At 37.7% G+C, this 72,089-nt stretch overlaps 3 pseudogenes; all 3 read right to left on the bottom strand.

Moving 5' to 3' along the window:
• Window positions 1-26,966: 26,966 nt before the first annotated feature.
• On the bottom strand, window positions 26,967-27,957 carry LOC119536977 (annotated as a pseudogene).
• Window positions 27,958-50,764: 22,807 nt separating this feature from the next.
• LOC119536346 lies at window positions 50,765-51,710 on the bottom strand (annotated as a pseudogene).
• A 19,698-nt stretch (window positions 51,711-71,408) lies between these two features.
• The window catches only part of LOC119536293, a 917-nt pseudogene continuing 236 nt past the window's right edge, over window positions 71,409-72,089 (bottom strand).

The raw sequence follows: 72,089 nt of genomic DNA, 5'->3' as shown, positions 1-72,089 counted from the left end.
ATTTTTAATTTCTCTAAAAAAAGTACCGTTGAGATTTTCTTTGAAATTATGTTAGTGCTAGAGATTAATATACTGGAAATTGCCACCTTTATTCCGCTGAATCTTTCCAATCCACAGCATGCTATATATTCCCATCTTTCATGCTTATTTTGGAATTCTAGTAATTTTTCATTGCAAACTGGACATTGCGGATAATAATTGTTAGACTCTGGAATCTTCTGAAGAGTGTTGATTTTCTCCTCTGGGGGACAGCTAACTTTTCTGTACTTATATGAAACACTTTCTCTTACTGGTTTCCAGCAGATAACATCTTTGTTCAGTTCTTTCAGCTCCAGATTTGTTTTAGTTTTAATTGTTTTTCAGTTTGGTGGGTTCATTTTCTCTGCAGTTCCTTTGATTCCAGATACCCACCAAATTTGGAACTGTTCTTCCAGTATGAAGGCTTGTCTTCTGATCCTTTAAGTCACTAATATTTCACCTTTCCTGCATCCAAATTGTGCTTGGGTTCAAGAATTCATTTAGGCAAAGAGCAGTAAATTCATAAACTTATCCTATCCAATCTCATCTTTTATGGTTAGATTCCTCTCTGATTTCCCTGTGCTGTTTCCTCTGGGTTTTACTCTATCCCATGAGGAATTATACTCACATTTTAGTCTTCCATTTTTCTGCATCTGTCTCCGTCCTAGGATTGTCTCTCTAAATTTCCTACCATGCTGTCAAACCTTAACTCCAGCCTACTAATAGCAGCTTACAAAGCTGTGGTTTTATTTGTCATTAGTTTTGTCGGATTTGGGGAGTGCTCTGAGGCAAAAACCCTACAACTGCACAATTGTTACCCATTACCACTGCAGTATTTAAAGGAAAACAATTCTGAGGTTTTGTCCTCTTTTGGATTGCTGTGCAGTTTCTTCTCCTATTTTTAAATTATTTTGTCGAGATTTCATGATCGTTGCTTGAGGATTTGTTTATATCACTGCTTTATACCACTATTTCCATAGCCAAAACTCTTGGCATTGAGCTTTTCAGTTGCATTCCCTTTGTTGTCATGTTTATTGGCTAAATATTGTCTTGGGAAATACTTGTACATACCTCTTGCCTATTTTTCTTTCAGGCTGTCTTTCTTCCTATTGATATGTGTGAATTTTGTATATTACCTATTTGAGGCACTTTGAAATTGTATATATATGACTAACTTTCTGTCATTCTGTGACCTGCCTTTTTACCTCACAATCTTTGGTAAAGAGAGGTTATTCATTTAATATAGTCAGTTGGTATCAGTTGGTTTCTTCAGAGGTAGTATAATCGTTTTTGGCGTAAGATACTGTTTTGGTTTGTGAAAGCTACTGAAATGTGACAAGCAGAAATGAACTGGCTTTTAAGAATGGTGATTTACTAGCTTACAAATTTATAGCTCTAACGCTCTGAAAATGTCAGAATTACTGGTGAGCTTGGGCCCCTCTCTCAGTTAGCAAAGCACATGGCAACATCTTCTGGTCTTTCTTTCCTGGGTTTCCTTGCTTCTAGCTTCTGGTTCAGTGGCTTCTCTGCTTCTTTGGGGGTTTTTCTGTGAGCTTCTCTTAATTTAAATTCTTTAACATCTGTATGTGTTTTATCATCCTATAAAGGACTCCAGTAAGAGGGTTGACACCCACCTTGAATGAGGTGGCTCACATCTCAATAGTAAAACCTAATCAAAAGGTCCCACCTACAATACGTCTATACCCACAGGAATGGATTTAAAGAACATGGCCTTTTCTAGGGTACATAACAGCTTCAGACTAACACGCTCCACCCTCTGGACCCCAAAAAGACATGTTCTTTCTATATGCAAAATACATTTACTACATCTTAATATCACAAAGGCTTACATCATTTTAGTAACAATATTAAGCACAAAGTGCAATCAAATTCAGTTACAGATGTGGTCTCTCCTTGGGTAAAATTGTCCTCAGGCTGTGGACCTGTGAAACTTAGAAACAAATTGTCTGCTTCTAATATACAAAGGAGGGACCGTCACAGAGTGAAGGTTCCCATTTCTGTAGGGAGAAATTGGAAGGAAAACGGGTCTCCAGACACAAACAGTTCTGAAAACCTGCATGCATACTTCTTTATATTTCCAGGCCTGAAAGTCACCTATAGAATGACATTTTGTCCTCCAGTTTTGATAGAGCAGCAGCCCTACCCTTTCCAAGGGCTTGCACAGTGGCCCTACTCTCTCTAGGCACTGGGGTGAGGGATGCAACATCTGGAAACATTGGAGAGACTGCCATGATTTGGCACCACTCTGTTCAAGCATCAGGGTGTCAGCCAGACTCTCTGCTATCTCTGGGACATAGGCTTAGGTCTCTCAAAAAATTGGGTTTTGGGCAGACTCTCCCCAATCCTGGGAAATTTGCCCCACCCTCTCTGAAACCTGGGGCAGCAACGCTCTTTCTGAACAAAGAGTCAAGCAAGCTTTCCTCAATCCCCCAGTTATTTTAGTTCCTTGGAATGGTAACACTATTCCTGAACAGTGGGGCAGAAGGTCCACCCTCTGCAAATTCACAGGCACACTCTAACTTTCCACATGTATGGGTGGGTTCACTCTCCTGGTCTGAAGTATCTTAGCTTCAGATCTCAGCTTTCATGGTTCTACTTCGAAGTCATTTTTCCTCCAGTCTGTCCCTTTTATTCCAGGCTGGCAGTGGTTCTGAATGTTCAGACAGATCTTTTAAAAAGTTTGTTAGTTTCACATGTAGTACATGAGGGGGCTAGCTCTCAGACAAGAGGACCTTCTACAAATCCTTTCTGGTTTATTTGTAATCCTGACTTGCACTGAAATGGCTGTCTGTTTCCATGTTTAGTTACAACCCCATATGGGGCACTATTCTCTGGGGCCTCACATTCTGGAAACTCAGAATTTTCCAAACCGTCAATTTCTGGTTTCTTTGTATCCAAGATTTCAGTTCTTAACTTATCCCTTTCCTCTCACAATTTACTATAAGCTGCAAGCAAATGCCAGGCCACACTTTCCACATTTAATTTGGAAAACTCTTCAACTACATCTCCAAGCTCATCACTTTCAAATTCCTGTCTTCCATCTGAGATCAGGACTGAATTTTACGAAATTCTCTGCCACCTTAAAATTAAGGTTGCCTTTCTTCCAGTTTGCAATGACACATTCATCATGTTTGTTCAAGGCCTCCTCATCAGCACCTTTAGTGTCCATATTTCTACCAATAGCCTCTTCAAAGCAATCTAGGCCTTTTTTATCTAGTTCCTCACAATTCTTCGAGAATATTCCCCTTATCCCATTCATAAAGCAGTTCCAGCATTTCAGTTATTTGGAAACAAAAGCATGCCACTTCTCAGTAACAAAATCTGTTTCGGTTTCCTAAAGTTGCCAAAATTCAATACACCAGAATTGAACTCTCTTTTAACAATGGGGATTTATTATCTTACAAATGCACAAGGCCGACATCACACCTCCAGGGCAGGCAGTCCCCAGTGCCCACAGAAAACTGTTGCACTGGTTGGATTCTGACCCCATTTGGACCTGGCCCAGCACACAGCAGAAGTTGGGGAAAGGCTGGCTTGATATTGAGGGGTAGCTCAAGAGCGCCATCTGCTGGTAGGCAGGGAAGGTGCATGTCAGCAAGATGTAGCGCTGCAAAATAATATATAAATGCATAAATAATCCTGCATTTCCAAAAATAATCTTAGCAAGGTAAGAAAATGACCCAAAGCCAGCATAAAATCATAAAGCACCTGAAGAAACAGGAAGATATGGACAGGACAAAAAAATGAATTTAAAAGCGGGAAGATACACAAAATTTGGAGCAATTAAAGAAGTATACACAAATCTCAAAAACAAAACAAAACAAAACAACAAAAACAAAACTTCAGCAAGATGGCTAAAGACATAAAGGGCATCAAGAAGCCTCTAGAAGAGCAAAAAGAAAAGTTTCAAAGGTAAATAAAAATGCAGACTTTATGGAAATGAAAGATACTGTGGATCAATTTAAAAATATACTAGAGACACATAACAGCAGATTTGAAGAGGTATAAGAAAGGATAAGTGAAGCAGAGGACAGCGCAATTGAATGTGAACACAAAAACGAAGAAATGGTGAAAAAGCTGAAAAATTGAAATGCATCTCAGGGAAATGATGGACAACATGAAGTACACAAATATAAGAATCATTGGTTTCCCAGAAGGAGAAGAGAAGAGTAAAGGGCTAGGAAAAGTATTTCAAGATAGAGTTGGGAAAAACATCCCAACCCTTCTAAGTGACATAAAGATGCCCAGTGAACTCCAAATAGAATAAATCCAAATAAACCCACTTAGAGGCATATACTGATCAGATTGTTAAATGCTGAAGAGAAGGAAAAAGTTCTGAAAGTAGCAAGAGAGAAGGGATCCACAACATAAAAGGGAAATAACATAAGACTAAATACTGACTACTCAGTGGGCACCATGAAGATGAGAAGCCAATGATATGACATATTTAACATTCTGAAACAGAAAAATTACCAAACAAGAATTCTTTATCCAGGAAAACTCTCCTGCAAAATTGAGGGAGAGTTTAAAATATTCACAGACAAACAAATGCTGAGAGAATTTGTAACAAGAGACCTGCCCTGTGAGAAATATAAAGGAAGCTCTCCCGACTGAGAGAAAATAATGGGGAGAGAGGTCTGGAGAAGGGCACAGAACAGAAGAGTATTAGTAAGGGTAACTTAAAAAAAAGTAGAGAAAGGGGGGAAAAACAGATCTAACAACTACAAACCAAGGATAAGAGGCTGTTTCAAGAACTCCCTTCACAGTAATAACTTAGAATGTGAATGGATTAAACTCTCCAATTAAAAGATACAGTCTGGTAAAATGGATTAAAAAGCATGACCCATCAATATGCTGTTTACAAGAGACTCATCTGAGACCCTGCAACACAAAGATACTGAAAGTGAAAGGAAAGGAAAAAATTCTATGCAAGATGCAACCAAAAGAAAGCAGGCATAGCTATACTAATATGAGACAAAATAGACTTTAAATGCAAAGATTTCATAAGAGACAAAGAAGGACTCTGTATATTAATAACAGGGACAATTCACCAAGAAGTAATAATCATAAATGTTTATGCACCCAATCAAGGAGCTCCAACAATCATTGGGTAAACTGAAGGGAGCAATAGAAATATCTACAGTGATGCTTCAAGACTTCACTACACCACTTTCTTCTATACATAGTACAACTAGACAGAGAACCAATAAGGTAATTGAGATCCTAAACAATTTGATAAATGAATTAGACTTAACAGACATGATCTATATGATCATTATATCCCAAAGTGCCAGGATATACATTCTTCTCTAGTGCTCTTGGAACTTTCTACAGGATAGACTATATGTTGGGTCACAAAACAAGTCTAAAAAATTTAAAAACATTGAAATTATTCAAAGCACATTCTCTGACCACAATGGAATGCAACTAGAAATCAACAACCACCAAAGAACCAAATATTTCACAAATGTATGGAGGTTAAACAACACACTAATCAACCAGTGTGTCAAACAAAAAATTGCAATAGCAATAGGTAAATATCTAGAGACAAATGAAAAGGAGAACACAATGTATCAAAACCTATGGGATGCAGCAAAGATGGTGCACAGGGGAAATTTATACCTTAAATGCATATATCAAAAAGCGAGAAACAGCTAAAACCAAAGACCTAACTGAACAACTGAAAAGGCTACAGAATGATCTGCAAACTAACCCTAAAGCAAATAAAAGAAAAGAAATAACAAACATTAAAGCAGAAATAAATGAGCTAGAGAACAAGAACAATATAGAGATAACAAATAAACCAAAATTTTGTTCTTTAAGACGTTCAATGAGATTGGCAGACCCTTAGCTAGACTGACAAAGTCAAAAAGAGAGAAGATCCAAGTAGAAACAGAAATGAGAATGTGGTCATTAATGTGGATCCCAAAGAAATAAAGACCATAATGATATACTATGAACAACTGTATGCTAACAAGCTAGACAATTTAGAGGAAATGGACAATTTCCTGGAAACACATGAACAACCTAGACTGGCCAAGAAGAAATAGAAGACCCTAACAAACTAATCACAAGTAAAGAGATCCAATCAGTCATCAAAAATCTACCTGCAAATAAAAGCCCAGGTCCCAATGGCTTCACAGGAGAATTTTACCACACTTTCCAAAAAGAATTGACACCATTTCTGCTCAAAGTCATTCAAGAAGTTGAAGAAAAGGGAACACTACCTGTTCCGGTTTCCTAATGCTGCCAGAATGCAAAATACCAGAAATGGATTGGCTTTTATAAAGGGGGTTTATCTGGTTACAAGTTCCAGTCTTAAGGTCACAAAAGTGTCCAAGATAAGGCATCAACTATAGGGTACCTTCACAGAAGAGTGGCCAATGGCATTCAGAAAACCTCTGTTAGCTCAGAAGGTACATGGCTGGCATCTGCTTGCTCCCACATTGTGTTTCAAAATGGCATTGTCCAACATGTTGCATTTGGGGCATTTTGTACTCTCTTAGCTGCATCTCTTCTTCAAAGTGTCACTCTAAGTTGCTCTCCAAAATGTCACTCAAAGCTGCTCTGAGGTCCTTCATTCTGAGAATTCCTTTATGTGACTGCAGTGATCCAGTTAACACCCACCTTGAATGGGCAGGGTAACACCTCCGTGGAAATTATCCAATCAAACATTTCACTCACAATTGATTGAATCACATTTCCATGGAAACACTCCAAGAATTCCAATCTAAACAACACTAGTATGTCTGCTCCCACAAGATTGCTTCAAAGAAAATGGTGTTTTGCGGGACATACTACATCCAAACTGGCACATTCCACCCCTGGACCCCAGAATGACATGATCTTTCCATATACAAAATAAATTCATCAAACTACAATATCACAGAGACTTAAATCATTTCAGTAACAGTAGTTAATTGCAAGATCCCATCAAAACCGGTCACAGGCATGGTCTGTCCAAAAGCAAAATTCCTCTCTGGCTCTGGACCTGTGAAACTTAGAACAAGTTATCCACTTCCAATATACAAAGTAGGAAGAGTCATAGGATAAACATTCCCACTGCCAAAAGGAGAAAGCAAAAGGAAAACAGGGTTATGGGACCAAAACAATTCCTAAAACCCTCAGGGCAAACTCCATTAGATTTCAAAGTCTGAGAGTCATTTATCGAATGGCCTTGGGACTTGAGAGAGCAGGAGTCTAAGCCTTCCAAAGGTCCTTTGTGGCAGCCCTTCACTCTCTAAATGCTGGGGTGAGTGCTCCAACATATCCACACACTGGGGAGACCACCATTTTCTTGGTGCTACCCTCCTCAAACATTGGGGTACCACCCAGACTCTGCCTTTATGGGGCAAAGGCTCTCCCCTCTCTGAACCGTGGGGTGGCAGCCAGGCTCTCCCCAATCCCTGGGGAATGTGCTCCACACTCTCTGAGACCTGGGGTGGCAGCACCTTTCCTGAGCATTGAGGTGGAAGGTCCGTGCTCTGTCTTGGGACAAACTCACCCTTTCCATGTACATGGGCTGCTCCACTCTCCCAGTCCAAGACCTTTTGACTCCAGACCTCAATCTCCATGGCTCTGTCTTTGAAGAAGTATTTCCTTCAATTTGTCCATTCTCCAGTTCAAACCGGCAGGGTCTCCATCTAAATAGATCTTGCAAAAATCTTGTTGGCTTGGCATGAAGTACACAGGGGTAAAACCATCAGGCAATAGGACTTTCCACAAATCCTTTCTGGATAACTCCATTTCCAATCCTGGCTTGTACTGAAATGGCGGGCGGGTTCCATGTTTGGTCAAATCCTCACATGGGGCTGTAACCTCTGGGGTCTCACTTTCTGGAAGCACAGACTTTTCCAAACTATCAGTCTCTGGTTACTTTGTGTCCAAGTGTTCATTTCTCAGCTTATCTCTGTCCTGTCACATTTCACTATAAGCTACAAGGAGAAGCCATGCTGTATCTTCAACTTTTGGTTTTGAAATCTCATCAGCCAAGTATCCCAGCTTGTTGCTCTCAAATTTTTCCTTCCATCTGACACCAAGTCTCAATTTTGCCAAATTATCTGCCACTTTCAAACAAGGATCAACTCCTTGCAGTTTGCAATGACACTTTCAACATTTCTGTTCATGGCCTCGTCAGAAGTATCTTTAGGGTCCATATTTCTACTAACAGTCTCTTCAAAGCAGTCTAGCCCTTTTCTCTCAAGCTCCTCACAATTCTTCCCGAATCTTCCCCTTATCCATTTAAAAAGCCATTCCAACATGTTTGGTATATGCAAACACAGCAGAACCAGCACCCCACTTCTCTGGTACCAAAATCTGTTCTGGTTTGCTAATGCTGCTGGAATGCAAAAGACCAGAAATGGATTGGCTTTCATAAAGGGGGTTTATTTGATTACAAAAGTTACAGTCTCAAGGCTGTAAAATGTCCTAGGTAAGTCATCAACAATCAGGTGCTGTGCCGGTTTGAATGTATTATGTCCCCCAAAACGCCATTATCTTTAATGCAATCTTGTGTGGGCAGACATATTCATGTTGATTAGATTTTGGAACCCTTTGGGTGTTTCCATGGAGATGCGACCCATCCAACTGTGGGTGATGACTCTGATTGGATAATTTCCATGGAGATATTGCCCCACCCATTCAGGGTGGGTCTTAATTAAATTACTGGGGCACTATATAAGCTCAGACAGAAGGAACAAGCTTGCTACAGCCAAGAGGGACACTTTGAATACTGCACAGAAGCTGAGAGAGTAGCTGCAGATGAGAGACAGTTTGAAGACAGCCATTGAAAGCAGACTCTTGCTCTCGAGAAGCTAAGAGAGGATGAACACCCCAAGAGCAACTAAGAGTGACATTTTTGAGTAGCCGCAGTGTAGAGAGGAACGTCCTGGGAGAAAGCCATTTTGAAACCAGAACTCCAAAGCAGACGCTTGCCATGTGCCTTCCCAGCTAACAAAGGTTTTGCAGACGCCAGTGGCCATCCTCCAGTGAAGGTACCTGACTGTTGATGTGTTACCTTGGACACTTCATGGCCTTAAGACTGTACTTATATAACCAAATAACCCCTCTTTTACAAAAGCCAATCCATCTCTGGTCTTTTGCATTCTGGCAGCATGAGAAAACTCGAACAAGTACCTTCACTGGAGGGGGAAGTTTATAGCACTAAATGCATACATCAAAAATAAGAAAGAGCTAAAATCATGGAATTAATGGAGCAACTGAAGAAGCTAGAAAATGAACAGCAAACTAATCCTAAACCAAGTAGAAGAAAAGAAATAACAACAATTAAAGCAGAAATAAATGACATAGAGAACAAAAAAACAATAGAATAAATAACACCAAGAGTTGATTCTTTGAGAAGATCAACAAGATTGACAAGCCCTAGCTAGACTGACAAAATGAAAAAAGAGAGTAGACCCATGTAAACAAAATAATGAATGAGAAAGGTGACATTACTGCGGATCCCGAAGAAATTTAAAAAATTATAAAGGGATATTATGAACAACTGTATGCCAGCAAACTGGATGATGTAGGGGAAATGGACAATTTGCTGGAAATATATGAACAACCTGGACTGACCAGAGAAGAAATAGAAGACCTCAACCAACCAATCACAAGCAAAGGGATCCAATCAGTCATCAAAATGCTTCCCACAAATAAATGCCCAGGTAAGATGGCTTCACAGGGATTTTTATCAAACTTTCCAAAAAGAACTGACACCAGTCTTACTTAAACTCTTTCAAAACACTGAAGAAAATGGAACACTACCTAACACATTTTATGATGGTAACATCAATCTAATACCAAAACCAGGCAAAGATGCTACAAAAAATGAAAACTACACACCAAACTTCTTAATGATTATAGATGCAAAATTTTGTAACAAACTACTTGCAAATTGAATCCAAAGACACATTAAAAATCTCATACACCATGAACAAGTGGGGTTCATTCCAGGCATGCAAGGATGGTTCAACATAAGAAAATCAAATCAATGTAATACAACACATTAACAAATCAAAAGAGAAAAATCAAATGATCATCTCAATAGATGCTGAAAAACAATTCAACAAAATCCAACATCCCTTTTTGATAACAACACTTAAAAAGTAAATTGAAGGAAATCCTCAATATGATAAAGACTATGTATGAAAATCCCACAGCCAGCATAGTACTCAGTGGTGAGAGACTGAAAGCCTTCCCTCCAATATCAGGACAAGTAAAGGATGCCCGCTGTTGCCACTGTTATTGAACATTGTGCTGGAAGTGCTAGCCAGGGCAATCCGGCAAGACAAAGAAATAAAAGGCATCCAGATTGGAAAGGGAGAAGTAAAACTGTCATTATTTGCAGATGATATGATCTTATACCTGGAAAACCCTGAGAAATTGATGATACAGCTACTAGAGCTAATAAACAATTTTAGCAATTAGTGGGATACAGGATTAATGCACATAAGTTGGTAATGTTTCTGTGTGCTAGAAATAAAAGAAGTGAAGAGACACTCCTGAAAAAGGTACCATTTTCAATAGCAACTATAAAACTCAAGTACCTAGGAATAAACGTAACCAAAGATGTAAAAGACCTATACAAAGATAACTACATAACTTTACTAAAAGAAATAAAAGGGGACCTTAAAGGATGGAAAAATATTCCATGTTCATGGATAGAAAGGCTAAATGTCATTAAGATGTCAATTCTACCCAAACTCATCACAGATTCAATGCAATCCTCATCAAAATTCCAACAACCTACTTTGCAGACTTGGAAAAGTTAGTTATCAAATTTATTTGGAAAGGGAAGTTTCCTCAAATTGCTTAAAACACTCTAAAAAAATGAAGTGGGAGTACTCTTATTCATTGTTGGTGGGACTATATAATGGTTCAGCCACTCGGGAAGACAGTCTGGCAGTTCCTTATAAAACTAGATATAGAGTTACCCTTTGATCCAGAGATTGCACTTCTCGGTATATACCCGGAAGATCTGAAAGCAGTGACACGAACAGATATCTGCATGCCAATGTTCATATCAGTATTATTCACAATTGCCAACTTTGAAGCTTACTATAAAGCGACAGTATTCAAAACAGCATGGTCCTGGCACAAAGAAACATATGTCAATCAATAGAATTGAATTGAGAATTCGGATACAGACCCCCAGCTCTATGGCTGGCTGATCTTTGATAAGGATCTCAAAGACACTGAACTGGAACATAACAGTCTTTTCAACAAATGGGGCTGGGAGAGTTGGATATCCATATCCAAAAGAATGAAAGAGGACCTCTACCTCACACCCTACACAAAAATTAACTCAAAGTGGATCAAAGACCTCAATATAAAAGACAGTACCATAAAACTCTTAGAAGATAATGTAGAGAGACATCTTCAAGACCTTCTGTTAGGAGGTCACTTCCTAGACCTTACACCCAAAGCACAAGCAACAAAGGAAAAACTGGATAAATGGGAACTCCTCAAGTTTAGAAGTTTCTGTACCTCAAAGAACTTGTCAAAAAGGTGAAGAGGCAGCCAACTCCATGGAAAAAAACTTTTGGAAACCATGTATCTGACAAAAGACTGATATCTTGCATATATAAAGAAATCCTACAACTCAATGACAATAGTACAGACAGCCCAACTATAAAATGGGCAAAAGAGATGAAGAGACAGTTCTCTGAAGGGGAAATACAAATGGCCAAGAAACACATGAAAAAATGTTCAGCTTCACTAGCTATTAGAGAGATGCAAATTAAGACTACAACGAGATACCATCTCACAACAATTAGAATGGCTGCCATTAAACAAACAAGAAACTTCAAATGCTGGAGAGGATGTGGAGAAATTGGAACTCTTATTCATTGTTGCTGGGACTATATAATGGTTCAGCCACTCTGGAAGACAGTCTGGCAGTTCCTTATAAAACTAGATATAAAGTTACCCCTCTATCCAGCGATTGCACTTCTTGGTATATACCCGGAAGATCTGAAAGCAGTGAAATGAACAGATATCTGCACGCCAATGTTCATATCAGCATTATTCACAATTGCCAAGACATGGAAACAACCCAAATGTCCTTCAACAGATGAATGGATAAATAAAATGTGCTATATACACACAGTGGAATACTATGGAGCAGTAAGAAGGAACGATGTGGTGAAACATATGACAACTTGGATGATCCTTGAAGACGTAATGCTGAGTGAGATAAGCTAGGTACAAAAAGAGAAATATCTTATGCTACTACTAATGTGAACATTGCTGGGGGAGAATGCAGGGGTGTTTGGCTTCCCCACCTCGATGGTTGCTGATGTGCTCACAGACATTGGGGACTGGTGGTTTGATGGGCTGAGCCCTCTACCATGGAACTTGCCGTTGGGAAGACTGTTACTGCAAAGGAGAGGCTAGGCCTGCTTATAATTTTGCCTAAGTGTCTCCTCCTGAATGCCTCTTTGTTGCTCAGATGTGGCCCTCTCTCTCTCGCTAAGCCAACTTGGCAGGTGAAATCACTGTCCTCCTTCCTAAATGGAATCTGACACCCAGGGGTGTAAATCCCCCTGGCAACGTGGAATATGACCCCCAGGGAGGAATCTGTACCCGGCATCGTGGAATGGATAACATGTTCTTGACCAAAGGAGGGATGTGAAATGAAATGAAGTAAGTTTCACTGGCTGAGAAATTCCAAAAGAGCCGAGAGGTCACTCTGGTGGACAGTCTGATGCACAGTATAGATAATCCTTTTTAGGTTCTAATGAATTGGAGTAGCTAGCAGTAAATACCTGAAACTATCAAACTACAACCCAGAACCCTTGAATCTTGAAGACGATTGTATAAAAATGTAGCTTATGAGGGGTGACAATGTGATTGGGAAAGCCATGTGGATCACACTCCCTTTTGTCCAGTGTATGGATGGATGAGTAGAAAAATGGGGGCAAAAAAAAAAAAAAGCACCCAGTGTTCTTTTCTACTTTAATTGTTCTTTTTCACTTTAATTTTTATTCTTATTACTTTTATGGGTATGGTAATGAAAATGTTCAACAATTAATTTTGGTGATGAATGCACAGCTATATAGTGGTGCTGTGAACAATTGATTGTACGCTTTGTATGACTGCATGGTCTGTGAATATATCTCAATAAAATTGAATTTAAAAAAAGGGGGGGGGGACCTGAAGAGGTGGAAAGATATTCCGTGTTCATGGATAGGGAGTCTGAACATCCTTAAGATGTCAATTCTACCCAGACTGATCTAAGATTCAATTCAATTCCAGTCAAAATTCCAACAACCTACTTTGAAGACTTGGAAAAGCTAGTTATCAACTTTATTTGGAAGAGAAAGGCGCCTCAAACTGCTAAAAACATTCTCAAAATGAAGAATTAAGTGGAGGACTTCAATCTAGATTCCAGACTTTGAAGCCTACTAACTACAAAGCCACGGTGGTGAAAACAGCATGGTATTGACACAAAGTTTGACGTATTGATCAATGTAACAGAATTGAGAGTTCAGAAATAGACCCCCAGATCTGTGATCGACTGCCTTTTGCAAAGGACCCCAAATCCACTGAGCTGGGACAGAACAGTCTCTTCAACAAATGGGGTGGGAGTACTGGATATCCATATCCAAGAGTGAAAGAGGACCCCTTCCTCACAGCTTGTACAAAACTTAAAGTGGATCAAAGACCTCAATATAAGTGACAGCACAATAAAACTCTTAGAAGATGCTATAGGGAAACATCTTCAAGACCTAGTATTAGGAGGTAGCTTCTTAGACTTTATACCCAAAGCACAAGCAACAAAAGAAAAAAGTAGATAGCTGGCAACTCCTCAAAATCAAAAACTTCTGTGCATCAAAAGACTTTGCCAAAAAGGTGAAGAGACAACCAACTCAATGGGAGAAAATATTTGGAAAATATATGTGTGATAAGAGACTGATAACCCTGCATATATAAAGAAATCCTACAACTCAGCAACAACAGTACGAACAGCCCAATTATACCATGGACAGAAGATATGAAAAGGCATTTTTCTGAAGTGGAAATACAAATGACTACAAACACATTGAAAAACGTTCATTTTTACTAGCTATTAGGGAAATGCAAATCAAACCACAATGAGACAGCATCTCACACCAATAAGAATGGCTGCCATTAAACAAACAGGAAACAATTAAATGCTGGAGCTGATATGGAGAAACTGGAACTCTTATTCATTGCTGGTGGGAATATATAATGGTACAGCCACTGTGGAGGATAGTTTGGTAGTTTCTCAGAAAACTAGATATCAAATTACCCTATGATCCAGCAATTTCACTTCTTAGTATAACCCAGAAATCTGAAAGCAGTCACATGAACAGACATTTGTACACCAGTGTTCTTAGCTGCATTGTTCACAATTGCCAAGAGATGGAGAAATCCAAGTGTCCTTCAACAGATGAATTTATAAACAAAATGTGGTATACACATATGATGGAATACTACACAGCAGTAAGAAGGAACAAGTGCTGAGCAAAATAAGTCAGACGCAAAAGGAGAGATATTGTATGTTACCACTACTATGAACTCCCTGAACAATGTAAAATCAATGACCCATAATGTAGAATACTGGGGATTTAGATATGGACAGAAACTGGTGAGAAGGGAATGATATCCTAATATGTTCAGGTATGTTAATGAGGGTGAATTTTTTTTCTTTTTTTTAAATGCATTTTTTTTCTGTGAACTTTAACATATATATACATAACAGTGATAACTTTCAAAGTACAATTTAACAAGTAGTTAGCAAATTTCAAAATGTTTTGGGTTACAGTTCCACAATTTCAGTTATTTCCATTATTGTAAAGTATAACATATGCAGAAAGGTATTAACTTGCAAAATACAGCTCAACAAGCGTTATGTAGGTGATTTCAGAAAACGTTATGAGTTGCAGTTCCACAGTTTCAGTTCTTTCCTTAATGTGAAATATAGGATCTATACAGAAATGGACTTTCAAAGCACAATTCAATGACTAGCTATAGAGCAAATTTCAAAGAATGTTATAGTTTACTGTTCCACCATTTCAGTTATTTCCTTCTAGCTATTCTAATACTCTAGCATCTAATATGTATATATTCATATAAAATTTCAGTATTCTTAACCCTTTATTAAATCCTATCTTGTCTGTTGTTACCCTTTCCACTCATTTAATCACTTTCTGGATCTTTAGGTGTCTAGGCAGTGACCACCCCAACTTGGTCATATTGTATGGGGGTGCTGACACTATGGGGAAGGAGGCTGCATCTGTTTGTTGTTCTTAAAGAGGCTATTGCCTTTGCATTTTAGGGACCTGTCTGGCATCAGAATGCTCTGGTGTGTTTAAAGTTTCTGAGAGATAAAACTTAAAGAATCCTTTATTGAATCTCAAATAGGGACCTAGGTATTTTGGAACTACTGTTGGTAAGGGCATGTCATACTGTGGCCATTGGGGATCTCTAGCTGGAGCTTGCATAAGAGAAACTTCCAGGATAGCCTCTCGACTCTATTTATAGAGTTCTCTTAGCCACTGTAACCTTATTTTGTTACTTTTCTTTTTCCCCTTTTAGTCAAGCAGGCATTTTCAATCCCTCAACGCCAGGGCCGGGCTCATTCCTGGGAGTCATGTTCCGTATTTCCAGGGAGATTCATTCCCCTGGGAGTCATGTCCTATGGGGGTGGGGGTGGGGGTTACATTATAATTTATTTGCATTGTTGGGCTTAGGGAGAGAAAGTCCACATCTCAGCATGTGGCAACAAAAGAGGTTCTCTGGAGGTACCTCTAAGTCATAACTATTGGAAGGCTTAGCCTCCACAATTACAGCCCTAAGTTTCACAAGAGCAAGCCTCAAGTCGAAGGCCTAATTTATTAAGTAATGGGCTCTTAATGTCACATAACATATATTCTGTCTCAAGATAAACAGTTTCTCAAATTATTTTCACTGAGTTGTACAATCATCACTCTCAATTTTAAACAATTATCATAATAGAAAACATTCCAGAGCTCTTATCAGCCGCTAATTATTCATACCTAGTATTAGTGTAGTGCTGGTAAGATATCCCTATTAAATATAGTCCATAATATGTAAGGGTAGTTTTTCCATATACAACTGTATTGTTAACTCTTTGTACCAGTGTCATACCTTATAAGTATATCATGCTAACACTTATTTATGTTTGCAGTGCTACTTTTGTGTGTCTATGCCTTTAAACAACCACTTTTGAACCTTTTCGTCTTCAATGAGGCACTGATATTTATTATCCAATTAACAAACCATAATCACACCTGTCCATTCCCATACCATTAAGTTCACCCTCATTATCATGTCTGTACACATTAGATTATCATTCCCCTCTTCAGTAGCTTCTGACTAAATCTAAGTCCCCTATATTCTGCATTGTAAAGCACTTATTTTACATTGTTCATGGAGACCACAGTAGTGGTAACATACAATAGCTCTCAGCATTATGTTTTCAAGATTCCTCCATGTTGTCATATGTTTCAAGATATCATTCCTTTTTACTGCTGCAACATAATCCATCATACACATACACACACACACACACACACACACACATTCAATTTGTTTATCCACTCATCTCTTGAAGGATACGTAGATTGTTTCTAACTCGTGGCAATTGTGAACAATGCCGCTATGAACATTGGTGTGCAAATTTCTGTTTGTGTCACTTCTTTCAGATTTTTGGGTGTATACTGAGAAGTGAAATTGCTGGATAACAGGGCAACTTGATATCTACTTTTCTGAGTAACCACCAAATTGTCTTCCACAGCGGGTGTACATTCCCATCACCAATGAATAAGAGTTCCAATTTCTCCACATCCTCTCCAGCATTTGTAGTTTCCTCTTTGTTTAATGGCAGCCATCCTTATTGGTGTGAGATGATAGCTCATTGTGGTCTTGATTTGCATTTTCCTAATGGCTAGTGAATATGAACATTTTTTCATCTGTTTTTTAGCCATTTCTATTTCCTCTTCAGAGAAGCGTCTTTTCACATCTTTTGCCCATTTTATAATTGGGCTATTTGTACACTTCTCATAGAGTTGTAGGATTTCTTTATATATGCAAGGTATCAGTCTCTTGTCTGATAGATGGTTTCCAATTGTTTTCACCGACTGCATTGGCTGCCTCTTCACCTTTTTGACAAATTCCTTTGAGATACAGAAGCTTTCATTTTGAGGAGTTTCCATTTATATATTTTTTCTTTCATTGCTTGTGTTTTGGGTGTAAAGTCCAAGTAGCTACTTCCCAATACTAGGTCTTGAAAGTGTTTCCCTACATTATCTTCTAGGAGTTTTATGGTACTGTGTCTTATATTGAGATCTTTTATCCACTTTGAGTTAATTTTTGTACAGGGTGTGAAGTAGGGGTCCTCTCTCATTCTTTTGGATGTGACTATCTAGTTCTCCAAGCCCCATTTGTTGAAGAGACTGTTTTATCCCAGTTCAGTGGATTTGGGTGCCTTATCAGTTCACCATAGATCTATGGGTCTATTTCCAGACTCTCAATGTGATTCCATTGATGAATAGCTCTTTCTTTGTGCTAGTATCATGCTGTTTTCACTACTGTGGCTTTATAGTAGGCTTCAAAGTTAGGAAGTGTAAGTCCTCCCACTTTGTTTTTCTTGTTTAGAATGTTTTTAGCAATTTAAGTCCCCTTTTGCTTCCAATTAAATTTGATAACTAGCTTTTTCGAGTATGCAAAGTAGGTTGTTGGAATTTTGATTGGAATTGCCTTGAATCTGTAGATCACTTTGGGTAGGATTGACATCTTAACCATGTTTAGCCTTCCCATCCATGAACTCGGAATATGTTTAGGTCCCCTTTTATTTGTTTTAGTAAAGCTAAGTAATTGTCTCTTTAGAGGTCTTTTACATCTTTGGTTAAGTTTATACCTAGGTATTTGATTTTTTTTAGTTGCTACTGTGAATGGAATGTTTTTCTTGAGTGTCTCTTCAGTTAGGTCATTACTAATGTATTGGGACATTATTGACTTCTGCACTTTAATCTTGTATCCCGCTACTTTGCTGAATTTGTTAATTAGCTCAAGTAGCTGTGTCATGGATTTCTCAGGATGTTCCAAATATACAATCATATCATCTGCAAATAATGACAGTTTTACTTCTTCCTTTCCAATTTTTCATTTCTTTGTCTTCCAGATTGCTCTAGTAGAACTTCTAGCACAATGTCGAATAATAGTGGTGACAGTGGGCATCCTGGTCTCGTTCCCAATCTTAGGAGGAAGGCCGTCAGTCTCTCACTGTTGACTACTATGCTGGCTGTCGGTTTTTCATATTCATCCTTCAACATATCGAGGAAGTTTCCTTCAATTCCTACCTTTTAACATGATTTTATCAAAAAAGGGTGCTGAATTTTGTACAATCTATTGAGATGATTATTTGATTTTTCATTTCGATTTGTTAGTGTGTTGTAATACGTTGATTGATTTTCTTATGTTGAACCATCCTTGTACGCCTGGGATGAACCCCACTTGGTCATGGTGTATGATTTTTTAATGTGCCTTCGGATTTCATCTGCCAGTATTTGTTGAGAATTTTTGCATGCTATATTCAGATAGCATCTCTATCTGGTTTTGGTATTAGTGGGATGTTAGCTTCATAAAATGAGTTAAGTACTGTTCCATTTTCTTCAATTTTTTGTGAGAGGTTGAGCAGGAATAGTGTCAGTTCTTTTCAGAAAGTTTGGTAAAATTCCCTTGTGAAGGCACTGGGCCCTGGGCTTTTATTTGTGGGAAGCTTTTTGATGACTGATTGGATGTCTTTACTTATAATTGGTTTGCTGAGGTCTTCTGTTTCTTATCAGGTCAGTCTGGGCTGTTCATGTGTTTCCATAAAATTGTCCATTTCCTCTAAATTTTCTAGTATGTTAGCATACAATTGGTCATAGTATCCTCTGAATGATTTTTTAAATTTCTTCAGGATCCACAGTTATTGACCCCTTTTCCAGTTTGCTAATGCTGACATTATACGAAATACCAGAAATGGACTGGCTTTTTTAAAGGGGGTTTATTTGGTTACAGAGTTAAAGTGTTAAGGCCATAATGGTATCCAAGCTTAGGCATCAACAATAGGGTACCTTCACCAAAGGGTGGCCAATGGCATCCAGAAAATCTCTGTTAGCTAGGAAGGGATGTGGCTGGTGTCTGCCGATCCTGGGTTGTATTCCAGCTCTTTTCTCAGCCCCTGTGCATTCCTGGTTTTTTTCTCCCAGGTCCTTTCTGAAGGGTTCGTTGCCAGCATTCTGAGCTTAGCTACTTGGGGCAAACTCTGGGCAAGAATCTCGAAAGCATCAGCAAAAGTCTGCTTTCAACAGCTGTCTCCAAAATTGCTCTCTCAGCTGCTCTCCTAAATGTCACTCTCAGCTGCTCTGAGCTCCTTCTGTCTGTGAACTCTTTCATAGGACTCCAGTGATTTAATGAGACCCACCCTGAGTGGGTGGGATAACACCTACATGGAAATTATCTAATCAAAGGTCTCATCCACAGTTGACCTAGTCACATCTCCATGGAAACTCTCAATCAATAGGTTCCAACCTAATCAACACTAATATGTCTGCCCCCACAAGATTGCATTAAAGAATGTGGCTTTTTCTGGGGGATATAATGTAACCAAACTGGCACAACCCTCCTCTTATTTATGATTTTGTTTATTAGGGTCTTCTCTCTTTTTAACTTTGTTAGTCTAGCTAAGGGTTTCTCAATCTTTTTGATCTTCTCAATGAATCAACTTTTGGATTTATTTATTTCCTCTGTCATTTGTTGTTGTTGTTCTCCATGTCACTGATTTCTGCTTTACTCCTTGTCATTTGTTTTCTTCTACTTGCTTTAGGGTTAGTTTGCTGATCCTTTTCTAGCTTCTTCAGTTCCATTCGTTCTTTCATTTTAGCTTTCTTCTTTTTAATGTGTGCATTTAGAGCTATAAATTTACCCTCAGCATCACTTTTGCTATATCCCATAAGTTTTGATGTGTTGTGTTCTCATTTTCATTTGTCTGTAGATATTTAGCAATTTCACTTGCAATTTCTTTTTTGACCCACTGACTGTTTAGGGGTGAGTTGTTTCACCTCCAGGTATTTGTGCATGTTCTAGATCTTTGATGGTAATTGACTTCTAATTGCTTTCCATTGTGGTCAGAGAATGTGCTTTGAATAATTTCAATTTTCTTAATTTATTGAGGCTACTTTTATACTGCAGCATATGATATATCCTGGAGAAAGTTCTGTGACCACTAGAGAAGAACGTATGTGTACTGGTAATTTGGATGTAACGCTCTATATATGTTTAAGTCTAATTCATTTATCACATTTTTTTTTAGGTTCTGAATTTCCTTATTAGGCCTCTGTCTGGTTGATCTGTCTCTGGGAAAGAGTGGTGTATTGAAGTCTCCCACTATTATTGTAGAAATGTCTATTGTTCCCTTCAGTTTCATCAATGTTCGTCTCGTAAATTGGAGATCCTTGACTGAGGTCATAAATATTTGACTGCTATTTCTTCTTGGTGAATTGTCCCTTTTATTAGTATACAGTGTCCTTCTTTGTCTCTTATGACATCTTTACAGTCAGTGTTTGTTTAACTGAAATTAGTATTGATTCCCCTGCTTTCTTTTGGCTGTAGCTTGTGTGGAATATTTTTTCCCTTTGTTTCACTTTCAATCTCTTGGAGTCACTGGGTCTAAGATGAGTCTGTTGTAAACAGCACATTGATGGTTCATGTTTTTAAATCCATTTTTCCAATCCATAGCTTTTTATATGGGAGTTTAATCCATTCACATTCAGTGTTATTACTGTGAAGGCAGTTTTTGAATCAGGCATCTTATCCTTTGGTTTTAGTTGTCAGATCTATTTTTTCCGTCTTTCTCTCTTTATTTCCCTTAAGTTACCCTTACTTATACTCTTCAGTTCTGTACCCTTCTCCAGACTTATCTCTTCTTTATTTTTTTGTAGCCAATAGAGCTCCCTTTCTTTATTTCTTGCAGGGAAGGTCTGTTGTTAACATTTTCTCTCAGCATTTGTTTGTCTTTGAATATTTTAAACTCTCCCTCAATTTTGAAGGAGAGCTTTTCTGGATAAAGAATTCTTGTCTGGCAGTTTTTCTCCTTCCGTAATTTGAATATGTCATCCCACTGCCTTCTCACCTCCGTGGTGCCCGCTGAGTAGTCAATATTTAGACTTCGTTTCTTCCCTTGTATGTATGTGGTGAATCACTTTTCTCTTGCTGCTTTCAGAACTTTCTCCTTCTCTTCAGCATTTGACAGTGTGATCAGAATATGTCTTGGGATGGGTTTATTTGGATGTGTTCTATTTGAGGCTCATTGGGCATCTTTTATTTGTCTATTTATGTCATTTGGGAGCATTGAGAGTTTTCCCCCTACAATGTCTTTGAATATTCTTCCTAGCCCTTTATTCTTCACCTTCTGGAACACCAATTATTTTTACATTTGTGCACTCCGTGTAGTCCATCATTTCACTGAGATCAATTTCAAATTTTTCTATTTTTTTCACCATTTGTTGTTTTGTGCTTTCACATTCCATAGTGTTGTCCTCAAGCTTGCTAAGTCTCTCCTCTGCCTATTCAAATATGCTGTTCTGAGTCTCAAGTTTCTTCATATGCTTTACAGTTTTCTGTTGTTGCCCTCATGGCATTTCGTCATCTTAATAAGGTTATTTAGGATACACGGGATTATTTGAAAATTTATCTGTAATTTGGCAGATCCACAGCTTAGTGGAGTACACTTTCCCTGTCCTACCAGCAGATGACTCTCTTGATCCACCTTTTACCCTCAAGCCAGTTCTCCCCCAACTTTGTGTATACACTGAGCAGGGTCCAAACCGGGTGGGAAACCCTAGTCAGCACACCAGTTCTCCATGTGCACTGGGGACTGCCTGCCCTGTGGGAGGAGATCATGGAGTCCGCGCCAGGGCACAGTGGTCCCTGCATTTCCTGGAACTGTGGTTGGACTACTCTGGGTCTCTGCAGTTGCATGTCTCACCTTCTAGTTCATATGCACCTCAGTCCCTCTCCAACATTTGCCCGTGAGTCCCTTGCATTGGCAGGGGTGGGGCTCCTGACACTTCCATGAGGCACCCTTACCTCTCAGCTATGCACACTGCAGGCTTCTGTGGAGGAGAAATGGTTGTGGTCACAAGCCCACTGAATCCCAAGTTCCCAAACAGGAGCTCTTGACTGTGGAGCTGTGAAGGGTTACCCCTCCAGCCAACTGCTGAGATGGGTGCAAGGGCATGGAAAGCTGCCCCCTTCTGCACTCATAAGCTGGCTCCAACTGCCTTTCCCCAGGAGCATTCTGTCTTTAATCTACTCTTTTTCATGGAGGAGAATTTTGCTCTGCCTCTCCTAATCCGCCATCTTCCCAGAAGTGATGAGGGTGAATTTAAAGGTACGGGAGTGGATGGGGTGATGATTCTTTGTTAAAGGCATTATAAGTATTAGAGCTGCATTGAAGGCAAACAGGATTGATCGGGTTGTTTAAAGTCATGTATCCCACAGATCAGCACTACAGATATACTTCTTGCATAATATACTTTTAAGTTATGATACTGGTACAGAGAGTTGACAACAGTGGTAAATGGCAAAATCTACCTATTGCATACCATGGAGTATAATTATAGGAAAACCATACTAGTACCACACAAATACTAGGGACAAATAATTAAGGGTTGAAAAGAGCTATGAGGTGTTTGGGGTCGTGAGAATTGTTTAAAATGGAGAGGGATGAGGATTGTACAAGTTGTGTGATGACAATGTGAGATATTGATTGGTTATCATGAATAAAACATGCTATGTGAAATTAGGAACCCCCACTTCATAAGCGAAGTCCTCGATCTTCAGACTTGCTCTTGTGAAACTTACAGTTGTAAAAGGGAGGCTAAGCCCACCTATAATTATGCCTAGGAGTCACCTCTACAGAACCTCTTTTGTTGCTCAAATGTAAACTTTCTCTAAGCCCAACTCTGTAAATAAATTCATCACCATCACCCCAATGTGGGGCAGGACTCCCAAATGAGTGAGACTCCCTGGCAACGTGAGACACAGATTCCAGAAATGAGCCTGACCCTGGCATTGAGAAGTTGAGAATGCCTTTTTGACCAAAAGGGGGAAAAGAAAGGCAACAAACTAAGGTTTCAGTGGCTAAGAGATTTCAGATAGAGTCGAGAGGCTGTCATGGAAGTAACTCCTATGCAAGCTTCAGCAAGATATCCCAAATGGCCACAGTATGGTAAGCCCAACTCAACAGTAGTACCGAAAACCCTAAAGAATACCTCGTTCCCTATCTGAGGGCTCTATAAAAGTTTCACACCTTAAGTTTATTCTTCAGAATCTTAAATCCTCCAGAGAGTTCCTGTGTCAACTAAGTCCCCAAACCAAGAGGCAACAGCCTCTTCAAGAAAATCAACCAGTTGCGTCCCCTACTCCCATAATGTTGATACCCCTTTCCAACATGAACAAATTAGGGTGATCACTGCTTAGACATCCCTGAAGATCCAAAAAGTCATTAAACTAGAGGAAAGAGTAGCAACAGACAAGATATAATTTAACGAAGGATTATGAATGCTGAATCGCTATATAATTTTCTTTTTCTTAGTTGCTAGGGTATTAGAATTGCTAGGAGGAAAGAACTGAAACAGTGAAACTGTAACCCATAACATTCTTTGAAATTTGCTAACTAATTGTTAAATTGTACTGGGATAGTTATCACTTCTGTATAAATATATTTTATTCCACAATAAAAAAATAAAGAAAAAGAAAGGAAAAACCAAATCAAAAGGTCTCAATAGGACAGCACCCACAGGAATGGATAAAAAGAACATGGCCTTTTCTGGGGTACATAACCGCTTCAAACTACCACAGATATATTTAACTATCTTATTATCAGTGATATTTTTCTTCTAGAGTACCTTTAATGATTTATTGTTTTTTATCAGTATTCTGGACTATAATTCACCTAGAAATATTTCTACATATAGCGTGAAGTTAGAGCCAGTATCTTTTCTTCCAAACCTTTTGAAATTTGAAAATATTTTGCAGCCTTTACCATAAATAGAATAACTATCAAAATATGGCTCTGGTCCTAGTTTCTCTAGTCTACTCCACTGGACTATTTGTCTACATTTGGGCCTATTCCTTCCAAGCACAAAAAAAAAAAAAGAAAATTCCCTCCTTCCCCCAACAAAAGATGTGCACCCGCAAGAATGGATTAAATGAATATGACCTTTTCTGGGGTACATAACAGCTTGAAACTACCACAGATACATTTACCTATTCTATGGTCAATAAGATTTTCTCCTAGAATAACTTTAAAGATTTATTGTTTGTTGTCATTACTCAGGACTGTAATTCACCAAGAAATATTTCTACAGAAAGCATGAGGTAAGAGTCATTTTGTTTTCCTCCAAAAGTTTATATATGATTCCAGGATATTTTGAAACTCTAAGTGCCACCTGTACCAGAAATTGAGTAACTATATAAGTATGGTTCTTGTCCCAGTTTCTCTAGGCTACTTTACTGGAATATTTACCTATATTTGTGCCATATCCATACTTTCTTAAATGCTGTTTTTTTTAAACATAAGTTTCGATATCTCATAGACATCTGATAGAAGAAATCTTTTTTGGGTACCCAGGTCGTCTAGAAAAAAATAATTTTATTGTCACCTGATCAAGTTCCAATGAAAACAAAACAAAAGTAATTATTTTAAGCAGAATTGTATTAATTACCTAGATGGATATGAGAAGTGTTGAGATATCATTATAGCAACCAATGAAGAGAAAGGAGAAATGCTTTGAGTAACTCTGCTGACAAAGGGAAATTTTCAGTTAGAAAACTCTATTTAGTTATTTTTCCAAAAAAATGGATTATTATTTTTGATTTTCTGAAGTGGTACTTATTTCAAGTTATAGTTTATTGCTTTAAATACAGTAATATTAGTATATGTCAATTAATTCCCGTGTCTTAAGTCTTAATGGTTCTGTTTCTGTCAACAGTTGTTTCCACTGGGTCCCCTATTTGGTCTAATTTTTCCCTGTTGTGCTGGTCATTATTAATCACTGAGTGATAGTAATGGTATTTGAATAATAACTTGGTAGGAAAACTAAAGACCTGGGAGGAAGAACTTTCTGCAATCAGCTGGATTCCCTTTTCTGGTCACCCTGAAGCGTAATCTGTTTTTCACCTTAATCCATGTTCAAGGCTTGTGATTCCCAAACCTCCAGTGGTGCAAATCTGTACAAGGTCTTGGTTATTTCAGTCTTACCCTTGTCCTGAGAGCATCATGAGATATATTATTGAGAATTCTCACCCAGACATTACCTAGGTTCCGACATCTGTCCCCCTTTCCCCAAATGAACACTAAATCCATGGTGCAGGTCGGTGGCTGATTCTTCTGATTTCTCATATACCTCAAGGCAAAAGCATTTTTGAGTGCTGTGCTCACCTCTCTAGATTCTCAGACATTCTGGTGAGGCAATTCCTTATTGTTCTGTAGACTCAAAAGTGACTTTAAGATATATTTAATTTTCCAGTATTTCTTTTAGTTGTGCTCATTATGGGAGTTGGTTAACATTATCAAACTATTGATGGAACAGAGCCTCAAAGGTAAATTATACTCATATGAGGGAAGACACCATAGTCAACATGAAGTGTCGTCACCTCCTGCAATCGTTTGTCAGATGTTATTTACTCAGCGAGGCCCACGCTGACCATTGCCTGTCCCTAGTAATCAGTCTACCTCATTCTATCCTGCTTTCTCTTTATGCATAACACTTATCACTTCCTAATAGTCCATATCAATTACTTCTTAGTTTTATTTTCTGATTCCCATGCTAGAATATAAATTTCATACGGGCACACATTTGTTTCTCACATATTTATATTTGCCTAGAAAAGTGGCTGGAATAATAGAGATAATGTAATTTTTGAGTGAATGAAAGAGCAAATGAATGAATGAAGTGATTAATGCCATAATGCTACATACTTTGCTTGCAAAATAGGATGCAAATTGTATCTGAAACACAAAAGAGGGAACAGGAGAAACTTATTGTGTTAGTTGTTAACATATAATGGTCAAAGAGCCTATCCTGGACAAGTCACAATTTCACGGGAGAATCAGTCCTTTCCCTTGGACTTTCCTGAGCAAAAGGCCTGATCATGAACAAGTGAGCTCTGGGATTGTTACTAAGCATCTCAATATCATCCAAAGAACTGGATTTTCCTTCTGAAAATTGTTGTTTGTTTTTGCTCCACTCAGTTCATGCAGAATTCAAAAAACCTACTCATCCTCCTAGAGGAAGTCATCTCTTCTTGACCTGATTAAAGAACTCACCCTATAGACATGAGTCTCATCCTATTTTTTGTTGGGATCTCCTATATCCAAGATTGGAGTCAGAGTCTAAAAACACAGTCCTGAGTTATATGGTCCAAAAATTTATTATCAGTGGGTAAACTTTCTATAAGCAGATAATCTCCAGGAATTTTACTCTCTGTTAGGTTTTATCATTTACCCACAGAATGTACCTTGTCATAACTGTAGTTATCAGATACATCTCGGGATAAGCTGCTGATGAAAAGGTACACACTATTAAGTCTATGAAGGTACAGTAATGTAACTTAGGGCTGAGAACTACTTTTTCAAAAAATATTTGAATACAAATTTAAAAAAGATTTTTAGCGCATTAAGAAGTTTTGCATGTGATGTAATTCTGTTTTCTTAATGAAAAATTTCATTACATTGAGGCAACTCATTCTCAACTTCTGATTTATTTTTTTATATTGCAAAATCCACGCTTATAGATTTTAGAAGCTCCACACTGGATAATGATATACGCATGTATTGTGATCATAGGAATTCAATTTTTTTCTTATGCTCACGTTGTACTATTTCAGCAAACCCAACAAAAGTAAAGGTTTCGTTGAGCAAATATTTTTCTACGAAGCTCTCTCTTCAGAGCACCCTTAATCTCCTTATTCATGAGGCTGTAGATGAGAGGGTTCAACATGGGGATCTCCACCATGTAGAACACAGACACCACCTTGTTCTGGTCAGTTGAGTAGCTGGATTTGGGCATCACATAAATGAATGTAATTGTCCCAAAGAACAGAGTGACAGAAGTGAGGTGGGAGGTGCAGGTGGAGAAGGCCTTGTGGCGTCCCTCAGAAGAGCGCATCTTCAGAAGAGCACATCTTCAGGATGGTGATGAGGATGTAGGCAAAGGAAACGACTATGATAAACACTGCGGTCACGATGACAGATCCAGCAGAAAATGAGGGAACAACTGCAGGAATACTAATATCACAACAGGAAAGTTTAACTAAAGGAGCAAAATCACAGAAAAAGTGATTGACTTGATTTGGTCCACAGAAGAATAAAGAAAAGAAGGAAATAGTATAAATTGAAGTATTGAGGAAACCACTTATGTAAGCCACAGAGAGTAACTGGACATAGATTTGTTTAGACATTTTGATTGAGTAAAGCAGTGCGTTGCAGATTGCCACAAAGCGATCATATGCCATAGCAGCCAGGAGGAAGCACTCAGATGTCCCAAAGAAGAAGGCTGAACCAAGCTGGATGGCACATCCAAAATAAGAGATTGTGTTCCTCCCCACCAGGAAGTTTACAAGCATATTGGGAGTGACAGATGATGAATAGACTATGTCAGCAAAAGCCAAGTGGCTCAGGAATAAATACATAGGATGATGGAGCTGAGAAGAGATTCTGATAAGAATGATTGTGCTGAGATTGCCAGATATGGTCACCAGGTAGATGCATAGTATGACCATGAAGAGGATGACCCGAAGTTTGGGATCATCTGTTAAGCCCAATAGGATGAACCCTGTCACTGCAGTGTGGTTCCCATCCACCAGGGAATCCATGAGATACTGTCGCTGGTATCAAAGAGAGTCTGATGGACAAATCACGTTAAAGAAGTTATGAATTTGCTGGTTTCATTTCCCTTACTAGGCATATGGGAAGTCTCAATAAATAAAGCTATCATTCAAGCATTGGTGCATCAAACAATGAGTGTTCCTGTATTTTCAAAATTGTTTTAAACCAACAATAAAAGTCTTCCATCAAATAACATTGGTTTCCTTTGCTTACTATAGTTTTTAAATTATATTTGAAGTTGCTTTAGAGCCTAAGAATAAAAATTATGACTGATGAGAATTATAAAGAGATTTGAATTGTGCGAAATAATATATATGTATTATATTTATGTAGTTGTGTAATGGAGACTTGAGAAACCATTAAATTTACTATATGTTTACTAAATGATAAGCAAATGGCTATACTTTATGTATACATATACATACATATATAGTTGTAACTTATTTTCCATTCAATAATGTTAAGTAATTTCATCAATATTTTAAGAGGAGGAAACCGAGTCTGAAAGAAGTTATATAACTTGCACAAGTCTATACAGCGGCAAGATGGCAGACTGGTGAGCTGTATGTTTAGTTACTCCTCCAGGAAAGTAGGTAGAAAGCCAGGAACTGCGTGGACTGGACACCACAGAGCAATCTGACTTTGGGCATACTTCATACAACACTCATGAAAACGTCGAACTGCTGAGATCAGCGAAATCTGTAAGTTTTTGCGGCCAGGGGACCCGCGCCCCTCCCTGCCAGGCTCAGTCCCGTGGGAGGAGGGGCTGTCAGCTCCGGGAAGGAGAAGGGAGAACTGCAGTGGCAGCCCTTATCGGAAACTCATTCTACTGATCCAAACTCCAACCATAGATAGACTGAGACCAGACACCAGAGAATCTGAGAGCAGCCAGCCCAGCAGAGAGGAGACAGGCATAGAAAAAAAACGACACGAAAAACTCCAAAATAAAAGCGGAGGATTTTTGGAGTTCTGGTGAACATAGAAAGGGGAAGGGCAGAGATCAGGACCCGAGGCGCATATGCAAATCCCGAAGAAAAGCTGATCTCTCTGCCCTGTGGACCTTTCCTTAATGGCCCTGGTTGCTTTGTCTCTTAGCATTTCAATAACCCATTAGATCTCTGAGGAGGGCCTTTTTTTTTTTTTTTTTTTTTTTAATATTTTTTTCTTTTTCTAAAACAATTACTCCAAGAAGCCCAATACAGAAAGCTTCAAAGACTTGCAATTTGGGCAGGTCAAGTCAAGAGCAGAACTAAGAGAGCTCTGACACAAAAGGCAAAAGGCAATAATCCAGTGGCTGAGAAAATTCACTAAACACCACAACTTCCCAAGAAAAGGGGGGTGTCCGCTCACAGCCATCATCCTGGTGGACAGGAAACACTCCTGCCCATCGCCAGCCCCATAGCCCAGAGCTGCCCCAGACAACCTAGTGTGACGGAAGTGCTTCAAATAGCAGGCACACACCACAAAACTGGGCGTGGACATTAGCCTTCCCTGCAACCTCAGCTGATTATCCCAGAGTTGGGAAGGTGGAGCAGTGTGAATTAACAAAGCCCCATTCAGCCATCATTTGAGCAGACTGGGACCCTCCCTACACAGCCCAGCAGCCCAGAACTGCCCTGGGGGGACGGCACTCACCTGTGACATAGCACAGTCGTCCCTCAACAGAGGACCCGGGGTGCACAGCCTGGAAGAGGGGCCCACTTGCAAGTCTCAGGAGCCATATGCCAATACCAAGGACTTGTGGGTCAGTGGCAGAGACAAACTGTGGCAGGACTGAACTGAAGGATTAGACTATTGCAGCAGCTTTAAAACTCTAGGATCACCAGGGAGATTTGATTGTTAGGGCCACCCCCACTCCCTGACTGCCCAGAAACACGCCCCATATACAGGGCAGGCAACACCAACTACACACGCAAGCTTGGTACACCAATTGGACCCCACAAGACTCACTCCCCCACTCACCAAAAAGGCTAAGCAGGGGAGAACTGGCTTGTGGAGAACAGGTGGCTCGTGGACGCCACCTGCTGGTTAGTTAGAGAAAGTGTACTCCACGAAGCTGTAGATCTGATAAATTAGAGATAAGGACTTCAATTGGTCTACAAATCCTAAAAGAACCCTATCAAGTTCAGCAAATGCCACGAGGCCAAAAACAACAGAAAATTATAAAGCATATGAAAAAACCAGACGATATGGATAACCCAAGCCCAAGCACCCAAATCAAAAGATCAGAAGAGACACAGCACCTAGAGCAGCTACTCAAAGAACTAAAGATGAACAATGAGACCATAGTACGGGATACAAAGGAAATCAAGAAGACCCTAGAAGAGCATAAAGAAGACATTGCAAGACTAAATAAAAAAATGGATGATCTTATGGAAATTAAAGAAACTGTTGACCAAATTAAAAAGATTCTGGACACTCACAGTACAAGACTAGAGGAAGTTGAACAACAAATCAGTGACCTGGAAGATGAAAGAATGGAAAATGAAAGTATAAAAGAAAGAACGGGGGAAAAAATTGAAAAAATCGAAATGGACCTCAGGGATATGATAGATAATATGAAACGTCCAAATATAAGACTCATTGGTGTCCCAGAAGGGGAAGAAAAGGGTAAAGGTCTAGGAAGAGTATTCAAAGAAATTATTGGGGAAAACTTCCCAAATCTTCTAAACAACAAGTCTATACAGCACTTTGTGAGTCAGAGTATAAATCTTGGGTAGTCTGACTATGAACTATTTCTTTAGTAAATGTGTTGTATAACTGAAATTAAGTGATACTTACCGGGAAGTCCAATACTCTTGACTATGTGTGGAAAAGAGATTAGCCTTTTAATTTTCTAACACTTAATGTATAAAATAGATGTCTTCCTAATTACCTATCTGACAATGTATATCAGTTAATCTAGAGTTTTTTTAAAAGGGGAAGTACAAATGTTGCTGATACTTACATCAGAAAGAAATTTCAAATTTGGGTTATGAATGATATGGACCGATTGTATAGGTATTGAATATTTTTAAATGTTTACATTTTAAAATATTTTTCATTATCAAGTAGAATAAACTATCAGTGTAATTGCTTTGCAGAAACCATGTTTGATATTCAGAATGTAATTAGAATAAATTTTTTCAAACAAATAAAATAATCTTCTACTGTACAATGTTTTCTAATTAAAGTTTGAGAGGATGAAATAATATTATTTTTTACATAATATACAGTTGTTTAAACTGTAGTATAAAAGTTAAGAAATTTGCCCAGGGCCACCCAGCTGGTACACAGGTGACCCTCAACTTCAAATTCTCTGGCTTTATATTCTTAGCTTTGTCCAATGTGTTTTGTTGACCGTGAAGGCCAAGCATAGAGACCCATTTGAAAAAGTTAGTCTTTCTTCAAAGATATTTGCTGACAATAATTCTTCAGAGCATCTCAAAGCCAGTGGATTTGTTAGTATTATAGCTGACTACTCAGTTTATCTAGTATTGATAGACCTTATGACTTTCTGGTGTTAATAGTATGTAGACAAGGAATTCCAGTAACTTGGATTATGCCTGTTCATTCACACGAAGAAGACTGTGGGAATAGAGTAAGTCAGCCCAAGTTGCTTACTAACTGTTTGTTAATGTATGCCATGTCTCCCACCTATGGTTTGGAGTACAGAGCTACCCTTATAAAGTAAAGGGTTCTCAAATAGTAAATGAAAAACAGTATGTCAGATTCATTCACAAAACCCAGAATCTTACCTATTAGAATAAGAACCAGTCATCTTTCAGTAACAAATCCAAAGTCATTGTGATTTTATAGCTATCTTTCTTTATTGTTGTCCTTGGAGTATAAATCTGTGAAGACTCTAGAGATTGTAATGTTAATTCAAAAGGATCGTGGATAATTACCACATTCTCCAGTGGATATTGAGCCGTTCAAGTCACGCAAACAAATTTAGTCTTTAAGGATTCTGTCAATTCTCAAGTGGTCAATTTATTCCTTAGTTTCTATCTAGGTGTTTGTGCATAGTTCTATAACTTTCAATAATTGTTGGGAAGTATAATTTAATAAATTGTCTTATAGCTAAAGGTAAGTTCCAAGTTTTTCTAATTACAGAATACTCAGTACTGAACTTCAGGTAAAAGGCAACCTTATCTCTATCCATTCAATAAATGTTCATTGATACATATTTTGTATTGTTAGCTATAGGTACCTCTGGGAATAGGAAGTCAAACTTGATGTAAATTTGAATTTTAAATACAAATGTTTAATACAGAAACATCCTCTCTGGACCTTCATAGAAACAATTTTGGAAGTCAATCTCTGTGTTTCCTACATATCCCAGTGGACTTAAGCCACTAATGCTCTGACAGTGACCTTTTCCACACACCCCCTGTGTTGCCTTTTCCTCCTTGTCTCTCTCATCCTCCCGACTTCTTCTCTCCTGATTCCCAGGATCATCTCCCAAATGAACTGCCTACAGCCACATCATTGTCTCAGGCTCTGCCCTCTGGAAAACTCAAACTAAACAAAGACAGAGATGCATCCCTGCTCCCTACCCCAATCCAGGACAGTACACATACCTGAGAAATCCTCAGAGTTTGCTGTGAAACCTCTGGAATAGGAAGGACATAGAGACTGGTGTCTGAATCATGCCTCAAAGAGCCTAACATTATGAAGATGACTGGATCTCTACTCAAGTACAGCCTTCGCTGTTGCTTACCTCTTGTCCATTTTTCAACTATAGCACTAGAGGAGCCAATTACAGCTTAGGTAAAGGCAGGTTCGTATTAATGGGAGGTGTTCCTGGAGAGGCTGGTCATCTCCTCCTGCCTCCCTTCTTTTTTTTTGTTTTTTTTTTTTTGGGGGGGGGGTATGAAATGTAGTAATGTGTTTTTTTAAAACTTCATTTTATTGAGATATATTCACATACCACACAGTTATACAAAACAAATCATACATTCAATTGTTCACAGTACCATTACATAGTTTTGCATATATCCCCAAAATCAATCCCTGACACCTTCATTATCACACACAAAAATAACAAGAATAATAATTAAAGTGAAAAAGGGCAATTAAAGTAAAAAAGAACACTGGGTGCCTTTGTTTGTTTGTTTGTTTTTCTCCTTCCCCCATTTTTCTACTCCGCCATCCGTAAACTAGGGAAAGGGGAGTGTGGTCCATATGGCTTTCCGAATCACATTATCACCCCTCATAAGCTACATTTTTATACAACTGTCTTCAAGATTCATGGGTTCTGGGTTGTAGTTTGATAGTTTCAGGTATTTACTGCTAGCTATTCCAATTCATTAGAACCTAAAAAGTGTTGTCTATATTGTGCATAAGAGTGCCCACCAGAGTGACCGCTCAGCTCCTTTTGGAATCTCTCTGCCACTGAAGCTTATTTCATTTCCTTTCACTTCCCCCTTTTGGTCAAGTAGATGTTCTCCATCCCACGATATGGGGTCTACATTCCTCCCCAGGGGTCATATTCCACGTTGCCAGCGAGATTCACTCCCCTGGGTGTCTGATCCCATGTAGAGGGGAGAGCAGTGATTTCACCTGCCAAGTTGGCTTAGCTAGAGAGACAGGGCCACATCTGAGTAACAAAGAGGCATTCGGGAGGAGGCTCTTAGGCACAATTATAGGGAGGCCTAGCCTCTCCTTTGCAGCAAGTCTTCCCAAGGGCAAGTCCTGTGGTAGAGGGCTCAACCCATCAAACCACCAGTCCCCTATGTCTGTGAGCACATTAGCAACCATCAAGGTGGGGCAGTCAAGTACCCCTGCATTCTCCACCAGCTCCTCAAGGGGACTCTGCATATTATTTTTCCTTGTTTTTTTTTTTTTAATTAACTCTGTTTGTTTTAAATCAACTGTGTAAAAAATAAAATAAATCAATAAAAAACTTAAAAAAACATACACTAAAAGAACATTCCAAACAGACCATAACAAGGGAGTAAGAAAAAGACAACTAACCTAAGATAACTCCTTTACTTCCAACATGTTCCTGCTCTACCCCAAGAAAGTAACCTATATATCAACATTTCTGTGAACTTGTTCCTACTATAGCCATCAGAAATTAACAGACCATACTCATTCCTGGGCACTCCCAGAATGTTAAATTTACCCATGATAGCTTATCTGTTCTTATTGAATTATCGTTCCCCCTTCCTTAATTGCTCTCTATCACTAGTTCCCCTACATCATACATTATAAACCATTCGTTTTACATTTTTCAATGTTCACATTAGTGGTAGCATATAATACTTCTCTTTTTCTGCCTGGCTTATTTCACTCAGCATTATGTTTTCAAGGTTCATCCATGTTGTCATATGTTTCATGACATCGTTCCTTCTTACTGCCGTGTAGTATTCCATCATGTGTATATACCACATTTTATTTATCCACTCATCTGTTGAAGGACGTTTGGGTTGTTTCCATCTCTTGGCAATTGTGAATAATGCTGCTATGAACATTCGCGTACAGATACCTGTTCGTGTCACTGCTTTCAGATCTTCTGGTTATATACCGAGAAGTGCAATTGCTGGATCGGAGGATAACTCCATATCTAGTTTTCTAAGGAACTGCCAGACTGACTTCCAGAGTGGCTGAACCATTATACAGTCCTACCAACAATGAATAAGAATTCCAATTTCTCCACATCCTCTCCAGCATTTGAAGTTTCCTGTTTGTTTAATGGCAGCCGTTCTAATTGGTGTGAGATGGTATCTCATTGTGGTCTTAATTTGCACCTCTCTAATAGCTAGTAAAGCTGAACATTTTACCATGTGTTTCTTGGCCATTTGTATCTCCCCTTCAGAGAACTGTCCTTTCATATCTTTTGCCCATTTTATAATTGGGCTGTCTGTACTGTCGTCATTGAGTTGTAGGATTTCTTTATATATGCAAGATATCAGTCTTTTGTCAGATACATGGTTTCCAAAATTTCTTCCCATTGAGTTGGCTGCCTCTTTATCTTTTTAACAAATTCCTTTGAGGTACAGAAACTTCTAAGCTTGAGGAGTTCCCATTTATCAATTTTTTCTTTTGTTGCTTGTGCTTTGGGTATGAAGTCTAAGAAGTGGCTGCGTAATACTAGGTCTTGAAGATGTTTCCCTACATTATCTTCTAGGAGTTTTATGGTACTTTCTTTTATATTGAGATCTTTGGTCCATTTTGAGTTAATTTTTGTGTAGGGTGAGAAGTAGGGGTCCTCTTTCATTCTTTTGGATATGGATATCCAACTCTCCCAGCCCCATTTGTTGAGAAGACCGTTATGACCCAGTTCAGTGACTTTGGGGGCCTTATCAAAGATCAGTCGGCCATAGATCTGCAGGTCTATCTCCGAATTCTCAATTCGATTCCATTGATCTATATGTCTATCTTTGTGCCAGTACCATGCTGTTTTGACAACTGTGGCTTTATAATAAGCTTCAAAATCAGGTAGTGTAAGTCCTCCCACTTGGTTTTTCATTTTTAGAGTGTCTTTAGCAATTTGAGGCATCTTCCCTTTCCAAATAAATTTGATTACTAGCTTTTCCAAGTCTGCAAAGTAGGTTGTTGGAATTTTGATTGGGATTGCATTGAATCTGTACATGAATTTGGGTAAAATTGACTTCTTGATGACATTTAGCCTTCCTATCCTTGAACATGGAATATTTTTCCATCTTTTAAGGTCCCCTTCTATTTCTTTTAGTAGAGTTATATAGTTTTCTTTATATAGGTCTTTTACATCTTTGGTTAAGTTTATTCCTAGATACTTGATTTTTTGTGTTGTTATTGAAAATGGTATCTTTTTTCTTGAGAGTCTCTACAGTTTGTTCATTTCTAGCATATAGAAACATTACTGACTTATGTGCATTAATCTTCTATCCCATGACTTTGCTACATTTGTTTATTAGCTCTAGTAGCTGTATCATCGATTTCTCAGGGTTTTCCAGATATAAGATCATATCATCTGCAAACAATGACAGTTTTACTTCTTCCTTTCCAATTTGGATGCCTTTATTTGTTTGTCTTGCCAGATTGCCATGGCTAGCACTACTATCTAGCACAATGTTGAATAACAGTGGTGATAGCGGGCATCCTTGTTTTGTTCCTGATCTCAGAGGGAAGGCTTTCAGTCTCTCTCCATTGAATACTATGCTGGCTGTGGGTTTTTCATTTATGCTCTTTATCATATTGAGGAAGTTTCCTTCAATTCCTGTCTTTTGAAGTGTTTTTATCAAAAAGGGATATTGGATTTTGTCGAATGCTTTTTCAGCATCTATTGAGATGATCGTTTGATTTTTCTCTTTTGATTTGTTAATGTGTTGTAATATATTGATTTCCTCATGTTGAACCATCCTTGCATGCCAGGAATGAACCCTACTTGGTCATGGTGTATGATTTTTTTAATGTGTCTTTGGATTTGATTTGCAAGTATTTTGTTGAGAATTTTTGCGTCTATATTCATTAGGGAGATTGGCTTGTAGTTTTCCTTTTTTGTAGCATCTTTGCCTGGTTTTGGTATCGGATTGATGTTAGTGTCATAAAATGAGTTACGTAGTGTTCCATTTTCTTTGATGTTTTGAAAGAGTTTAAGTAAGATTGGTGTCAGTTCTTTTTGGGAAGTTTGGTAGAACTCCCCTATGAAGCCATCTGGCCCTGGGCATTTATTTCTGGGAAGCTTTTTGATTACCGATTGGATCTCTTTGCTTGTGATTGGTTGGTTGAGGTCTTCTGTTTCTTCTCTGGTCAGTCTATGTTGTTCATATGTTTCCAAGAAATTATCCATTTCCTCTACATTATCCAGTTTGTTGGCATACAGTTGTTCATAGTATCCTCTTGTAATTTTTTAAATTTCTTCGGGATCCACAGTAATGTCACCTTTCTCATTCATTATTTTGTTTTTATGGGTCTTCTCTCTTTTTGATTTTGTCAGTCTAGTGAGGGGCTTATCAATCTTGTCAATCTTTTCAAAGAACCAACTTTTGGTGTTATTTATCCTCTCTATTGTTTTTTTTTTTTTTCTCTACATCATTTATTTCTTCTTTAATCCTTGTTATTTCTTTTCTTCTTCTTGGTTTAGAATTGGTTTGCTGTTCATTTTCTAGCTTCTTCAGTTGGTCCATTAGTTCTTTGATTTTGGCACTTTCTTCCTTTTTAATATATGCATTTAGTGCTGTACATTTCCCCCTCAGCACTGCTTTTGCTGCATCCCATAGGTTTTGGTATGTTGTGTTCTCATTTTCATTCATCTCTATATATTTAGCAATTTCTCTTGCTGTTTCTCCTTTAACCCACTGATTGTTTAGAAGCATGTTGTTTAACCTCCAGGTATTCGTGAATTTTCTAAGTCTCTGATGGTTATTGATTTCTAATTGTATTCCATTGTGGTCAGAGAATGTGCTTTGAATAATTTCAATTTTTTTAAATTTATTGAGGCTTGTTTTATGTCCCAGCATGTGATCTATTCTGGAGAAAGTTCCATGAGCACTAGAGAACAATGTGTATCCTGGTGATTTGGGGTGTAATGTTCTATATGTGTCCGTTAAATACAATTCACTTATCAGATTGTTTAGGTTTTCAGTTTCCTTATTGATCTTCTGTCTGGTTGATCTATCTATAGGAGAGAGTGATGTGTTGAAGTCTCCTACAATTATTGTGAAAACATCAATTGCTTCCTTTAGTTTTGCCAGTGTTTCTCTCATGTATTTTGTGGCACCTTGATTGGGTGCATAAACATTTATGATTGTTATTTCTTCTTGTTGAATTGCCCGTTTTATTAGTATGTAGTGGCCTTCTTTGTCTCTCATAATATCCTTGCATTTAAAGTCTATTTTATCTGAGATTAATATTGCTACTCCTGTTTTCTTTTGGCTGTAGCTTGAATGAAATATTTTTCTCCATCCTTTCACTTTCAATTTCTTTGTGTCCCTGTGTCTAAGATGAGTCTCTTGTATGCAACATATTGGTGGTTCTTTTTTTTTTTTTTTTTGATCCATTCTGGGAATCTATATCTTTTAATTTGGTAGTTTAATCCATTTACATTCAATGTTATGACCATGAAGGCATTTCTTGAATTAGCCATCCTATTCTTTGGTTTATGTTTGTCATATATATTTTTTTCCTCTGTCTATTAATATCCTTTAACATACCCATACTGAAACTCTTTAGTACTGAACCTTTCTCCATGTCTCACTCTCCTTTCTTTGTTTCTCTGTCTGTAGGGCTCCCTTTAGTATCTCCAGTAGGGCAGGTCTCTTGTTAGCAAATTCTCTCAGCATTTGTTTGTCTATGAAAAAATTAAGCTCTCCCTCAAATTTGAAGGAGAGGTTTGCTGGATAAAGAATTCTTGGTTGGCAATGTTTCTCTCTCAAAATTTTAAATATGTCATGCCACTGCTTTCTGGCCTCCATGGTGGCTGCTGAGTAATCACTACTTAGTCTTATGCTGTTTCCTTTGTATGTGGTGAATTGCTTTTCTCTTGCTGCTTTCAGAACTTCCTCCTTCTCTTCAGTATTTGACAGTCTAATTAGAATATGTCTTGGAGTGGGTTGATTTGGATTTATTCTATTTGGAGTTCTCTGGGCGGTTATGATTTGTGTATTTATGGTGTTTAGAAGATTTAGGAAGTTTTCCCCAACAATTTCTTTGAATACTCTTCCTAGACTTGTACCCTTCTCTTCCCCTTCTGGAACACCAATGAGTCTTATATTTGGACGTTTTATATTATCTATCATATCCCTGAGATCCATTTTGATTTTTTTTATTTTTTTCCCCATTCTTTCTTTTGTTCTTTCATTTTCCATTCTGTCATCTTCCCGGTCACTGATTCATTTTTCAACTTCCTCTAGTCTTGTACTATGAGTATCCAGAATCTTTTTCATTTCATCAACAGTTTCTTTAATTTCCATAATGTCTTTTTTTTTATTCTTGCAATTTCTTCTTTATGCTCTAGGGTCTTCTTGATGTCATTTGTATCCTGTGCCATGCTCTTCTTCATGTCCTTTATATCCTGTGCCATGGTCTCATTGTTCACTTTAGTTCTTTGATTAGTTGGTCCAAGTACTGTGTCTCCTCTCAGCTTTTGATTTGGGTGCTTGGGCTTGGGTTATCTGTATCATCTGATTGTTTCATATGCTTTAAAATTTTCTGTTGCTTTTGGCCTCTTGGCATTTGCTTAACTTGATCGGGTTCTTTTAGGATTTGTAGACCAATTAAAATCCTTATCTCTAATTTGTCGGATCTACAGCTTCTTGGCGTACACTTTCTCTAACTAACCAGCAGGTGGCATCTGCGAGCCACCTAGTCCCCTCAAGCCAGTTCTCCCCCGCTTTGTCTTTGTGGTGAGTGGGGGTGTGAGTCTTGTGGGGTCCAATTGGTGTACCAAGCTTGCATGTGTAGTTGACATTGAGTGCCCTGTATATAGGGTGCGTGTGTGGGTGGTCAGGGAGGGGGGGCAGCTCTAACAATCAAATCTCCCTGGTGTTCCTGGAGATTTAAAGCTGCTGCAATAGTCTAACCCCTCAGTTCAGTCCTGCCACAGTTTGTCTTTGCTGCTGATCCACAAGTCCTTGGTATTAGTGTATGGCCCCAGAGACTTGTCAGTGGGTCCCTCTTCCAGCCTGTGCACACCCAGGTCCTCTATTCAGGGATGACTGTGGTATGTCACAGGTGAGCGCTATCCCCTCAGGGTGGTTCTGGGCTGCAGGGCTGTGTAGGGAGGCTCCCAGTCTGCTGAAAGGATGGCTGATTGAGGTGTGTTAATTCACACTGCTCCACCTTTCCAACTCTGGGACAACCAGCTGAGGGTGCAGGGAAGGCTAATGTCCATGCCCAATTTTGTGATGTGTGTGTTATTGTAAGCAGTTCCCATCATACTGGGTTGTCTAGGGCAGCTCTGGGCTCTGGGGCCGGTGACAAGCAGGAGTGTTCCCTGTTCACCGGGATGATGGCTGTGAGAGGATGCCCCCCCTTTCTTAGGAAGTTGTGGTGTTTAGTGAATTTTCTCAGCCACTGGAGTTGTTGCCTTGTGTCTCAGAGCTCTCTTAGTTCTGTTCTTATCTTTACTTGCTCAAATTGCAAGTCTTTGAGGCTTTCTGTATTGGGCTTCTTAAAATAATTGTTTTAGAAAAAGAGAAAAAGATAAAAAAAAATAAAAAATAAAAAATAAAAGGGAAAGGCCCTCCTTGCAGCTCTAATGGGTTATTGAAATGCTAAGAGACAAGGCAATTAGGGCCATTAAGGAAGGGTCCAGGAGGCAGAGAAACTGGTTTTTCTTCTGGATTTGCATATGAGCCTAACAATGCCTGAGCTCTTCCCTTCCCCTTTCTATGTTCACCAGAACTCCAAAAAGCCTCCCCTTTTATTTCTGGGTTTTTCTTACTGTTTTTGCTATCCTTATCTCCTCCCTCCTGGGCTGGCTGCTCCCGGATTCTCCAGTGTCTGCTCTCAGTCTACCTATGATTGGATTTTGGATCAGTAGAACGAGTTTCCGATAAGGGCTGCAACTGCAGTTCTCCCTCCTCGTTCCCAGCACTGATGGCCCCTCCTCCCACGGAACTGAGGTAGGAGGGCGGGGCATAGGTCCCCTGGCTGCGAAAACTTAGAAATTTCACTGATCTCAGCAGTTCCACGTTTTCATGAGTGTTGTATGAAGTATGCCCAAAGTCAAATTGCTCTGCGGTGTCTGGTCCACGCAGTTCCTGGCTTTCTACCTACTGCCCTGGAGGAATAACTAAAACGTAAACCTCTCCACTCTGCCATCTTGCCCCACCTCAGTCTGCCTCCCTTCTTATACCAGTTTCTGAGCCTGAGTGAGACATAAATTGGGCACTGAGGAATGGGAGCCTAGAGAAGAATTCTTAAAGTGAAAGGGTTTAAAGTTTTTATGTTAGATTGTTCTGGAGTTTTAAGACCTGAAATGAGTATTAATACCTGAGAATGCCCCAGGATCTGTGGGATATACATATAATTTCATCCAGAAACAGGTGAGAAAAAAATTGATAGAGAGGCATTGAAGTGAGAGCAGTGAAGAAAAGTAAAGATGTCTTTTTCCAGCATAGTACTGAATCTGCTTTTCCAGAAAAGGTTACGTTTTATTAGCATAAAGTCAGAACTCATAGATAAATATGGTGTTTATAGCTGATATGATGGATATTTCACTTTGATACACTTGGTGGGGGTAAATCTCAATCAAGTATTTACATATAAATAAATGTGGAAATTGAATAAGCCCAAATTTAATTGTGCAAGTGAAAAGTAATAATACCGTCATCAGGCGAAAGCTCATGAGAAAAGCTAAGGTCATCAGATTCTCCAGAACAAAGTCTTGTTTATTTCCTTTAGTATAAGTCAGTGGTCAACTGATTTTAGACAAATTATACAGGTAATTAAATGGAGGAATGGAAGTGTTTTCAAGAAATATTACTGAACAACCACTTATTCACAGCTTTATGTATACAAAATCTAATTCAAATGAGTCATTGATAAAATTATAAAAATGTACAGAGGTAAAAATAGAAGAAAATTTTTGCACCTTACAATAGGCAAAGCAAATATTTTGTAGTTATTATCCAGAGCCAGAAACCATGAAAATTAAAAATGATATAGTAGTCAGTATTAAAACTCAAAACATTGTTCTTCAAATGACACCAATCTAACACAGAAGGGAATATAATATTTGCAATGCACATATCTGAAAAAGGACTTGAGTCCAGAAAAAAGGGTTTGGAAAATGATACCCCACAGGCTTGCCACCTGATTATGTAAGTAATGTTTTATTGTAATACAGCTTTGGTATTCATTTACATGTTGTCTATGGTAACTTTCGCATCACAGTGACAAAATAGAAAAGTTGTAACCAGACACCATGTGCCTAGAAGTCTAAAATGTTTACTTTCTGGTTCTTTAAGAAAATGTTTCCAACCCCTGGTCTAGAATATATAAAGAACTCTTAGAAATGAATGAAAAGAAGTTAAAAAAAGTCCAATTTGAAAATAGGTGAAATATTTGAACAGACACTTTAAAGGAGATATATAAATGGCCAAAAGTAATTAAAAATGTTTACTTTACAAAGTAAATGGGCAAAATCCAGAATATAGGTTACCAGGGTATGAGGTAGGAGTTATGGTACTAAGGCTTAAAATGTACAGAAAAAAAAATGTTTAACTATATTAGTTTTCAGGAAAATACAGGTTTAAACCACAAATAGACTCTAGTGGCTAAAATTGAATGACAGTAAGAAATGTTGCCAAGGTTTTTGAGAAGTTAGAACTCTCAAATACCAAGAACAACAAACCTGGAAAACTGAAAATTTATTCACAGTCACACAAACCTGGAAACAACTCCAAATCCAACCAACAAGTGAATGTAGTTTTTGAAAGAGCTGTTTATATAAGAAAATACTATTCAGCGATAAATGAAACAAACTACCTCTACACACAACAGTGATGAATCTCAAAATAATTAAGCTGAAGGAAAGCAGTCAGATGCAATAGAGTGAACATTGTGTTATTCTCATTTTATAAAGTTACAGCAAAATGAACTAATGTATATTTTCAAAAAAACAGATCAGTTGTTGTTTGGAGCCAGGGTCAGGGAGAAGACTGGATTGCAAAGGGTCAAGAAGAATTGTGGAGTGATTGAAGTGTTCTTTTACTTGATTGGAGTAGTGTTTTCATGGGTATATCTAATAGACAAGGCTGATCAAATGTACACTTTAAATGGATGCAGTCTATTGAACATCAAAAAGTTATTAAAAAACACTCATGAGTATGCAGGATCATTCTTGAGTGATGGCATTGTTCTTCATCTTGACTAGAGTTTTGATTACATGGGGATATAAATTTGTCAATTATGTAAACCTTACACCTAAGATTTATGGTTTTTACTGTATGTAACTATACCTGAATAAATAAAATATCATAACATTTAAAATCTACTTTCTCACATTTTAGTGGTCTTTGGGAGGGAGTAAAATAGATACATATATTCAATCCACCGTCTGGATCCAGAAGTCCCTGCTACATTAGGAATTTTAGAATCTATTTGTAATTTCTCTAAAAAAAATACAGTTGAATTTTTATTTGGAATTATGTTCATGATAGAGATTGATGTGCTGAAAATTGCTGACTTTATTCTGCTGAAACTTTCCAATGCAGAGCATTGTATATATTTCCATCTTTTATTCTTCTTTTTGTATTTCTGGTAATTTTTGGTTGCAAACTGAACATTGCAGATAATAATTGTACTGACCCTGGAATCTTCTGAAAATTGTTGGTTATGTTTTAGTGGACAGCTCTCTTTCCCTACTTAAAACGAAACACTTTCTTTGACTGGTTTCCAGAAGATAACATCTTTGTTCAGTTCTTTCAGCTCCAGATGCATTTTAGTTGGTTTAGGTGTTTTTTCAGTTTAGTGGGTTCCTTTTCTCTGCAGTTCCCTTGATTCCAGGTACCCACCAAATTTCCAACTGCTCTTCCAGTCCCAAGCCTTGTCCTTTGAACCTTTAAACCACTAACGTTTCACCATTCTGCATCATAAATTGTGCTTGGGTTCAGGAATTCATTAAGCCAAGGGTGCAATAAACTCATAAACTTATCCTTTGCAATCCCATCTTTTATGGCTAAATTCCTCTCTCCTTTCCCTGTGCTGTTTCCTATGGCCTTTTTAGTCTATCCCATGTTTGCATAATTTTGTGGTAAGCTGGGAATGGGGAATTATACCCTTCTTTCTGCATCTCTTTCCTTCCCAGGATGATCTCTAAATTTCCCACCATGCTATCATACCTGCATTCCAACCTATGCCAACACTAGTTTACAAAGCTTTGTTTTATTTGTCATTAGCTCTGTGGGATTTGGGGAGCGCTCTCAGGGAAAAACACTACAAACACGCAATTCTTATCCCTTGCCATTGCAGTATATGAGGGAAAACAATTCTGAGGTTTTTTCCTGTTTTTGATTGTTATCCAGTTTGTTCTGCTATTCTAAAAATATTTTGCCCAGTTTTCATCATTGTTGACTGATAAAGGGCTATTCTCACTGCTTTATGCCACTATTTCCAGTAGCCGAAACTGTAGTTACTGAGCTTTCCATTTGCATCCCCTGTATTTTCATGTTTATTGGACAAATGAATTATTCTCTTGTGAAATAGTTGTAGATACCTCTTGCCTACTTTTCTTTCAGATTGTCTTTCTTCCTACTTCCTTCCCATAAGTATGAATTTTTATATATTACCTATCTGAAGCATTTTGTAATTATATATATAACTAACATTTTCTGCCACTCTGGGACCTGCCTTTTTACTTAATAATTTCATTTTGTGAGAAGAGATTATTCATTTACTATAGTCAGTTGTATTAATTGCTTTCTTCAGAGATGGTATATTAGTTTTTAGTATAACATACTGTTTGGTTTTCTAGAACTCACAAAATGCACTTTTAATATTGGGGATTTATTAGCTTACAAATATACAGTTCTAAAGTCATTGAAATTTCCCAATTATAGCATCAACGGGACAATACTTTCTATGAGGACGGGTTACCCAGAGCTTGGGTTCCTCTGTCAGATAGCAAAAGCACATGGCTTTATCTGCTTGTTTTTCTCTCCTGGGTTTCATTGCTTCCAGGTTCTGACTTCAGTGGAACCACTCAGCCTCCAGGGCTTTTCCTGTGAACTTCTCTGTTATATTTTTAGCTTCTTTATGTGTTTTATCCTCTTATAAAAGACTCCAGTAAGAGGAATCAGGTGTTCACATCTAAATTTAAATCCTAATCAAAAGGACCCCACCCCCACAAAAGATCTGTACCCAAAGGAACAGATTAAAAGAACATGACCTTTTTGGGGGTACATAACAGCTTGAAACTTCCACAGATACATTTACCTGTCTCATGTCAATAAGATTTTCTCCTAGAGTACCTGTAAAGATTTATTGTTTTTTATCATTACACAGGACTGGAATTCACCTAGAAATATTTCTACATATAGCATATTTCTAGAAATAAGCATCATTTTATTTTCTTCTTAAAGTTTATACTACAATTCCAGGATATTTTGAAAATCTAAGTGCCACCTTTACCAGAAATCAAGTAACTGTTTAAGTATGACTCCAGTCCTGGTTTCTCTAGTCTATTCCATGGGAATATTTATCTATATTGCACCATATACATATTTTCTTAAATGCTGTTTTCTTTTCCATAAGTTTTGATATCTAATAGACATCTGATAAAAGAAATCTTTTTGGGTACCCAGGCCTTATGGAAAAAAATAATTTTAGAGACACCTGGTTAAGTTCCAGAAAAAAAAAAATGAAAGTAATTCATTTTAAGCAGAACTTTATTAAATACCTAGGTGGATAAGAGGAGTGTTGGTATAATATTTAAATAACCAATGAAGAGAAAGGAGAAATGCCTTGAGTAACTCTGCTGGCACAGGGAAATTTTCAGTTAGGAAAATCTATTTTTCCTAAATAATGGGTTATTATTACTGATTTTCTATGATAGTACTTATTTCAAATTGTGTTTTATTCCTTTAAATACAGTAAGATTATTATTTGTTGAACTACCATATTTAAATCTTACTAGTTCTGTGTCCGTCAACAGATGTTTCCACTGGGTCCCCTCTTTGGTCTAATTTTTCCCTGTTGTGCTGGTCATTATTATTCACTGAGTGATGGTAACTGTATTTCAATAATTCTAGGAAAACTAAAGGCCTGGGATGAGGAACTCCCTCCATCAGGTTTTCTTCCTATTCTAGTCACCCTGAGGCACCATCTGTTTTTCACCTTAATCCAAGTTCAAGGCTTGAGATTCCTAAACCTCCAGCAGTACAAATCTATATAAGGACTTGCTTAATTAAGTCTTACCCTTGTGCTGAGAGCATCATGAGATATATTATACAGAATTCTCACCTGGACATTACCTAGGTTCTGACATTACCTAGGTTCTGACACCCTTTCCCTGAACGAACACTAAATCCATGGGCCAGGTCGGTGGCCGATTCTTCTGATTTCTCATATCCCTCAAGGCAAAAGCATTTTGTTAGTGCTGTGCTCAGCTCTCTAGATTCTCAGACTTTCTGGCAAGGTAATTCCTTTTTGTTCTGTAAGCTCTAAAGTGGTTTTAAGATATGTTTAATATTCCAACATTTCTTTTAGTTGTGCTCATGATGGGAGTTGGTTAAAATTATCAAATTCTCATTCCTGGAACAGAGCCTCAAAGGTAAATTATACTCATATGAGTGGAAGACTTGACTAGCCCAAATGTGCACAAGTAGCACCATACTCAACATGAAGTGTCCCCACCTCCTGCAACCCTTTGCTCAGATGTTATTTACTCAGTGAAGCCCACACTGACCATTCTCTGTACCTAGTACGTAGTCTCCCTCACCCTAGCCTGTTTTCTCTTTAGCCATGGCACTTACCACCTCCTACTACTCTCTATCACTTACTTCTTAGTTGTATCATCTGTCTCCCATGCTAGAAGATAAATTTCATAAGGGCACACATCTCTGTCACATATTTCTGTTTGCCTATAAAAGTGCCTGGAATACTAGAGATAATATAAATTTTGAGTGAATGAAAGAACAAATGAATGAAATTATTGATATCATAATGCTACATATTGTTGCTTGCAAAAAAAGGATGCAGTTTCTATCTAAACACAAAAGAGGGAAAAGGAAAAAATTCATGTGGTAGTGTCAACATATAGCAGTCGCTGAGCCTATCTTAGAAAAATGACCATTTCAGGGGATAAACAGTCCATTCCTTTGAATGTTCCTCTAGTATTCTAGTCTTCTAGTCTTCTTAATCACTGTTTCAATGTCATCCAATGAGCTGGAGTCTCCTGGAAATTGTTGCTTGTTGTGCTCTACTTAGTTCCTGAAGAAATCAAGAAACCTATTCATTCTTATAGATAAAGTCATCTCTTATTGACCTAACTAAAGAATTCACAGTATAGATGTGGGTCTCATCCTATTCTTTGTTGGGAGCCCCTATATCCAAGATTAGAGTAAGAGCCTAAAAACACAGCCCTGGACAGAAGAAGATGGTGGCTTAGAGAGGAGTGGAAGCTACTTTTTCCCCATGGAACAACTAATAAACAACCAGGAACAACTAGTAAATAATCTGGAATAACTGCTGGGGGACAAACATGACTGTCCACTCATCATACATCCACCTGAATTGGGAGGAATGCCCAAGATCGCAGCATAAAATCTGTTAGTGGAAACTGCAGACCTGAGACAGGAGCCCCCTCCCTCCACTGCCCAAACAGCTAGAGAACAGTACTCTCCCAGCAAGCAAATATAGCTCAGCTGAGCTCCAACTGGGCTTCAATTAACAAATGTTGACTGCTCAGTACGAGCTACAAATCCCCAACAAGCAGACAGAGGCTTTTGGTGGTGACTGACCTTGGAGAGCTGGAGGGTGGCCATGGATGGCCCTGAAGCAGGCTTTCTGTCCCTTTTTCAGCTCACTGGAGAAAGCGTCAGCCATTTTTGGTTCCCAGCACACTAACCCAGACAAGGGAGGAGACAGCACAGGCAGAGGGACTACTCAAATGTAAATGGCCTCTCCCTAGGGAATGTATCTTCCCTAAGAGGAAGAAGGTGCTGCCAAGCTCTACTACCCACTTTCCATTCAGAACCAGACCCCAGAGTCTTGGGGAAAACAGCCACGGGCCACACCTCCTTATACCAGTCTGGAGATACAGGCTGACAGGCACCACCTGCTAGGCTGAAGACCACAGTGACTTGAGGTCTCACAGGGTGTGCCAAACCTCTAAGACACACCTTCAGGGAGATGTAATACTATTGTCTCCTTCCAAGACCTGAGCCCATTGTGGTCTGGGAAAACCTGACTGGGGTAGCCAATGAAACCAGATTCCTAGACAACAAAAAACTATAGCCTACACTAAGAAAAACGAAGTTATGGCCCAGTAAAAGGAACAAACTTATACTTCAAGTGAGATACAGGAATTGGAACAACTAATGCTAAATCAATTCAAAAAGTTTAGGGAAGAGATGGCAAAAGAGATGAAGCATATAATGAAAACACTGGGCGTACATGAGGTAGAAATCGAAAGTTCGAAAAAACAACAGGCAGAATCTATGGAACTGAAAGGCACAACACGAGATGAACAACACAATGGAAACTTACAACAGCAGATCTCAAGACAGAAGAAAACACTCAGGAACTGGAGAACAAGGCACTTGAAAGTCTACACACAAAAGAACCGATAGAGAAAAGAATGGAAAAATACAAACAACATCTCCAGTAACTTAAGGACAAAATGAAATACAGGAATGTACATATCATTGGTGTCCCAGAAGAAGAAGAGAAGGGAAAAAGGGTGGAAGCAATAATAGAGGAAATAATCAATGAAAATTTTCCATCTCTCATGAAAGACATAAAATTATGGATCCAAGAAGCGCAGCTTACCCCAAATAGAATAGATCTGAATAGCCTACGCCAAGACACTTAATAATCAGATTATTAAACGTCAAAGATGAAGAAAGAATCCTGAAAGCAGCAAGAGAAAAGTGATCCATAACTTACAAAGGAAGCTTGATAAGACTATAAGCAGATTTCTCAATAGAAACCATGGAGGCAAGAAGGAAATGGGGTGATATATTTAAGATACTAAAAGAGAAAAACCACCAATCAAGAATCCTGTATCTGGCAAAACTTTCCTTCAAATATGAGCGAGAGCTTAAAATATTCTCTGACAAATAGACAATGAGAGAGTTTATGAACAAGATATCTGCTCTACAGGAAACACTAAAGGAAGCACTGCAGACAGAAAGGAAAACAGAAGAGTGAGAGCTCTGGAGAACAATTTTGGGAGATAGTAGCACAGCAATGTTAACTACACTGAACCAAGATGACTGTGAGTATGGTTGAAAGAGGAAGGTTAGGACCATGTGGACACCAGAACAAAAGATGAAAGGTAAACACTGGGACTGCATAACTCAATGAAACCTAGGGAGCTCAACAATTGTAATAAAAGGTACGAATATGTTTTTACATGAGGTAGAACAAATGAATGTCACCTTGCAAGATGTTAAAAATAGGGTGGGATTGAGGGGAAAATATAATCAATGCAAACTAGAAACTATAATTAACAGAAACATTGTATTCTGCTTCCTTTAAATTAACAAAGGCAATATACCAAAGCTAAATGCATATGGGGGGGGTGACATAGGGGAAGGATATGGGACTTCTGGCTTTGGTGATGTTGTCTGACTCTATTCCACTTTGGTTTAATGCTATCTTTCCTTTTGTTGCTTTCTAGCTGTCATGTTTTTTTTTCTCTCTCTGTCTTTTTTTTTTTTTTTTCTTTTGTCCCTCTACCTTCTTCGACTCTTCTTCCTTCTTTGTGGAAGAAATGGAGATGTTCTTATATAGATCATGGCAATGGTGCTGAATACATAAATATGTAACTATACAGGAAACCAACAATTGTTTACTTAGGACACAATGTATGGTGCGTGAACAAAACTGTCTTTAAAAACGTAGGTTGATGAAGAAAGCTTGAGGGCACTATATTGAGTGAAATCAGACAGACACATAAGGACAAATATTGCAGGGTCTCACTGATACGAACTAATTGTAATACGTAAACTCATAGACATGAAATATAAGTTACCAGGATATAGAAAGAGGTTAAAGAACCAGGAGCAGTTGCTTATTATGAGCAGAATGTTCAACTAGGGTGAACTTAAACATTTGGAAATGGACAGAGGTGATGGTAGAACGTTGTGGTAACAGTGCTGAATGGTGTGTGAAGGTGGTGGAAAGGGTAAGCTCAGAGTCATGTATGTCACCAGAAGGAAAGCTGGAGGTTAAAAGATGGGAATGTATACAACAGTGAATCATGTGGTGGACAATGTCCGTGATTAACTGTACAAATATTAGAAATCTCTCTCATGAACTAGAGCAAATGTATGGCCGTATAATTATAAGTTAATAATAGAGGGGAATATAGGGAAAAAATATATACCTATTGCAAACTATATGCTACAGTATTTTAACATCCTTTCATCAACTGTAGCAAATGTACTATACCAAAACTGTGAATCAGTAATGGAAGGGGGGTGGTTGGGGGTGTGGGAGGAGTTGAGTTTCCTTTTTGGTCTTTATTTCTTTTCTGATGTAATGAAAATGTTCTAAAAATTGAAAAAAAAATTAATTGTGGTGATGGATGCACAACTGCATAATGGTACTATGGGCACTTGTTTGTACACTTTGGATCTTTGGATAGTTGTATGTGAACAATCTCAATAAAAATTTAAGAAAAATTAAAAATTAAAAAAAAACACAGGTATGAATTGTATGGTCCAAAAATTCATTATCAGTAGATAAACTTTCTACAAGCAAACAATCTTCAGGAATTTTACTCTGTGTTACATTTTGTCATTTATCCACAGAATTTACCTTGTCATAACTGCAGTTATCAGGCTTATTTCAGGATAAGCTCCTGATGAAAATGCACATACTATTAAATCTATGAAGGTACAGTAACTTAAGTTATGGCTGAGAACTAGTTTTTGAAAAAATATTTGAATACAACTTTCAAAAGATTTTCAGCAGCTTAAGTGTTTTGTCATGGAAGTATTTTCTGTTATCCTAAAGAAAAATTTCAACACATTAAGGCAACTTACTCTAGCCTCTGATTTATTTTTTTATACTGCAAAATCCTCCCTTACAGTTTTTAGAAGCTCCACACTGGATAATGATATACAGATAGATGTACTGTGAACAGAGGAATTCAATTTTTTCTTGTGTTCATGTTGTATTATTATAGCAAAACCAACAAAATTAAACGTTTCATTAAGAAAATATTTTTCTACCAAGCTCTCTCTTGAGAGCACCCTTAATCTCATTATTCCTGAGACTGTAGATGAGAGGGTTCAACATGGGGATCACCACCATGTAGAACACAGACACCACCTTGTTCTGGTCAGTTGAGTAGTTGGACTTGGGTGTCACATAAATGAATGTAATTGTCCCATAGAACAGAGTGACTGCAGTGAGGTGGGAGATACAGGTGGAGAAGGCCTTGTGGCCTCCCTCGGAAGAGCGCATCTTCAGGATGTTGATGAGGATGTAGGTGTAGGAAACGACTATGACAAATACTGTGATCACAATGATGAACCCAGCAGAAAATGAGGGAACAACTGTGGAAATACTAATATCAGAACAGGAAAGTTTAACTAAAGGAGCAAAATTACAGAAAAAGTGATTGACTCAATTTGATCCACAGAAAAATAAAGAAAAGAAGGAAAGAGTACAGGACAAAGCATTGATAAAACCACCTACATAAGCCACAGAGAGTAACTGAATGCAGATTTGTGTGGACATTTTGGTTGAATAAAGCAGTGGGTTGCACATTGCCACAAAGCGATCATATGCCATAGCTGCCAGAAGGAAGCACTCAGATGTCCCAAAGAAGACGACCAAACCAAGCTGGATAGCACATCCAAGATAAGTAATTGTACTCTTTTCCACCATGAAGTTTGCAAGCATATTGGGAGTGACAGACGATGAATAGCCTATGTCTGTAAAAGCCAAGTGGCTCAGGAATAAATACATAGGATGATGGAGCTGAGAAGAGATTCTGATAAGAATGATTGTGCTGAGATTGCCAGATACTGTCACCAGGTAGATGCAAAGGATTACTGTGAAGAGAATGACCCGAAGTTTGGGATCATCTGTTAAGTCCAACAGAATGAAACCTGTCACTGCAGTATGGTTCCCATCCACCAGGGAATCCATGAGACAGTGTCGCTGGTATCAAAGAGAGCCTGTGATGGACAAATTATATTAAAGAAATTATGAATTTGATGGTTTCATTTTCCTTACTAGGCATATGGGAAGTCCCAATAAATAAAGCTATTATTCAACCATTAGTTCATGAAACTATGATGAGTGTTCCTGTATTTTCAAAATTGTTTTAAGAAACCCTGGAAGTTTCCTTCAAATGATTGTACTTTAATTTTCAAATAATATTTTTTCCCAAATATATTTGAAGTTGGTTTAGAGGCAAGAATAAAAAATATTATTGATGTGAATAAGAAAAAGGCTTGTGTTTACCAAAATAAGTAATATATAGTTGTGTAGTGAAACTTGCAAAGCAGGTAAATTTGTTATGTGCTTACTAAATGATAGGCAAATGACATAGGTAGATAGATAGATAGATAGATAGATAGATAGATAGATAGATAGATGATAGATAATTTTACCTTATTTTACATTCAAAAATATTAAGTAATTTCATTATTATCTTAAGAGAAGGAAACTGAGTCTGAAAGAGGCTATATAACTTTCAAAAGACTGTGCAGAAAGTTGTGATTTGGAATATGAACTCTTGGCAGTCTGGCTATGAACTATTTCTTTAGTTAATACACTGTAATTGAAGTTCGGTAATACTTACCAGGAGGTCCAACATACTTGTAGATGGGTGGATAAAAAACTTTTAAGTTTTTCTGGCAGGTAATGTGTTAAAGAGATATCTACTTAGTTACATGACTAGCAATGTGTATCAATTAATCAGAACTTTTTAGGGGGAAAAACAATTGTTCTCAATGCTTATAACAGATAGAAATTTCATATTTGAGTTATAAATGAGATCACCTTTTGTAAATTTATTGAATATTTTTAAATGTTTACATTTTTGAATATTATTTTATCAAGTAGAATGAAATATTTTGTGAAATATTTTTGCGTATTTTGCTATGCAGAAACCATTTTTGATATTCAGGATATAATTAAATTTATTCAAATGAAGCAAGTAATTTTCTACTATAATAATGTTTCCTTATCAAAGTATGAGAGGATGAAATAATGTATTTTTTACATAATATACAGTTGAATAAACTGTAGTATAAAAAGTTAAGAAATTTTCCAGCATCCCCCAGCTAGTAGACAGGTGACCCTCATCTCCAAATTTTCTGGCTTTGCATTCTGAGCTTTGTTCATTGTGGTTTGTTACCCATGAAGGCTCAGTATTCAGACCCATTAAAAAACGTGAGTCTTTCTTCAAAGATATTTACTAATAAGAAATCTTCAGAACATCTCAAAGCTTGTGGATTTATTAGCATTATAGGTGAGTGCTGAGTTTATATAGTGTTGATAGACCATATGAGTTTCCAATATTAAGAATAAGTAAACAAGGAATTCTGGTAACTTGGATTATGCCTGTTCATTCACATGAAACAAGATTGTGGGAACAGAGTCAGTCAGCCCAAGTTGCTTACTAACTGATTGTTAACATCTTTCCTGTTTCCCAACTATGTCTTCGGAGTGCAGAGCGATCTTTAGAGGGTGTAGTGTTCTAAAATAATAGACGAAAATCAATATGTTTGATTCATTCACAAAACCCAAAATCTTACCTCTTGAAATAACAACTAGTCACCTTTTAGTAACAAATCCAAAGTCATTGTGGTTTTATAGCTATCTTTCTTATTGTTGACCTTTGAGTATAAATCTGTGAAGACTTTAGAGATTGTAATGTGAATTCAAAAGCATCATGGGTAATTACCACATTCTCAAGTGACTTTTGAGCAGTTCAAGTCACACAAACAAATCTAGTGTTTAAGGATTGTGTCAATTCTCAAGTGGTCAATTTATTCTTTGGTTCCTATCTTAAGTGTTAGTGCATAGTTCTATAATTTTCATTCAATAATTGTTGGGAAGTTTAATATAACAAATATGTCTAAAGGCAAGTTCCAAGTTTACGTTGATATTTCTAATTACAGAACACTCAGTAGTAAACTTCAGATAAAAGGCAACCTTATCTTTATCCATTCAATATATGTTCATTGCTATGTATTTTGTATTGATATCTATAAGACATGCCTTTATGTACCTTGAGGAATTGGAGGTAGAACTTGATGTACACTTGAATCTTAAATACCAATGTTTAATACAGAAACTTTCCTCTCTGGACTTCATAGGAACAATTTTGGAAGTCAGTCTCTGTGCTTCCTACATATCCCAGTGGACTCAAGCCATTGATGCTCTGATAGTGACCTTTTCCACACAGCCTTTGTATTGCCTTTTCCTCCTTGTCTCTCATCCTCCCTACTTCTTCACTCCTGATTCCCGGGATCATCTACCAAATGAACTCCTACAGCCACATCATTGTCTCAGGCTCTGCCCTCTGGGAAACTAAGACAGAAATGCATTCCTGCTCCCTACCCCAATCCAGGACAAAAAAGATACCTGAGAAACCCTCAGAGTTTGTTATGAGAGATCTGGAATAGGAAGGACGTAGAGACAGGTGTCTGACTCATTCCTGAAAGAAGATAACTGCATCTCTACTCAAGTACAGCCTTTGCTGTTGCTTGCCTCTTGTCCATTTTTCACGTATAGCATTAGTGGAGCCAATTACAGCTTGGTAAGTAAAGGCAGGCTCATATTAATAGGAGATGTTCCTGGAGAGGCTGACCATCCCCTACTGCCTCTGTTCTTATACAACTTTCTGAGCCTGAGTCAGATATAAATTGGGCTCTGAGCAATGGGAACTGAGAGAAGAATTTTTAAATTGGAAGGGATTGAAGATTTGATTTTAGATTGTTCTGGAGTTTTGAAACCTGAAATGAATGTTAATACCTATGAATGCCCTAGGATCTGTGGGATATGCACATAATTTCATCTGGAGATAGGATAGAAGAAATTGAAGGAGAGGCATTAAAGTAGAGCAGAGAAGAAAAGTAAAGTTGTCTTTTTTCCGGCATAGTAGTGAATCTTTTTTTATGAGAAATGGTCGTGTTTTATTAGCATAACAACAGAAGTCATTTTTATTTATGGTCTTTATACATGCATGTAATGGATATTACATTTTGATATATTTGCATGGGGGATTCTGAATCAAGGATTTACATATAAATACACGTGTATAGTGATTAACCCCAAATTTAGTTGGGTAAGGAAAAGGTAATATTACCATTGTCAGATGAATGCTCATAAGAAAAGATAAGGGCAGAAGAGTCTCAGGAACAAAGTCTTTGTTTACTTCCTTTTGTTTCAGTGAGTGAAAATAGCTATGGAATGTGTTAGCAAATGTGACAGAGCCATATGTTGGAAACAGGTCTGGATATCCTTCAGTAATTTGGTCAAGGGTATTTATGTGCTGTTTATTATGCTTCAAAGGGCTTCACATCCAACTTTTTACCCTGAAAAAGTTGTCAAACGGAATCACTCCTATAAGGTGAAATGAGATTTGTTCAGTTGATCCAGGTAATAGGGCATCAAAAGAAGAATGATTGTCTCTGATTTGTAGTAATGAATGAAGAAAATAAAAAATGGCATTGCCTTAGTATTCCTGAGCTGCTGCCACACAATGAGTCAGTTTAAATAACAGGAATGTATTGGCTGAAGGTTTTGAGCATAGAGGAAGTCCCAAGTCCAGATATTGGAAAGACTTACTTTTTCCACAAAGACTGTGGCATTCTGGGTTTCGCTTGCCAGCTATCTTACGCTTATTTTGCTTGACTATCATATAGCGATGTCCACTCCTTTCTCTTCCAGGTTTCTGCTGACTTCCTTCCTCTGGCTCCTCCCAATAGCTTTCTCTCACTATGTCTGGATTTCTTCTGTTTATAAAGTACTCCAATAATCCAGATTATGACCAACCTCATTCACTTGAGTCACATCTTAACTAAAAATAAATCTTCAAGTGATCCTGTTTGCAGTGGGTTCACACTTAACAGGAATGAGGATGAAGACTAAGTACATGTCTAAAATAAGGTTCATTATTCAATCGACTACCAGTACATATCTGAATTAATAAAAAATATATTGTATTCCCATTAATTCCATTAAAATACACAAACGTACTATAGCAACATTTATAACATTGTCTTGTGGGGTTTTTAATGTATATAGATGTAGACATATGAAAACAATTGCATAAAGCTTTGGAGGGAAGATAATCATACAAGGTTTCAGGGTCACTCTGTTTATGTAAATTGATAAAATATTAACAATAGGTACTGTGAAAATTTACAGATATGTATGGTAATCCTGAGAGCAACCACTAAAAACATAATGTGAGAAGTAATGCATTTTGTCAATGGATAAATTAAAATGTAATTTGAAAAAACATTCAAATAATCTGAAAGAAGGAAGGAAACGAGGGAGGAACAAAAAACACCTGGTAAAGAGCATCTGTGAAAAACCTTCAGCTAACATTATTTTTTAAATGTAGTTTTATTGAGATGTATTCAAACACCATACAATCCACCCAAAGTATACAATGAATGGTTCACAGGATCATCACGTGTTTGTGTATTCATCACAATGATCATTTTTAGAACATTTGCATTACTCCAAAAAATAAATGAAAGAAAAATAAAGACTCCAAATATCCCATACCCCTTATCCCTCCCTCTTATTGACCACTAGTATTGCACTCTACCCAATTTTAAGACTTATAATAGAGGTAGGTTAACTAAGACAGTGTAATATTGTGGGAGACAGGTATATAGTTCAGAGGAACAGAACAAAACATCCAGAAGTAGATCCATTCAAATATGGGAAACTGACTTTTTTTTTTTTTTTTTTTTTTTGCTTTTATATAGTTATACAATCATTATGAAAGATTGGGGCTACTGGTTTACAGTTCAGCAATTTCAGGTATTTCCTCCTTCTGGCTATTCTAAATCCCTAGACACTAAAAAGAAATATCTATTTAATGAGTAAGTAGTCACGTCATGTGTTAAATCCTTATTTCTCAATTACACCTCTTCCCTCTCCTTTGATCTTTCTCTCAATCTTCAGGGATATCCAGGCAATGAATATTTTAAATTCTTTATGCTGGAAAGGGGTGTTTACCTTATGGGGTAGGGGAATGATTGATTGATGTTCTTGGAGACACTGGTACCTCTGGGTTTCAGGGCTTATCTGGCACAGGATCAATCTGGAGGCCTTAAGTTTCGAAAAAATAAACTTACCAAGAAAAACTTGAGACTAAGTAGGGCCCAAGGCACTCCCTTAGTTTTTCAGTAATACTATTGGTTGGAGCTTGGCATACTGACGTATTTTGCAATATCTGGCTAAAGCTTGCATAACCTTCAGAATGACTACTCAACTCTATTTGAAATCTCTTAGCCACTGAAATTTTATTTTTTCCCATTTCTTTTCCCCTTTTTGTCAAGAAAGCATTCTCAGTCCCACAATGCAAGAGCCAGGCTCATCACTGAGAGTCATGTCCCATGTGTCCAGGGAGACTTACACCCCTGGGAGTCATGTCCAACTTAGGGGGAGGGCAGTGAGTTTATTTGCAGAGTTGGCTTAGAGAGAGAGGCCACATCTGAGCAATGAAAGAGACTCTCTGGGAGTGACTCTCAGGCATATTTACATGCATGCCTAGCTTCACTACTGGAGAAATAACTATCATGGGGGCAAGCTTCAAGATCAAGGGCTTGGCTTATTGCCTTGTGAGGCCCTAGTGCCTGAGAGAATATCAGGAATTCCCCAGGTGGGAAAGTTTCATAGTCCCACATACATCCCAAGTCCCTCAAGGAGACTTTGTAAATACTTTTTTACTTTCTGCTCTGGAATGTATCCTCCAGGTATTACATTAACCTGTACAAAATAAAAGGATCTCATTCACTTTTCCATGTTCCGTGTGCTTAGGTTGTTTAAATAAACTGACCAGACAGGTTAAATTAGATAGTGTACTACAGAAAATCTAAATTTTGGACAAAATAAATATCTCTTCCTTTGGTCTCACACAGAAGTTGAAGCTTTAAAATAAAGACAATATCATTTACCCTGTATTGAGATTTACCTTATCCCTAACCAGATCCTCTTCATTCATTTCTCTAATTGGAATGTGATTCTTATTCAGCTTCTTTAACCATTGCTGTATGGAGTAGTGCTGACTTTCAGAGCTACAGAACTGTAACTCTTGTCCCAGATATCACATAGATACCTAATGTTCCAGGGAAACTCCAGATTATGTTCAAAGAGTACAGCATCTCAACATTTAGAAATAACTGTTATAACTCAGGAATAAAGTTGATTGCTGTAAGATAGCTCACAATCTAGGAACCTTTACAATGAGCCTTATTTGAACAGTCTGTACTCCATACAATCATCCACTGTGTACAATTAGTTTTTCACAGTATCATCATATAGTTGTGCATTCATCACCACAATCAGCACTTGAACACATTCATCACTCAAAAAAAAAAAATAAATGTAAAATAAAAGTAAAGAGGAACACCCAAAACATCCCATGCCCCCATTCCTTCTTATTATGCATTTACTTTTTGTCTCCATTTTTCTACTCATCTATCCATACACTAGATAAAAGGAGTGTGAGCAACAAGGTTTTCACAATCACGTGGTCACACAGTATAAGCTATGTAGTTATACAGTGGTCTTCAAGAATCAGGGCTACCAGTTTGCAGTTCGACAGTTTCAGGTATTTCCTTTTAGCTATTCCGATACACTACAGACTAAAAAGGAATATCTATATAATGCATAAGAATAACCTCCATTATGACTTCTCTACTCCATTTGAAATCTCCCAGCCATAGAAATTTATTTTGTTTCATTTCTCTTCCCCTTTTCGGTCAAGAAGCTTTCTCAATCCCACAGTGCTCGGTCCAGGCTCATCCCTGGGAGTCACATCCCATGTTGCCAGGGAGATTTACACCCCTGGGAGTCATGTCCCATGTAGGGGGGTGGGCAGTGAGTCCACCTGCCAAGGTGACTTAGAGAATGAGACCACATCTGAGCCACAAAATAAGTTCTCTGAGGGTGACCTAGGCACAAGTATAGGAAGGCTTAGGCTATCCTTTGAAGCAACAAGCTTTATAAGGGCAAGCCCCAGGATTGAGGCTCTGTTTACTGAATTGGTAGTACCCAATGCTCGGGAGAATATCAACTACTCCCCAGGTGAGGAAGTTTAATATTTCTACATTTTTTCCTCAGGCCCTCAAGGGGGATTTGCAAATCCTTTTTCACTCTCTGCCCAAATTACCCTGGGATGTATCGAGGCTTCACACTAACCTGTACAAACCAAACATTTTTCAATCCCTGTTGACAGTCCCATGTAGATATGGTAGTTGAATAAACTAACCACATAAGTTAAATTATATATTGTTCTACAGAAAATATACGTTTTCCACCAAATAAATATCTCTTCCTTTGGTCTCAACATAAGTTGAAGTTTTAAAACAATCGTTATCATCCTTTACCATGTATTCTGTTTTACCTTAGTCCTAACCAAGCCCATTTCATTCATATCTGTAATTCAAGTCTGATCTCCTTTTTAGCTTCTTTAACATTTGCTGTATGGGGTAATGCTGACATTCATAGTTGCTGAACTCTGGCTCTGAGTCTCAGTTGTCACTGAGACAGATACCCAAAGTTCCAGGGACCAACCAGGCTATACACAAATTGCTCAGCATCTCAGAATTTAGAAACAACCATTATAACTCAGGAATAGCTGTAATTGCTATACGAGCTTACAATCTAGGAATATTTACCATAGGCCTTCCCCTGATAACCTATGTTCTCAGATTCAATTCCCAAGAGTTTGCACATTGTAGTTAGTCCATATTTGTGAGGCATTGCAATTTTTGTCTTTACATTTATTTCACTCAATATACTGTCCTCAAGGTCCATTCACCTAGTTGCATACCTCACAACTTCATTCCTTCCTGTAGCTGGTCAATATTACATTGTATGTATACACCAGACTTCACCATTACATTCATCAGTCGATGTACCCTTAGACCACCTCCTTCCATTGTGAATCATGAATACTGATGCCATAAATACCAGTGTGCAAATGTCCATTCATGTCCCTGCGGTCAGTTCTTCCAAGTATATACGCAATAGCAAGATTTCAGGACCATATGGCAACCCCATACTTAGCTTCCTCCATACTCAGCCCTCCAGATGATCTGCACCATTCCACTTCCCCACCAACAGTGATTAGGTACATCCCGCTCTCCACATTTTCTTTTGCACTTATAACCCTCCTTTTATTTTTTAAACAGTTTTATTCACACAGCATACCTTCCATCCTAAGTAATCAATCAATAGTTCCTGGCATAACCTCGTTATGCATTCACCACCAGTCTATATGAGGACATTTCCATTTCTTCCACAAAGAAAGAGGAAGAGGAAAAAAAAGAAAAAAAAAGATGAGTAAAAAAATAAAAATAAAATAAAATAAAAAGTTCAGACAGCACCACCACCCCCAAGAATCCCATACCCCTCCCTTATATTCCCCCTTATAGACATTTAGCTTTGGTATATTGCCTTTGTTACAATTAATGGAAGCATATTACAATGTTAGTGTTAACTATAGACTCTGGTTTACATTGGTTGTATTTTCCCCAATACCATTCCATTTTCAATGCCTTGCAAAGTTGACATTCATTTGTTCTCCCTCATAAAAACATTCTTATATTTGTAGATTTAATCACCATCATTGACCACTCTAGGCTTCAATAAGTTATACCATCCCAGTCTTTATCTTCTATCTTTCTTTCTGGTGTCATACATGCCCCTAGCTTTCCTCTTTCAACCGTACTCATAGCCATCTTTGTTCAGTGTGCTTAGAATATTGTGCTACCATCACACAGTATTGTGCTATCCGTTTCTGTTTCTATACAGTCAATTCTGTTGAACATTCTATACTACTTCAGCATCAAATGCCTGATCTCCACCCTCTTTCTATCTCCTAATAACCTGTGTTCTCAGCTTTAACTCTCAAAGTTTACTAATTAATTAATTTTCATATTATTGAGACCATACAGTGTTTGTCCTTTGGTTTCTGGCTAATTTCGCTCAACATAAGGTCCTCAAGTTTCATCCACGTTGTTATATACTCTGTGACTTTATACAGTCTTACAGCTGCATAATATTTCACTGTATGTACTACAGTTTGTTTATTCACTCCTCTGTTGATGGACATTTGGGTTGTTTCTGTCTCTTGGCAATCATGAATAATGCTCCTATAAACATCAGTTTACAAATATCCATTCATATCCGGGCTGTCAGTTCCTCTGAGTATATACCTCATAATGGGATTGCTGGATCATATGGCAATTCTATACTTAATTTCTTGAGGAACTGCCACAATGCCTTGCAGAGTGGTTGCATCATTCTACATTCCCACAAACAGTGAATAAGTTTGCTTCTTTGTCCACATCCTCTCCAATAAGATATTTTTCTACATTTTCTTCTAAAAGTTTTATGGTGTTAGCTCTAATGTTTAGGTCTTTGATCCATTTTGAGTTAATTTTTGTATAAAGTGTGAGATAGTTGTCCTTTTTCATTTTTTGGATATAGATATCCTGTTATCCAAGCAACATTTGTTAAAAAGGCTGCTCTGTCACAGTTGAGTTTACTTGACCGCTTTATCAAAGATCAGTTTTCCATAGATGAAAGGGTCCACCTCTGAAAACTCAATTCGATTCCACCAGTCAGAACATCTATCTTTATGCCAGTACCATTCTGTTTTGACCACTACAGTTTTGAAATATGCCTTAAAGACAGGCTGTGTGAGGCCCCCTACTTCATTTTTCTTTCTCAAGATGTTTTTAGCTATTCGGAGCACTGCTCTACCTAATAAATTTGATGGTTGTTTTTTGTTCCACAAAGTAAGTTGTTGGGATTTTAATCGGTATTGCATTGAATCTGTAAATCAATTTGGGTAGAATTGCTATCTTAACTATATTATCTTTCAATCCATGAACACAGTATGTCCTTCCATTTATTTAGGTCTTCCTTGATTTCTTTTATCAATGTTTTGTAGTTTTCTGTGTATAGGTCTTTTATGACGTTAGTTAAATTTGTTCCTAAATATTTGATTATTTTTGTTGCTATCTTAAAAGAATTTTTTTTAAATTTCCTGCTCAGATTGCTTGTTATTAGTGTATAGAAGCAATACTTTTTTTTGCATGTTGATCTTGTATCCTGCTGCTTTGATACTCATTTATTAGCTCTAGTAGCTTTTTTGTAGATTTTTTAGGATGTTGTACCTATAGGATCTTCTCATCCACAAACAGTGAAAGTTTTACTTCTTCCTTTCTAATTCAAATTCCTTACATTTCTTTTTCTTCCCTAATTGCTCTAGCTAGAACTTCCAGCCCAATGTTGAATAACAACAGTGACAATGGGCATCCTTGTCTTGTTCCTGATCTTAAAAGGAAAGCTTTCAATCTTTCCCCATTGAATATGATGTTAGCTGTGGGTTTTTCATATATTCCCTGTATCATGTTTAGGAAGTTGCCTTCTATTCCTATCCTTTGAAGTGTTCTCATCAAGAAAGGATGCTGAAATTTATCAAATGTCTTTTCTGCATCAATCAAGATGATAATGTGGTTTTTGTCTTTAATTTATTGGTATCAATTTGTTACTACATTAATTGATTTTCTTATGTTGAACCACTTTTTGGTTTGGTAAAGCTGCTGGAATGCAAAATACCAAAACTGGATTGGCATATATAAAGTGGGTTTATCAAGTTACAAATTTACAGTTCTAAGGTCATAAAAGTGTCCAAACTAAGGCATCAACAGGAAAATACCTTCACTGAAGAAAGGCCAATTTCATCCAGAACACCTCTGTCAGCTGGGAAGGTACATGGCTGGCATCTGCTATTCCTTTGCTCCCAGGTTGCATTGCTTTCAGCTTTTGATCTCAGTGGTCTTCTCTTTAAGCATCTGTTTGTTCTCACTTAGCTTCTTTGGGGGAAACTCTGAGCTTCATCTCTTAGCTTAGCAACTCTAAAAGTCTGGTTTCAATGGCTATCTCCAAAGTGTCTCTGAGTGTTTTCTCTCTAAGCATCTCTCTGCTTTATTCCAAACTCTCTTTGCCTTTTATCCTCTCATAGAGGACACAAGTGAACTAATTAAGACCCACCTTGAATGGGTGGGGTCACAGCTCCATGGAAATGATCTAATCAAAATGTTCTACCCACATTTGGGTGGGCTGCATCTCATTGGAAGCAATCTAATCAACAAATCCCACCCACAATAGGTCTGCCCCCACAAGATTACATTAAAGAGCATGGCTTTTTAAGGGGTACATAGCAGATTCAAACCAGCACAAACTACCCTTGCATAACTGGTATAAAACCCACTTGGTCATGGTGTATAATTCTTTTAATGTGCTGATGGATTCAATTTACAAATATTTTGTTGAGGATTTTTGCATCTAAATTCATTTAAGAGATTGATCTGTAATTTTCTTTTCTTGTACTATCTTTGGCTGACTTTGGTGTTAGGGTGATGTTGGCCTCATAGAATCAGTTAGGTAGCTTTCACTGTTCTTCAGTGTTTTTTGAAGAGTTTGCGCAGGATTGGGACTAATTTTTTTGAATACTTGGTAGAGTTCACATGTGAAGCCATCACGTCTTGGACTTTGTTTTTGTTTTTTTTGTGTGTGTGGAGGGGGGTTAGTTTTTTGATGACTGAATCAATCTCTTTCTTGATGATTGGTGTGTTGAAATTTTCTCTTTCTTCTTGTGTCAGTGTTGTTTGTTTGTGCTTTTCTAGGAAGTTGTTCATTTTGTCTACATTGCCTAGTTTGTGGGCATATAGTTGTTCATAGTATCCTTTCATTATCTCCTTTATTTCTGCAGGGTCAGTAGTTATATCTCCCCTCCAAATTCTGATTTTATTAATTTGCACCCTCTTTTTTTGTCAGCCAAGCTCAGGGTCCATCAATTGTGTTGATTTTCTCAAAGACCAAGTTCTGGTTTTATTGATTCTGTCTGTTGTTTTCATGTTCTCAATTTATTTCCGCTCTAATTTTTGACATTTCTTCCCTTCTCTTTGTTTTGGGGTTAGCTTGCTGTTCTTTCTGTATTTCCTCCCCATGAACACTTAATCCCTGAATTTTTCTCTTTTTCTTTTTTGATGTAGGTGTTTGGGGGAATAAATTCCCCTCTCAGCACTGCCTTTGCTGCATCCCATAAGATTTGATATGTTGTATTCTTGTTTTCATTTGCCTTGAGATATTTACTGATTTCTCCTGTAATTTCTTCCTTGATCCACTGGTTTTTAAAGAGTGTGTTGTTTAGCCTCCGTATATTTATTTGCCTGTTATTGATTTCCAACTTCATTCCATGATGATCTGAGAACGTGCTTTGAATAATTTTGATCTTTTTAAATTTATTGATATGTGCTTTGTGACCCAACATGTGGTCTATCCTAGAGAATGATCCATGAGCACTTGAGAAGAAACTATATCCTCCTGTAGTTGGGTGTAATGTTCTATAAATGTCTAAGTGTAATTCATTTATCATATTATTCAAAATGTGTTTCCTTATTGATGCTCTGTCTCAATGTTCTATCCATTGTTGAAATTGGTGTATTGAAGTCTCCAATATTGTATAAATGTCTACTTCTCCCTTCAGTGTTGTCAGGGTTTTCCTCATGTATTTTGGGTCACTATGGCTTGGTGTATAGATATTTATGGTTATGTCTTCTTGATGAATTGTCCCTTTTATTAATACATAGTGTCCTTCATTCTCTCTTTCAATTATTGTACATTTGAGATCTAATTTGCCTGATAGTAGTACAGCTACCCTCACTCTTTACTAGTTGCTGTTTGCATGAAATATCTTTTTCCAAACTTTTACTTTGAATATGTTTTTTCCCTTGGTTCTTAAGTGAGTCTTTTGTAGACAGCATTAAGGTGGATCCTCTTTTTTCATCCATTCTGCCAGTCTTTATCTTTTAATTGGGGAGATTAATCCATTAACATTTAATGTTATTACTGTAAAGGCAGTAGTTTCTTCAACCATTTTTTCTTTTGTATTTATCTGTCATATCTTATTTTCTTTTACTCTCTATTTCTACCTTATTAGTTAACCTTACTGCTAATCTTAATTTCTTCACTCTTTCAAATCGCTCTCTCTGCTGTCTTTTCCTATCTGTCTGTTTCACTCCCTTTAATATTTCTTGTAGAGCAGGTCTCTTATTCACAAACTGTCTCAGTTTCTGTTTATCTGTAAATAATTTAAACTCTACCTCATTTTTGAAGGGCAGTTTTGAGGGAGATAGAATTCTTGATTGGCAGTTTTTCTCTCTCTGTGTCTTGAATATACCATGCCACTGCCTTCCCGCCTCCATAGTTTCTGCTGAGAGGTCTGCACTTAGTCTTATCGAACTTTCCTTGTATGTGATGGGTCCCTTTTCTCTTGCTGCTTTCAGAATTCTCGCTTTGTCTTTGAAATTTGACAATCTGATTAGTAAATGTCTTTGAGTAGGTCTGTTTGGATCCATTCTATTTGAGTATCCTGTGCTTCTTGGATCTGTATTCTATGTCTTTCATAAGAGTTGGGAAATTTTCAGTGATTATTGCCTCCATTATTCTTTCTGCTCCTTTTCCCCTCTCTTCTTCTGGGACCCCATAACATGTATATTTATTTGCTTCATGTTGTCATTCAGTTCTCTGAGATCTTGTTCATATTTTTCCCTTCTTTTCCCTGTCTGATCTTTTGTGTGTGGGATTTCAGGTATCCTGTCTTCTAGTTCACTAATCCTTTCTTCTGCCTCTTCAACTTTGCTGTTGTATGTCTCCATTGTGTTTTTCATCTCTTGTATTGTAACTTACATTCCCATAAGTTCTGCAATTTGTTTTTTCAAGCTTTCAAGTTCTTCTTTATGAATGCCCTGTGTCTTCTTTATACACTTCTTCTCTTTTGCCACATTCTCCTTCAATGTGTTGATTTGATTTTTAAAATTTCTTTGAACATCTTTAATTAGTAGTTTCCGCTCCTTTATCCCAGTTGAGGTGTTAGTTTGTTCCTTTGACTGGGCCATATCTTCCTGTTTCCTGGTGTGGCTCATGATTTTTTGCTGTATAGACATCTGATTTTCTTGATAAGTTTATTCTGGAGGTCATTTTCTCTTTTTTGTCTAGGGTTTTTTTTAGGTTGAATTTGTTCTCTCTTTGTCTCTCTCACCATCCAGTGTCCAATTGGCTCTGCCCACCATTCTCCCCCCAAAACCAGGTGCCCACAGTGTTCTGCCTGAGTAATGGGGGGCTAGGCACTGGCACCACAGCATGGTCTCTGTGTGTGGGTAAAAAAACTCTGCTGGCTCCCAGTGGAGTTCTGTTTTTCACTAGTCAGCAAGATCTGGGTTTGTTTCAGGGGACCGCTTTAACGGTTGGGTCTTCTGTATTTCTCAGCCAAAACAGGGGCATGTTCCCATTCAGGGAATCTAAACCAGCTCTTTTAGGCCTGACATAGAGTCTGGAGTGTCTATGAAGAGCTGTTCAGTTCTAAACTAGTTGTGAACTAACCCTAACCCTAACCCTAACCCTAACCCTAACCCTAACCCTAACCCTATCCTAATTTGTGAAGAGCTGTTCAGTTCTAAACTAGTTCTAACCTAACCCTAACCCTTACCCTAACCCTAACCTAATTTGTCAAAAGTTCTGGAAAACTTCTTCATTTTAAATTACTTAACTTTACTGAGAGAAATTAGAAAGATCTAAAGTAGTTAAAGATATGCCATGTGTGCCAGTTTGGATGTATTATGTCCCCCAGAATGCCATGTTTTTTGATACAATCTTGTGGTGGCAGATGTATTAATGTTGATTACGTTGGATTCCTTTGATTGAGTGTCTTCATGGAGATGTGACTTAATCAACTGTGGGTGAGAACTTTGATTGGGTACTTTCCATGGAGGTGTTACCCTGCCCATTCAGGATTGGTCTTAACTGAATCACCGGAGTCCTATGAAAGTGATCACAGAAAGAAGGAGGTGCTGCAGCCAAGAGTAACACTTTGAAGAATGCACAGGAGCTGAGATTGGAGCTGGAACACAACCTGGGATCAGCAGATGCCAGCCACATGCTTCCCAGCTAACAGAGGTTTTCCGGATACCATTGGTGTTTCATGCCTTCATTTGGACATTTTCATGGCCTTATGACTGTAACTTTGTAACCAAATAAACCCCCTTTAAAAAGCCAATCCATTTCTGGTATTTTGCATAACGGCAGCATTAGCAAACTGGAGAACCATGGTCATGGGTTGCTCCAAAATTTGGTCTGTTAATTCAATACAATCTGCATTAATTTTCTAGCAGAACTTTTTAAAGGAAATTGACCAGTTGGTTCTAAAATTTATATGGATATACAAACTATAGAATAGCAGAGGTAATTTTGGAAAGGGAGAACAAAGTCGGAAGATATGCACTACATGATTTCAAGACTTACTATAAGCTACAAGTAGTCAAGACAGTGTGGTATTGGTGAAAGGATAGATATACAGATCAAAAGAATGAAAAAGACAGCCCAAAAATAGATCCATCTTTATATAGTAAATTGAATTTAGGCAAATGTTTAAGGTTATTAAATTGGGAAAGGAAGTATTTTTAGCATATATTACTGGAACAATTGAATATCCACATGGAACAAATTAACAGTAAAGCTTCTCCCATAGTATACTCAAAAATTAAATCAAAATGTTTCATAGATGTAAATTCAAAACACAAAATTATAGGGCATGGGATGGTTTAGGTGTTCTATTTATTTACTGACTTAATTTATTTCAGAGTAATGAAAATGGTCAAAAATTCATTGTGGCAATGAATGCACAAGTATATGATGATACTGTGTGCCCTTGATTGTATACTTTGGATGGATTATATGGTGTGTGAGTATATCTCAATAAAATTAATTTTAAAAATATTTAAAAAGACAAAATTTCAAGAGGCATATTCAGGCAAAATCTTACTCACTTTGGAGTGGCAACAATTCCTGAGATAGTAAGCATAAACCACAAAGGAAAAAAATATATACATTGGAGTTTATCAAAATTAAAAATATTTTCTCTTCAAATTTCTCCAGAAATTCTAATTGCACATATATTGGACTACTCAATATTGTCTCAAAGGTTTCTAAGGTTTTGTTCATTTCTCTTTATTCTATTTTCTTTCTGTATACCATATTATATACTTTGTGATGTTTTCTCATAAATCATGGTGAGTTTTTCCAAATGCCATCTTCAAATAATTATTGGACTGATTTAGTAAAATTTTGAGTTGTTATTGTACTTTTCAGCTCTAGAGATTCCATTTCTTTCATATTTATAGTTTCTATACCTATATGAAAGTTGTTTTATTTCCCAATATTTGATGAAATTTTAAAGTTATCTAAAAAAAAAGTATATTCTGCTGTTGCTTTCTATGTTTACATATGTTCCATGTATGTTCAGTATTACCAATACTGTGGCTCATATTTTGTACATTGTACAACACAGTCAGCCCCAGGCCATAGTCAACCCTGCCATGCTGCTGTCTGAGCCTCTCCTAGATCTTTGAGTCAAGGCCATGAGACCAGAAGTGCTAGCAAGGGTGGCTTAAGAGAGAAAGGGAGACAGTTTTGAGGTCATAGCTACCGGGAATCATATTCTTAAAAAGTATAAAGTGTTTTCTGAAAATTGTGTTAAAATCTTTATGAAAAATCAGTTATTACTCTTTTTATTTGTTTTAGCTGAGAGCTGAATTTTAACTTTTTCCCTTCTATTAAATGTTTTAAAGAAGGCAAATATATGAAATAACTTTGATACAAACATGGGAAACAACTGTTATAAAAAACCATCAAAATCAAACAAGAATACCTAATTTTGTAAATTTATGAATTTAGCGTAGGTTCACTACTTAAAACTTTATGGCAAAAGATTTGAAAACTTTGCAAAAGACAAACTAGAGGATTACAAAATACCATGTTGTCATGTCCTTTATAAAACCTGAAGATGTTTCATAATTTGATTGAGAAAGTTGTATATGAGACACAGAGTAGGGGAGCCCTGTCTTAATACCACTGTCCTGTGTCCTTAGGTTCTGCCTATATTCCGTTATGACTGTGTTTGTAAAGTAATGTGTTGTTTCCGAACTCTACATAGAAGCAGCATGGCATTTAAGATCCCTGATGACATGGATCATTTCCTTTATGGTAAAGGGATAGAGGGGGAAAATCCTTTAGACTTCTCTAAGGAGAAATTGGAACCTGGTTTAACTTGTTTCCCTGAAACCCTAGAGAGGGTATAATATTTGCTGGTACCATGCAGTATTGCTTATAATAAAAATAATCACTTATTTTTAAAATCCATCTGGATTCGGGGATCATGTGTGAAGTATAAATTCCTGGTGAAAGGGAACATCTTGAGGCTTTCCTCAGTGCAGCAATTCTCATAACTGCAAATATCCCTTGAAGCGACCCTGACATGGTAACAAGATATATTGGTTCCAATTAGAGGCCTGAGGCTTCTAAGCTAGGATGGTTCATCTTCATATGCTGTAATGTGGGATCCAAAGATTAGTTCATAGATGGCTGTGTGAAAACATGTTTCCCACCAAAAGAGAAACATCTGGCACAACTTTACTGACATGGTGAATTTTTCATTTATGGAATCCTATTTAACTTTTTTGTAACTATTGAGTTATTCATTTTGGTTTTCTGTAATTGTATTTATTTTCAAGAGTTTTATTTCTTTAAATACAGTAATATAATTTGTCTTTTAATTCCCACATCTTAAATCTTTGTGGTTCTGTTTCTGTTGACTGTTGTGTCCACTGATTCCATACTGGTGTCTTATTTTCTTTTGCAATGTTGGTATTTTTCACTGTGTGATAGAGATTGTACCTCAATAATTATTGGTATGTAAAAAAAGTCTTGGGATGAAGCAAGCAGGATGTTTGTTTATTTAAGTCACCCTAAGGTACAACATGTCCTTGACTATCTAAAGCCAAATTCAAGTTTTGAGATATCCTGTACTTTTGGAGCTTCTAGTCAGTGCAAGGACTTTATTACACTACCTCACATTTCCTCTTAACTTAAGGCCATACACGAGATATATTATTCACATGTCTCTCCTGATTTGCTCTAGGCTTTCACGTATTCCCCTTTCCCCCAAAGCAGCACTGAATCCACAGCTTAAATTTGTAGCTTTTCCTCCTGATTTGTCAAATTTCCTCATGTCAAGAGCGGTTTTAATTGCTAAGCTCACTTCTCTAGGTTTTCAGAGTTTCTAGTGATGGAATTCTTTATCATCCTGTAAGATTTACTGTGATTTAAGATGTATTTAACATTTCAACAAGTTTTCTTTAGTTGTCTCACAAAAGAGTTGATTAAAATTACCAAGACTTTCAGGTCTTGGTAAACATACACATGAGTGGAAAAATTAGATTTGCACAAGCGTACATAAGTAACGCCATATTCAATATGAAGTGACGTTACCTACTGTGATCCTTTTCTGAAATATTATTTTCTTGATGAGGCCTACATGGACCACTGCCTGCTCTAGTACATCAGTCTCCCTTAATCTATTCTACTTTCTCTTTATCCATAGCACTCAATTTATTCTTATAGTCTGTATCATTTACCTGTTAGTTATATAGTCTTTTCCTGTGCTAGAAAATAAATCCCATAGGGTAAACATGTCTGTTTGTCTCTTCTATTTCTGATTGCTTAGGAAAGTGCCTGGAATATTAGCGATAATCGATATAATTTTTTAATTAGTGAAAGAAAAAACGAATGAAATGATTGATGCTGTATGTTTTAGTTTGCATAAAGATGCAAACTGTATCTGAAACACTAAGAGGGAACAAGAAAAAATTTATGTCGTAGTTGTCAACATACCAAGGTCAATTAAGCCTCTCCAGGGCAAATGATGATTTCAGGGGAGAGACAGTCCATTCCCTTGGAGCTTCCTGAGCAGGACATGGGCTGACCATGTTCAAGTCACTCCAGAATTTTGTTCCTCATTGTCTCAGTGTCATCCAGTGAGTCGGAGTCTCTGGAAATGTTTATTGTTTTTGTTTCATTCAGTCTGTGAGGAGTTCAGGAGCCCTACTCATTTTCATACAGGAAGTCATCTCTTCTGACTGAGGAATTCACAGGATGGACATGGGGTCTCATCCTCTACATCTCTTGGGACTCCTATATCCATGACTAGACTAAGAGGCCAGGACCACAAGCCATAATTCTTGGGGTCCATAATGTCCATCCCCAGCAAATAACCTTTATGCAAGCATATGTTTCCAGCAATTTTACCGTCTGTTCCACTTTACCATTTGCTCTCAGAATGTACCTAGTCACAACTATAGTTATTAGGCTTGATTCAGGATGAGCTACTGTTGAAAATGCACACATCATTAAAGCTATAGAGGTACAATAACTTAGGACAAAGAACTAAGTTTGAAAAAAATACACAAATATAACTTAAAATCAGCAGATCAGGTATTTTTTCATGTGAACCAATTTGTGCTTTTTTTAATTATAAATTTCATTACATTTCATTAATACTAGCTCACTATCATTCTCTCTTTTACTATTTGATATTAGAAAGTCTAACCCCACATTTATAACATCTCCAGAGTAGCTAATGATTTAGAGCTTTACTTTAACCACAGGAACTCAATTTTCTTTTCTTATATTTATGTAATATTTTTACATCAAACCCAACAAAATACAATCTTAAGAAACATCAAAAGAATATTTTTCTACCAAGCTTTCTCTTCAGAGCACCTTTAATCTCATTATTCCTGAGACTAGATGAGAGGGTTCAACATGGGGATCACCACCATGTAGAACACAGACACCACCTTGTTCTGGTCACTTGAGTAGCTGGATTTGGGCATCACATAAATGAATGTAATTGTCCCATAGAACAGAGTGACTGCAGTGAGGTGGGAGGTGCAGGTGGAGAAGGCCTTGTGGCGTCGCTCGGAAGAGCGCATCCTCAGGATGGTGATGAGGATGTAGGTGTAGGAAACAACTGTGATAAACACTGTGGTCACGATGACAGATCCAGCAGAAAATGAGGGAACAACTGCAGGAATACTAATATCAGAACAGGAAAGTTTAACTAAAGGATAAAAATCACAGTAAAGGTGATTAACTCGATTTGGTGCACAAAAGAATAAAAAAAGAAGGAAAGAGTAAAGGAGGAAGCATTGAGAAAACCAGCTATGTAAGCCACAGAGAGTAACAGGACATAGATTTGTGTGGTCATTTTGATTGAATAAAGCAGTGGGTTGCAGATTGCCACAAAGCAATCATATGCCATATCTGACAGGAGGAAGCTCTCAGATGTCCCAAAGGAGGTTGCTGAACCAAGCTGGATGGCACATCCAAAATAGGAGATTGTGTTCCTCTCCACCATGAA

This window comes from Choloepus didactylus, chromosome 6 (genome assembly GCF_015220235.1).
Source record: "Choloepus didactylus isolate mChoDid1 chromosome 6, mChoDid1.pri, whole genome shotgun sequence".
NCBI lineage: Eukaryota > Metazoa > Chordata > Mammalia > Pilosa > Megalonychidae > Choloepus > Choloepus didactylus.
This window is presented reverse-complemented; position numbering and strand designations above follow the sequence as displayed.